This window comes from Prosopis cineraria, unplaced genomic scaffold, assembly GCF_029017545.1.
Source record: "Prosopis cineraria cultivar Desert tree isolate PC_DT_omini unplaced genomic scaffold, ASM2901754v1 PC3, whole genome shotgun sequence".
Lineage (NCBI taxonomy): Eukaryota > Viridiplantae > Streptophyta > Magnoliopsida > Fabales > Fabaceae > Prosopis > Prosopis cineraria.
In genome coordinates, this window is record NW_026555334.1 from 44,471,380 (window position 1) to 44,540,576 (window position 69,197).

General features: G+C 35.6%; 7 protein-coding genes across 20 annotated transcripts in view; 6 read left to right on the forward strand and 1 right to left on the reverse strand.

The window, feature by feature from the left end:
- Positions 1-3,353: 3,353 nt before the first annotated feature.
- Positions 3,354-9,500, forward strand: LOC129306289 (peptide chain release factor APG3, chloroplastic). Its single transcript, XM_054946791.1, has 15 exons — positions 3,354-3,680; positions 3,849-3,905; positions 4,233-4,313; positions 4,402-4,459; positions 4,555-4,658; positions 5,086-5,137; positions 5,701-5,750; positions 6,034-6,099; positions 6,176-6,340; positions 7,317-7,389; positions 7,498-7,630; positions 7,943-8,000; positions 8,414-8,461; positions 8,893-8,976; positions 9,099-9,500. The coding sequence occupies exons 1-15, from the start codon at positions 3,525-3,527 to the stop codon at positions 9,168-9,170; spliced, it is 1,257 nt and encodes a 418-aa protein (XP_054802766.1). The 5' UTR covers positions 3,354-3,524; the 3' UTR covers positions 9,171-9,500.
- A 3,920-nt stretch (positions 9,501-13,420) lies between these two features.
- On the forward strand, positions 13,421-19,762 carry LOC129306438 (uncharacterized). 2 transcript variants are annotated; one of them, XM_054947051.1, is made up of 15 exons: positions 13,421-13,882; positions 14,133-14,205; positions 14,343-14,364; positions 14,474-14,552; positions 14,724-14,756; positions 15,012-15,160; positions 15,323-15,479; positions 15,827-16,067; positions 16,278-16,519; positions 17,284-17,547; positions 17,633-17,743; positions 18,129-18,353; positions 18,446-18,649; positions 18,785-18,961; positions 19,053-19,762. In XM_054947051.1, the coding sequence occupies exons 1-15, from the start codon at positions 13,487-13,489 to the stop codon at positions 19,257-19,259; spliced, it is 2,580 nt and encodes an 859-aa protein (XP_054803026.1). In that variant the 5' UTR covers positions 13,421-13,486; the 3' UTR covers positions 19,260-19,762. The 2 variants fall into 2 exon arrangements, with proteins under 2 accessions (XP_054803026.1, XP_054803027.1); XM_054947052.1 differs by lacking the exon at positions 13,421-13,882 and having other exon boundaries at positions 14,182-14,205; positions 14,295-14,364.
- Positions 19,763-21,575: 1,813 nt separating this feature from the next.
- On the forward strand, positions 21,576-23,036 carry LOC129307015 (uncharacterized). The gene is made up of 2 exons (XM_054947863.1): positions 21,576-22,096; positions 22,178-23,036. Exons 1-2 carry the CDS (start codon positions 21,733-21,735, stop codon positions 22,918-22,920), a joined length of 1,107 nt encoding a protein of 368 aa, XP_054803838.1. The 5' UTR covers positions 21,576-21,732; the 3' UTR covers positions 22,921-23,036.
- Positions 23,037-24,270: 1,234 nt separating this feature from the next.
- LOC129307121 (cysteine-tryptophan domain-containing zinc finger protein 3-like) lies at positions 24,271-34,696 on the forward strand. 6 transcript variants are annotated; one of them, XM_054947998.1, is made up of 15 exons: positions 24,271-24,813; positions 25,640-25,712; positions 25,817-25,947; positions 26,091-26,492; positions 26,584-27,845; positions 28,032-28,435; positions 28,548-29,444; positions 29,523-30,361; positions 30,448-30,608; positions 31,429-31,580; positions 31,826-31,986; positions 32,287-33,074; positions 33,199-33,362; positions 33,474-33,555; positions 34,265-34,696. In XM_054947998.1, the coding sequence occupies exons 1-12, from the start codon at positions 24,637-24,639 to the stop codon at positions 32,479-32,481; spliced, it is 4,854 nt and encodes a 1,617-aa protein (XP_054803973.1). In that variant the 5' UTR covers positions 24,271-24,636; the 3' UTR covers positions 32,482-33,074; positions 33,199-33,362; positions 33,474-33,555; positions 34,265-34,696. The 6 variants fall into 6 exon arrangements, with proteins under 6 accessions (XP_054803973.1, XP_054803974.1, XP_054803969.1 ...); XM_054947999.1 differs by having other exon boundaries at positions 25,587-25,712; positions 28,548-30,361; XM_054947994.1 differs by having other exon boundaries at positions 28,548-30,361.
- Positions 34,697-37,766: 3,070 nt separating this feature from the next.
- On the reverse strand, positions 37,767-43,922 carry LOC129306272 (cullin-1-like). Of its 5 annotated transcripts, none has more exons than XM_054946762.1 (20): positions 43,732-43,922; positions 42,878-43,009; positions 42,669-42,768; positions 42,338-42,523; positions 42,182-42,229; positions 41,899-42,102; positions 41,749-41,826; positions 41,002-41,091; positions 40,811-40,891; positions 40,659-40,718; positions 40,098-40,127; positions 39,925-40,011; positions 39,665-39,814; positions 39,531-39,586; positions 39,310-39,430; positions 39,074-39,235; positions 38,800-38,943; positions 38,477-38,695; positions 38,195-38,362; positions 37,767-38,083 (listed from the first exon to the last, which is right to left on the reverse strand). In XM_054946762.1, the coding sequence occupies exons 2-20, from the start codon at positions 43,006-43,008 to the stop codon at positions 37,982-37,984; spliced, it is 2,217 nt and encodes a 738-aa protein (XP_054802737.1). In that variant the 5' UTR covers position 43,009; positions 43,732-43,922; the 3' UTR covers positions 37,767-37,981. The 5 variants fall into 5 exon arrangements, with proteins under 5 accessions (XP_054802737.1, XP_054802736.1, XP_054802739.1 ...); XM_054946761.1 differs by having other exon boundaries at positions 43,516-43,922; XM_054946764.1 differs by lacking the exon at positions 41,002-41,091 and having other exon boundaries at positions 43,516-43,922.
- Positions 43,923-54,668: 10,746 nt separating this feature from the next.
- LOC129305678 (homeobox protein LUMINIDEPENDENS) lies at positions 54,669-64,799 on the forward strand. The gene is made up of 13 exons (XM_054945642.1): positions 54,669-55,033; positions 55,454-55,481; positions 56,389-56,519; positions 57,034-57,380; positions 57,467-57,560; positions 57,654-57,747; positions 58,689-58,815; positions 58,916-58,967; positions 59,052-59,095; positions 59,180-59,268; positions 60,134-60,565; positions 62,590-63,116; positions 63,727-64,799. Exons 1-13 carry the CDS (start codon positions 54,857-54,859, stop codon positions 64,639-64,641), a joined length of 3,057 nt encoding a protein of 1,018 aa, XP_054801617.1. The 5' UTR covers positions 54,669-54,856; the 3' UTR covers positions 64,642-64,799.
- Positions 64,800-65,765: 966 nt separating this feature from the next.
- Positions 65,766-69,197, forward strand: part of LOC129306890 (metal tolerance protein 2) — a 4,278-nt gene continuing 846 nt past the window's right edge. For 2 of the 4 annotated variants that reach the window (XM_054947675.1, XM_054947676.1), the window contains exons 1-9: positions 65,766-66,244; positions 66,364-66,433; positions 66,749-66,846; positions 67,038-67,192; positions 67,741-67,856; positions 68,172-68,268; positions 68,653-68,737; positions 68,876-68,938; positions 69,041-69,146. In XM_054947675.1, coding sequence (XP_054803650.1) covers positions 65,888-66,244; positions 66,364-66,433; positions 66,749-66,846; positions 67,038-67,192; positions 67,741-67,856; positions 68,172-68,268; positions 68,653-68,737; positions 68,876-68,938; positions 69,041-69,146 — 1,147 coding nt within the window. In that variant the 5' untranslated portion in view covers positions 65,766-65,887. The remainder of the gene's footprint in view (positions 66,245-66,363; positions 66,434-66,748; positions 66,847-67,037; positions 67,193-67,740; positions 67,857-68,171; positions 68,269-68,652; positions 68,738-68,875; positions 68,939-69,040; positions 69,147-69,197) is intronic. The other 2 variants (XM_054947677.1, XM_054947678.1) reach the window with 2 other exon arrangements.

The window sequence follows — 69,197 nt, forward strand, 5'->3', positions numbered from 1 at the left end:
ATTAATTGATTCCTTGAACCTCCATGTCATTATCCCCAAATCTAATTAATTGCTTGTCCTTATCAAGTACTATTTCCAAATAAAATTATGCCTGGGTAGAATGACATGGAGGTTCAAGGAATCAATTAGTTCCACTAAAATATAAGTGTCAAATATTAGGAATTTATAAAAAAAATTTCTATGCCTCAAGCGCCTTCTCTTTAGTCTTCCCAAAGCTAGTGCCTGGAATATAAAAAATAAGGATAAGTATAAATACTCAATAACCAAATTAAACCCTAAATCACTCATACGCAAGTCAAATCAATTAAAGCATGCAAAGTGGCATATAAAACTACTCAAGCATAAAATCCAATATCATATCACATGTTATCATAAATGAGTGATCAACGACTATTTATCTCCTTTATATACTACTAGCCCAACCTATGGGCTGACAAATCAATATTTAATAAGGTCAGGGTCATGTGAATAAACTTCGAACTCATCAATTGTAAGAAGCTACATAACTAAAGGTGCTATACTAACTCTTGAACCATGGATTTCTCCAATTCTTGAATTCATTAGAGTGTTGCAAGTCCCACCATTCACCTAGTCTAAGGCAAGGTTAAGGACAGGATCTAAGCAACCTATGTTTGCACCTATTTCTAAGTGAGATTCAAGAAGACCATACTCAAGAATCAATTACCAAGGCCACCCATAGTGTTGGCTATATTCTATATAAAAAATAAAGTACCACTCTCCTATAGCAACCTCCCGCTCAATATATGATCATGTAGCCATGCATAGGCATCACTGTGCATACTCATATGCCATAGCATAATTAAACTATCACAAGGATGCGTACATTATCTCAAAAATCTCATAATTCCTAAAAAAATGAATTCTCAATTTCAATAATATAAGAACTTTTATAAAAAAATAAACTCGTGTCATGCAATATAAAAAGGCCACGCATGCACATCATTTTCTAAAATCGTACAAATATAAAATTAAGCTTGAAAAGCATAATTATCGAGTTTAAAATCAACCATAACTAGTCTAACAAGCATTAGCACAAAATAAAATTCTCCTGCTTACTTCAAACCTTGAGAAATCAAAGGCTACCCTTGTCAACTCTCTTTCGAAGCTTGCAATGAGCTCAACTGATATGCCACAAAGTTTATCCACAATTAAAAAATTATCATAATCATTAATGATTAACTTAAACACCAATTTTAACTCTTAAATTAACACTTTAATAGCCTAACTTCCTAACTTCAAGCTTAGCTTCACAACTAAAGAGTTAATTAACTCCCACTAACTCCATTTAGTTGATACCAGTTTAAATAACAACTAGCACATCATCCATCAAGCTGAAATCTTACTTAAAGTGGTTAGGGTTTGTCCAAAACTCTAAACCCAAATTCATAACATTGTAAAATTTTTAAAACTAGATTTACATATATCAAATAACTCTTATTAATCCCAACAAAACCAATGGATTCGAACCTATTGCCATGAGGTTTGAAATCATCACCCCTAAAGAGAAAACAAGGTTGAAAACACGTGAATAAAGAGAGAGATGAGAGGGAAAATGAATATATTGGAGTCTTGAAGCTTAAACATTCTTAAAAATGATCTTGGAAGCTTGCCTTAACAAACCCACAAGTTCTCATGTCACCCTCCCTTTGATATATAGATATAGATATATATAGATATATATATATATATATATATATCATATATATTTCTCCCTGTTCTACAACTCAAATGCGAGCGGCAGGTTTTAAAGACCATCCACCATAGCATAAGCTCCATTCATCGCGATTGATGGCACATATGGCCCAACCCAAAAATTTATTCTTCCTCTCAAGCCTAGTTGACCAAATATGCCTCCAAATTGGATTTAAAGGCTGAAACCAACTCAAAAGGCTCACTAACCGTCACTAACCATCTTTAAATTAATAAACGCCTAAATTTACTTAATCAACCTTGATTAATTCACTTAATTTAAGGATTAAAAATTTAAGATGTTACATATAGCATGTTCATGTTTTTTAAAGTATAGCCGCTTTTGGACAACTTATTTTAAATTTTAAAATAACTTCTTATGCATGTAATTTGCATTTTGGTATGATATCAAAACTATGTAGACATTGTCCTATAATTACGTGTGCAGGACTACTCGCATAATATATTTTGTAATTATTTTGAATGTTTGGTTTTTTATTACTTATATTCTAATTAGAATGTAATTTAGTAAAAGTTTTTATATTTTCGCGCATTGCACAGGACTTTGAATCTAATTGAGTACAAATTATTAACTAAAGTACAATTCATTTTTTACGTGAATTGGCCGTGCTTTCTAACTTTGCAAGGATTGTTTGTGACATCTTTAATCGAGGAAGCTGATTATTTAGACATCAAGTATAAATAGGACTTATTTGATATTAAAAGTCTCACATCAAATATAATAAATTTTTAATAAAATAGATGTGTAAGTGATAGAATTCATCAATTTAAATTTTAAAATAACTTCCTTGATTTTTGATATAAGAGGAATTTACAATAATTAATATTTTTAATATTACTTCTTATTTATTTATTTATTTACTAGTACTTGAATTTATAGACAATAATTTATTATGATTATTAATTATAAAGAAGATCAAAATTTGAAAGTTAAATATTTTTAATAATTTTAAAGACACAACTATCATTTTTTAATAAGTGTTTGATTAAATTTATTTTAGGAGTGTCATACAATTTACAGCTAGTTATCCAATTTAGGCTAGCCATTACTATTTTATTTTGCTTTTAAACACTATCACTAGAGGAGGTTGATGCCATAGTTCCAATAAATACGAGGGTTTGAGTATTTTTTTTTTAAATTTAGGTTCAATAGTATTATTATCATTATGTAAATTATTTTTTAAATTTTTAAAAATAATATAATTTAATATTTATTGTTAATAAAAATTAACTCAAATAGTTGATAAAAAATGATAGAAAATAATCTTAAAAATTATAAAAAATAATAATAAATAACCAAAAAATTACAATGATTCAAAAAATAATAAAAAATGACTAAGCAATTTGGTATGTTTTGTTATTTTCTAGTCGATTATGATAAAAATTAATTTTTAATAATAATATATGTCAAATTATATTATTTTTAAAAATTTAAATAATAATTTGTATCGTAAATAGATTTGAGTTTTTAGTGTTACTTAAGCTAGAATTTAAGGTACTTTTCTCAACTATAAATACAGATACAGACCCAAAGATTATCGAATTAGTGCTTAACGCGTGTCCAATTACTCGTGCTAAAAACTAATAACCTCCCTCGCCGAGGGAGACATGCTCAGTGAAGACATCATCAAACCTGAGCGGGATCCAAACTCTGGATAAAGGTACCACGAGTTAACTAGATTGACGCACCCTAATCGTCAGACGCAACATTTATCGCGTCCAAATACCTTCCGCTCCCACTTTATCTCATCGCATTGCTTTCTTGGCGCGCTACGTCTGCCCGAGTTCCGAGCATGAGTAGCTTAATGGCGAGCTTTCCTGCTCGAATATTTTCCAGTCGTCGCCACTTAGGCTTCGGAAGACATTGTCCCCTTCAAAGATGCATTAAAAGATGCGTCACCGTTCTACCCAGTACTAGGCACAGAGCTCCAAGAATCGTGTGCATGGCGGTACTCATCTAATGCCCAAGGAAAGAGAGAGAGAGAGAGAGCGAGAGAGAGGAAAAAAAAAAAAAACGCGTGGGGGACAAAAGTTGCCGTCTCTCTAATTTTGCGGTTCTTTTCCTCAAAGGATCAAGAGAATCAGCGTTTTATTTGCTTATTCGTTGTTAATTGTAGGAACCTTATTTGATAACAAAGCTGGAATCCGCTGAGAAGACGTGGAAAGAATTATCGGTATGCGCCTTTTTTTTCCCCGTGTGGTCCTATTAATTGTTAACTATTATCTATTAAAAGTTCTAGTTGTAACTATTTTCGGCCTTAGGCCATCAACCCATCCATATATTCGTTATTTGCGCGCATCAAAATTTATGTCTACTTAGTACCTTGTCAAGAGTAACTACGTTATTCCGCCATGTCCTCTATTCCACTCCTGCATTACATTGTCCGAGGGAGTTTATGGATTCATCATTACAATTCCTTCCGTATCTTGTGTGTATTCCTCTATCGGGCATTTGAAACCCATGATTACATGAACAATCAGTAAGCTAACAATACTCGTAGGTCAAGCTTGCCGATCCGGACATTGTATCCAATCCAAGTGAATACCAAAAATTAGCACAATCGATATCTGAACTTGATGAGGTACTGTAACTTATTTACTCCTTTTTATTCCTATGTCTAAATAAGCCTTTCTGGTGATATCATACTGGTATCATTTTAAATGTACTAGGTCGTTGCAACTTACAAGAGATTTAAGGAATGTGAGAAGCTGCTAGAAGAGACCAAAGGTTCGCTCTCAGTTTTTAATCTTTCACTGATTCCTCAGATAATGAATTTTTGTTTGAAAATCATTCAGTCTGACTCTTCTTAATCACCATGTCAGCTTTAGCTAAGGATGATGGCAATGATGAGGATATGGCAGAAATGATAGGTTATGAAATTGAGAGTCTGTCCAGGCAATTAGCAGAGCTTGAGGAGAAGCTTAAGGTTTGTACTTTGCATCAAAAATTTCAGTTGTATGTCATATTCCGTCATCGCCCGTGTTTTTAATTTGTGTCTCCCTACCAAATAAACGGCAATTTTAGCTCATTCATGGTCTTCTCTATTTTTCTTGCTTTAGTATTTATTGTATCGATCAAATATATTGTTTTCACTTGAAATATTGTCTACTATCGCTTCTTATCCTTGTTTGATACCAATGATTGAATCATCTAGGTAGTTATTATCAATTAAACATTCCTCAGATAATAAGTGCTAATTCCAAAACCAAGCAGTGTAGCCAAAATATTAGTGCCCTCTTGTCATTTTCATCTTATTTATTCTCTTATTGTTATCTATCTGAGGAGTCTTTCTTCTTTCATGTTCACATTTCTCTCTAATATGATCTGATGAATACAGTATTACACTATTGTAGATGCTACTGCTTCCCAGTGATCCTTTGGATGCAAGAAACATAATGCTTGAAGGTGAACTATCTCTTTATTTAAATTGCTTTGTTGGAACTAGTGTTTCGCTTGCAGGCCTGATGGAATGTATCATGATGGGAACTTTTGTTCAAACAACGGAATATATAGTTGACAAAAGAGAGGAATTAATAGAGCTTATGTAGAGCTGGCCCATGTGGAGAACTGAACTGAATGGTTTGAAATTGATTGTTGTTGCTGCGTTTAGATTTTCTAATCTGACCAGCCTGAACTGGTTTATCTTTTATCTGTGGATGATATGAATTGTGGTCTTTATGACATTTTTATATTTTACATCTCCCTGAAGCAGAATTCCAAACTCTCTGGTTAACTCTGCTTTACTTAACATTCTTCTATTATCTCTATATGGGGTCATTTAACATTCTGCTAATATTTTTTCACTCCTTTAATATATCAGTAATGTTATGTTGCCTGTCTTCTAATAGTTTATAGATGTTACTTAGTATTCTTGTGACTCAGATTTTGCTCCATGTCATTTTGTTGTTTGTGCTCATATTTCATTCAAGTTTTCCAACGCTAAGGATAAGTACCATTCACTTTTCCAGTACGAGCAGGAACTGGTGGTGATGAGGCTGGAATATGGGCTGGTGATCTTGTAGGTACACATTGTAATTGTCCTTTCTAATCCCTGGGTACTAAAAGGGACCTACTATTTCACTGTTGAGTACGTTGTGGAAAATGAACAAAGGTGGATAGTTAAGACACACATATTTTCCTAGTCGACTGGATGAATTCTGAATTGCTTAGTTGGCTTCAAACTTTTTCCTACCTTTTCATCCAGGCTTCTTTTGGATGCCTAAAGATTACACTTTTTAGTGAATGGGCAATTATTGTGAAGTTCATATCTAAGAACGCTATGGTTGTTGGTGTCTGATTAGGTCCGAATGTATCAAAAATATTGTGAGCAGAACTCATGGAAGTATTCTCTTGTCTCAACCTCTGAGGTATTCCTCCCTCAGACTCCATAAAAATTGACATCAAATAGCTTTTGTAATTTGCGTAATTTCCTTCATCATTCAGGCTGAAAAGGGAGGATTCAAAACATATGTAATGGAAGTCAAAGGTAAACGTGTCTACAGTAAATTAAAATACGAGTCAGGTGTCCACCGAGTTCAACGTGTTCCTCAAACAGAAGCACAGGGCCGTGTACATACATCTACTGCAACAGTAGCTATCATGCCAGAGGTAGAGCTTACACTTTGCACGGCTCTTTAGCATCTAACTCCGTGATGTATAATTTGTAATTAATAAAGAAGTTAGTGGTCATTGGCTGTTATGGACAAAGGGAGTTACACATCACTCTGGAAGAATTATTTTAAGTCTCTGCAGTCTGGTAATACTTAATATTTGATTCCAAGATTCATCAGCTTTTGTATAGGGACCTATCATAATCATCTGTGACAGAGGTGGGATTTATAACTGATAGTTTTATTAAAAGGAAATCTATTAGAAGAATTTGAGCAAGAATCTCGCTCTCGAAGCTCTAATATTCAGGAGAATCTCCCTTAGTACAGGAAATAGAAAATACCTTCTTGCTACTGAAAACATCCTTACAGTAGCTATTTATTGAGCTAGTAAATAACAACAATTAAATAATAAACATGCGAAACATCCTTAAAACATCCACAGCAGAGTTAGTGGCTTATGTAACCATGGCTTCCTCCTCCTCTACATGATCTCTACCTCCCTTATCCACTTCTGCTGTGACAGCTCCAGAGCACCAAATTGATCATGATCCATTTCTTTCACTCTTCCATGGGTGTTACTCCTTGTATATTTGATTAGAGGCCTCCTATCAATCAGTGAGTACCATAAATCTAGTTCTTTAGCAAAGTAGATATGAAGTTGGTTTCTCAATTAAGTAGTCTAGTCTTCTAGAAGGATTTCATTTTATGACCTGGAGATTTATGTTATATATCAACTTATTTTCACTTTCCTTTGCTTTTTCTTTTTTAAAGCGAACTACCTCCATCCTTTATTTGAGGGCTTATACAGTTAAATGTTCTGTGAGGAGTTTTATTTATTAGTTATAACAATCAGCTGGTACGCTAGGTATGTGTTTTCCTTCAAGATACAATGATGATATTGCTTTGCTCTGTTTATTCTTTTATGAACATCGATATCTTTACATCCATTATGCTGATGTTAAATTTTTATCTAGGCTGATGAAGTAGAAGTGGTAATTGACCCAAAAGATGTTGAACTTACAACTGCACGTTCCGGGGGTGCTGGGGGTACAGATTTATGAATACGGCACTATTTCTATCATGAAATTGAATTTTCCATTTTTAATAAATTAGAGTCAACTCCACTATCATTTACTAATCAAAGATACCTTGCAGGACAAAATGTTAATAAGGTAGAGACAGCTGTAGATCTTTTCCATAAACCAACAGGAATCCGAATCTTTTGTACTGAAGAAAGAACTCAACTTCAGAACAAGAATCGAGCTTTTCAGTTGCTCCGAGCGAAACTGTAAGCACAAAATTTGCCAATTACTCCTTTCAACTTCACAGGCTTTGGCTTTATTAAGTGATTCTACTTGTTCCTACTATTCTGTCGACTTTTCATCCTCTAACACATATAAATGTTCACTAGACAAATATTCTTAAACTTACTGGAGATCGTGTTGTTATTATTATACATAGGAACTAAACGATACTTAGATCATGATGACAAAAATCAATCGAATGATCTAAGAACGCTCACATAATTTCTTGAGTAATCTCTTTAACCCTTTGGTTTAAGTTGTTGCATTGAAAATTTTCATAATGGTCTTGGTTGCAGATACGAGATGAAGGTTAGGGAGCAGCAAGTGTCGATAAGAAATGAAAGGAAATCCCAGGTGTGTTTTTAGTTGCTATGGGTGTTTAGTTTACTATTTTGATCAATATAAAACATAAGTATGATTTTGATAAAAGTTTGTTAAAGACTTCAAAATACTAGCAGCAACTAATAAAAATTTTCAGGAAGAAGGGAGCAAACACTTTTATATTATATTTTATGGTGTATTTTTTGTTTTTTGGGGGGGTTTGGTACATATTCTTTAGCAAAAATATTGAATTTTTATGAATGAATTATGCGTTAACTGACGTCATTACAGGGGCAGCTGCCCCTGAAATCCAACCCTTAGAGAGTTCCATCCCTGATCTTAACCCCCCCCCCAAAAAAAAAGGGAAAAACATAGCTTTCATTTTTTAAAGCATTGCAATTTACATTATTGTAATATATTGTTCTTTTCTATATTTCAATTTACAGGTTGGTACGGGTGCCCGTGCTGAAAAAATTCGGACTTATAATTATAAGGTGCTCTTTGTTGCTGTCTCCATTCTCTATTCATACATTTTACTGCATCATCCAGAAGTGGAAGATCGTATCATGATTATGTTCAGTTTTCTATTTTTTTTTTTTTAATAATTTGTAAGGTGAAATATGATAGAGCATAATGGCATAATATAATTCATGTAGCAAACCTTATCTAGTGAGATAAAGCTTGTTATTATTATTGTTGTAAGGGAAAATATGCAACTTTTGTGGAAAATTGCACCTTACTCTTTTACGTAAACACATTTATCCAATCAAGTTATTGAGATTCAGTGATCTAGAGTAAAGTGGTCTGTCACAGAACAGCAGTTTGACGAAAAGCAGCCAATGGTTATACGAAGTTTCGTTTCTTGAAAAGTTTATGATTGTCCACTGACAAATTATAAGGCTTTTTTTTTTTTTTGGTAATCTAGGACAATAGGGTAACTGACCACAGATTGAAGGTCAACTTTGAGCTCACCTCTTTTCTTGGTGGTGATATAGAAAGTGCTGTTCAGGTATATTATCTTGCATGTATATTATGGATTTTTTTTAAAAAAAAAAAGTAGTTTTGTTGTTCCCCCGTGTGTGTCTAATGAGAATGCTTTGCGATTACACAAATGAACCTTTCTTCCTGCAGTCTTGCTCTGCAATGGAGCAAAAGGAACTCCTGGAAGAACTTGCTGAATCAGTAGGTGCTACAGCTGGCTGATCTGATATGTCCATTTGGAAGGGAAACCTTCTTAAACCAGGTAGGCAGGAAAGTTCTGACAAAAGACTTGTCATAGGTGGTAGATTTGCTCTATAGTTGTCCTCTTGAATGACTCTCACCATCTTAAGTTTGTAACATCTTCAGTTGATCGTTCATGTGTAAATAAGATGCGCATTTTACTTGTAACAATATAGAATACAAGACCCCTCATTCATGTTGATAAATTGGTATCTGTATCGTTATGTAAAGTGACGCTATTAACTGGTGAACTTTGGGCGCTCTGCTTCGTGCGTTCCACTTGCAATCTTGAAAGAGCTTGTTCCTCACAAACTTCTCGGCTGCCGGTATTGTGATATTTTCCTCTGACATAAGCGCATTATTGAAATTGCTCAAAGTAGCATGTCAACTTAATTGGCGGTAGCTGTTACTGCAATGCGTCAGCCAAACTAATGGAAGTCATGGAAAATAACCTCCAAGTTTAAAGCTATGACCACTGAGATTTGTTCTGGGTGGAAGGAACGTGCAACAACCTTCGATGATGGCTGCTAAATTATTTATCCTTGAGCTTCAACAATGGATATGCAGTAGAGATTGTTTTGTTTTGTTTTGTTTTTTATATGACTATATGATTGGACTAAATTTGAGCATTGTCAGGCTTAAATGAAAGTAACTTTTTGAAAAATATTTTTTGCATTTATATGAATTTGAACTTGAAATTGCATGCTTAGGTGATCATGTTTCTTTTCACCATGATCAAAGGTATCTCACCTGAGAATTAGAGTCTGGGTAAATCAAGAGTCAAAGACATGTTGGGCTTAGTCCCCAATTCTGAGTTTGACACATCTTTGTTTCACCGAAGGAAAAAAAAAAAAATTGAAAGTCTAGTGGGATTTTTGAGGTTAAGTCGGTAATTTCAGAAAAAATTTAAGACTGGATTTAACAAAATAATATTTTTTTAATGTGTTTGGACTTGAATATCTGAATTAAAAAATTGCATTTTTAAAAATATATGAAATGCATTAAATATTGATTAATTTTTAAAGTTTTAGGTTATTTTATATTAGGATATGATAAATTTAAGTACATTGTTATAGATATTTTTTAAAAAAAATTAAAAATATTCACATCGTTATATTTTTATTATTTTAATCTATACAATATTGTAAAATGATAATTAAAATATATTTTAATATTAATTTTTAAATTCAAGACCTGCATTTTTTTTTGAGTTTACTTTTACATTTTCTAAATATCTCAAAAATATATTTATATTTTTTATAAAATTAAAATTAAATCATAATTTACTTAAAAAATGAAAATTTTAAAAAGATTGACAAATTGAGAATTCAAACAGTCTCAAATAAGCTTGAAGAGGTTAGTGTTGAGCTTATTTATTTGAATTGTTTTATAAATTTAGACTTATTTAAGTTGATCAAAATAAGTCTGTTCTACTTGAATTACTAACTTTATTTTGAGATTTACTTGAAAATTTGATAGAATAGAATGAGCACAAGTGCTTTGCATTGTTATTCTCACAAAAAAAAAAAAACTTTTCACTAATTTGTAATTGTAACATCCTCTTTCTTTGAAAAGTTTTTTAGAATTATTTTTAAATTCAGAGATAGAATAAGATTGCGTTTAAAATAATTTTAGATAGTTTGAACTTAAAAAAAATCATAATATCTTAAATTTTAAGACTTAATTAATATTAAGAAGAAATTATCCCATGATAATTTGATGTTATCATTTAATTATTTGAATAAGAAGAATTTACTCAAAATGAGAAAAATATTAAGGATTTAATTTTAAAAAATATTTTTAAGGCAGGGGAAATTTATAGAGTTTAAGTGAGATTAAATAAATAAGATCTTAACTATTTTATTTAAGATATTATACTTATTTGAATATTATCTAAATTATAATAAAATGAAATATATTTAAGATTTAACTTTTGATTGTAAAAGAACTTTGATAAATTATAATATGGAATTTAAAGTATCTACAATATATATATATATATATATATATTATATTATATTATATATACATATTTATATAAGAGAAGGATAAGATAAAAATATAACAAGTGATAAAAGAATTTTTGAGATATTATTTGGTTTGATATGTAAATCAATATAATTATGATTTGTTATCTAAATGCTGAGTATGTTATGATATTTTTTGAGTTGTGTGGTTTAAATTTTCTAGCACACTTTCAAATTTTTATTCAATTATAAAGATGTGTATATTTCATTTCAAGCATGCCAAATTCCTAAATTCATACTTGCTTGAAAGTTGATTGTGAAATCTCACTAGATTGATTTATTTACCAACCTAGAATACATTGTAACATTTAAAGAGGTTATTGAAACATTATCTCACTCTTATTTTAAACATTGCAACAATAGTTAGCAAAGCTCTGATAAGAAAATAGGTAAGGACTGTCAATTCTTTAAAAGTGTGACTCAAAAACTAATCCTGTTGTCACATTATGAAAATAGTTACATTTGCATAGTCGTTTGTTTAATACTTTTGCTTTCATTTTACTTTAAAATGTATATTCTCTTAGTCTTTAGACCTTGAGTTGAAGAGATTTAATCAGAGGCTATAAATTACATTATTTTATTTTTATTTACTTACTCATTATTGTTATTTTGTGAGATAAAGGTGTGCTAGATCGTGTGTTGAGAAATTTGCATGGGTCCATATGTTTGATAAATGTATATGCTTGGGAAAAGAGAACTTTTAGCTTTTCCTACTATGACATTCTTGAGTGCTTGCTCTAAATATCATGATAAAACTAAGGATAGTTCTTTTTCTATCGTGATAGTTAGGTTGTTCTTTTTCTATCATAGTAGATAAATCTTTTACTACTCTGGTGAGACATGATTAAGTGTAATTTTTGTGTTCGAGTTGTTTTAGTAAGAGCTACTTTTTTTTATATATATATTCTTTTAGAAGGTAGGCCAATCTAGTGTCAAAGGTAAGAGTGTTTAAATTGCACCCGTTCCAACTGGCCCGATTTCATCTAGACCTAAAAATAATTAGAATGGGACTTTACAGGATAGAATACAGGATTGCTCTTGAGACATCCAGTCCCATTTCGAATATTATATATATATATATTATTTTTTATTTTAAAAATATAAATTAAATAAATTAATATAATTTACACTTGTGTTAATTATAATTTCAATACTTGCCATCTTATTTAAAATTAGAAGTTTTTTATAATAATAATTTTAATAACACAGGGTAAACAATTCATGTTAATATATTTCTTTACGATATATTAATTATATTAGTATAATTTATTCTTTTTATTTGCCTATTTAATAATTTTTATTTATATCATATTTCTTGCTTTATTTTAAGAAGAGTCATTGGCTTAATATATTTCAATTAAAGAAAAAGAATAATAATTTGATGTTGTGCTGGGCTTGTCCGTTGTTGCTCTTATAGCCTAAAGATCACTTGTAATCACTATCACAATGTATTATGTCTTATGTATACTTGACATATTATATATTTGTAGTTGTAATTAATGTAATTTAATAATTGTACACCTGTTGTTTTAATTTTAAAATTTTAATTAATGAATATTATTATTTAAGCTATTCTCTTATATTGTTTGTTTTATTGAAACGACGGAATGTCTTAATCTCGTCCTAATGCTATCCTGATTCCTAACATGGACAAACAGAATGGGACGAGATATGAGATAAAAATTCATTCTCGATAGGATAGGTATCTTGGCCCTGCTTAGTGAATGCCCCTAGTCAAAGATGATTAATTCCTCATGCAGGTTTGTAAGATGACACATTTAAAATTCTTTATTTAGATAGTTTAAAAAATTTTAAATAAAAAAACTTTAGATTCAAAATGAAAAAAATTAAAAATAATAAGTTTATTTTTATTTTTTAATTAATAAGATATAAAAATATATAAATTATAGAAATATCATTAGTAAAAACACAAAAGAAATCAAAATGTTTGAAGTTATTAAAATTTTAAATGACTGTAAAAAAATTAAAACTATAAAAAATTATAACTTGAAATGATTAATTTTTATGTATTTAAATAAAAAATTAAATTTAAATTGAAGTCTAGATTCACATTTTCATTAATCAAATCACACCATTAACCCAAATGTTGATCGAGCCAACTAACTCCGAAGTTGCAATCTTACGAAAAAAACCTCGAGATCTATAAAAGAAAACTCCGTTCTAATTACTGAACGCCCCAGCGTGATCTGTTGATAACCAGGGCGGGGAAGATGGTCCAGCTGTCCACCATGGAGCGATTCCAACCGGACAATGGTCAAGAGCTACACCTGGCATCTCCTCCCGATCTCCACTATCCAGCATATGGCAATTCCCACATCTTCATCACTCCTACTAATTAAACCTTCTCTTTCACATTCCTTGTTGCTCGACATTTCTATGCTCCGCAAACTCTTCCTCTCTTCCTCTTCCCATCGCCTTCTGCCTCCCCAACCAAAACTATCGTCGCCTAGAAAGTACGCTTATCCTGCTGCTTACTTCCCTTCACTTCTCTGCCCTTCCTCCTCTGTTATATCGCGACGCATTCACGCACACGAGGTTTTGGCAATGGCTGAAAGACCCACCTATTCAACGTCTTGTTCCTATAAGCACACCAATCGACTTTCTTCCGAGCACAGCCCCTATCTGCTGCAGCACGCCCATAACCCGGTGAGCAAATGCTTTTCTGGAATCTAGTTGTTCGATCGTTGCTCTGAAAGGCTGCGAGGGAAGATGAAGCATGCAACAATTTTTTATGTAAAGTGCCGAGACAGCAAGAAAGGGAAAAAAAGTAGTGCTTGTTTTGTTGTCCTTGCATGATACTGCTATTTTTGTTGGGTCTTCGGAAACTTTGCCGGGTTGACTTAATTAATTGCTTTTTTGCTTTTATTACTTATTAATCACTGACTTCTTATTGAAGGTTGATTGGTATCCATGGGGAGAAGAAGCTTTCACTGAAGCGCGAAAGAGAGATGTACCTATTTTCTTATCAAGTAATTATCTTCCTCTTCTCCCCCCCGCCCTTTTATTTTATCAAATGCTTTGTGTCCTCTTGTTTATTTTTGAAAATTTCGCTGATAAGATTGACTGCTGGTTGGCATTATGGTATTAATGGCGATTCTTTTCGAAGTTGGGTACAGCACTTGCCACTGGTATGATTACTTCAACTGGCGTGTAACTTTTGATCTCTGGAGCACGGTGGAATGGTAAAATATAGTGGACTGATTGATTATTTTGGGACTCTGAATTATTGTTGTTAAGGTGTCATGTTATGGAGGTCGAGTCATTTGAAGACGAGGGGGTTGCCAAGTTGTTGAACGATTGGTTTGTTAGCATTAAGGTAAGTTCAAATTTTGCCTGCCTTTTTTTTTTTTGGGGGGGGGGGGGGGCCTGTACTGCTTCGAATTGTAGCAGTCTTCTAACTGATCTGGTCGCTTCGACCATTTTGTGAAGATCACTAATCAACGCATTCTTCTTTGTTCCATACAATTTTATCCTGTCAATGCCACAGGTGGACCGAGAGGAGCGACCGGATGTCGATAAGGTATGTAAAAACTGACTTTTCTATTAAATCCCGCTAGAGAATTAGCTTCAAATTTGTTCCATGTTAAGGAGCCCAATAAAAATATTTCTTTGATTCATGCGGAATTCCCTGTTCATTCTTAAACTTTTTTTTTTTTGTTTAAGTTTGATTGATGGGGTTTGCTTCCCTGCCTTCCGAATGGGGTGTGTAGAGAATGTTCAACATGTTTCATACATAATGGGATGGGCTTAAAAGATTTTCTTGTTGTCTTTTAAGGTGTACATGACCTATGTGCAAGCTTTGTATGGGGGAGGAGGTTGGCCACTGAGCGTGTTCCTTTCACCTGACTTGAAACCTTTAATGGGTGGAACTTACTTTCCACCTGATGATAAGTATGGACGACCCGGATTCAAGACTCTACTTAGGTAAGAATCAATGCACGTAGCAAGTTAAATCATGGACCTCAGCCCCTCCGCCCGTTTCTCATAATGTCTGTAGAATGAGAAACTCCTGGTTCAATGCTTTAAAAATTATTGCTGTGTCGTTGATCTTACTTATAGAGTATAATAATTTCTTACATTCTCCAGAAAGGTGAAAGAAGCTTGGGACAATCAGAGGGATACACTAGTTAAGAGTGGAGCCTTTGCAATTGAACAGCTTTCTGAGGCTCTGTCTGCTGGTGCAGATTCTAATAAATTGGCCGATGGAGTTTCGGAAAATGCTCTACGTTTATGCTCAGATCAAGTAAGGATTTGTTCATCCATTTATTTTTTGAATATACTCTGCCAAGTCAAGTCTTTCCCTCATAACAAGATCTTGCTGTTAATCTTGTTTGCTTTCCTATTCATGAGAATTGTGAGGCGGTGGAGAAATTATTGTAACAAAGAAATCTTGCCTTCTCCTTCATAATGATATAAGCGGCAGACAGTAATAATTGTTGTGAGATCTTCTCATTGAAAGAACATATCGCATCTCTGTTTACGGTTATATCTATCTTGTTCCTATATATTCGGAGCTTCTTTTCATTGAATTCTTTCTATTAAGGGTTGCAAGGCCCTGATAATTATTTAATCGATCATTTCCTTTGTTAGCTCTCTGGAAGCTATGACTCTAAGTTTGGTGGGTTTGGATCTGCACCAAAGTTTCCCAGACCAGTTGAGATAAATCTGATGCTTTACTATTCCAAAAAATTGGAGGATACTGGGAAGTTGGGTGGAGCTAATGAACATCGGAATATGGTTTTCTTTACCTTGCAATGCATGGCAAGAGGGGGTGTTCATGATCATATTGGAGGGGGTTTTCACAGATATAGTGTGGATGAGTGTTGGCATGGTAAGTTATCTTGGCTACAATCATTCCAGTGATTAAATATTTTTGATGGTGTGTCTGATTTTTTTTTTAACTGTAGTTCGCAGTTACTCTGAAGAGGCGTATATAAATGTTATTTTTTTAGTTTTTCTTTATTTATTGCAATTTGCGATTGTGTTCTCTGTTATGAAATGTTAAGGTGATTAAATCATTGAGCTGTAACATTGATTGCAGTTCCACATTTTGAGAAGATGCTATATGATCAAGGGCAGCTTGCTAATGCTTATTTAGATGCGTTTTCTATTACAAAAGATACCTTCTATTCATTTATATCACGGGATATCCTTGATTATTTGAGGAGAGACATGATTGGTCCAGAAGGTGAAATCTTTTCAGCAGAAGATGCTGACAGTGCAGAAACCGAAGGAGCTACAAGGAAAAAGGAAGGAACCTTTTATATATGGACCAGCAAAGAGGTCTTTTACCAAACATTTTGTGCCTAGAATTGGTTTTTTCTCATTTATTTCTCAACCATTTTGTCATTTTCTGTTATACATCAAGTGATGCATCTTTAATGTTATTTCAATGCCATGCAATCTCTATCTCCAACTGTTTAGATGTTGACATTCAGTTTGCTCAGGATAACCTAACTGCGCATTTTTATTTTGATCAAGAAATCTTACCGAAACTTGTAAGTTTGAATCACTCTTCAGTAGTTGATGGATGCTTCAGATGTATGCCTCCTTTGTCCTATTGTTCTGTTCGGAATATGAAAAGATAATATAACTTCTTAGACGTGGGCATATATCGGTTTTTCCATTCATGCTGGATGTTTTATTATGCATTTTGTGTGTTAAATTACACTTTGGTTCGTCTATTGTGCATGACTTGAAACATCCTAATTTAACGCTGTGTTGAAATTTCTTCTCGTTCATTTTCAAATATGTCATTGACTGTATTTTCCCTACATAATAAATCTGATTAAACATAATGTTGGTTTATGATTTTTTAGCATCAGTTCGCTTCTAAATATGGTCAGCTTTTTGAGTGGCTTGTTTTGATTTGTTTTTGCAGATTTACAATTATTTCTGCAACATCATGAATTTTTTTGGTAGATGATTATTTTTAAAAAATTATAGTGTGTGTATATATATATTTTTTGTGGTGGTTGACCCTTGATAGTTGGTTTGTCATCTCTCTCTCTCTCTCTCTCTCTCTCTCTCTATCTGTTTCTCTTTAGGTTGAAGACATACTTGGACAGCATGCAGATCTCTTCAAAGAGCATTATTACATAAAGCCCTCTGGCAATTGTGACCTTTCTAGACTGAGTGATCCTCATAATGAATTCATGGGGAAGAATGTCCTGATAGAGAGAAAGGATCTATCTGAATTGGCATCAAAATATGGTATGTCAATTGAGAAATATTCTGAGATTCTTGGAGAATGCAGGCAACAGCTATTTGAAGTGAGGTCAAAACGACCAAGGCCACATTTAGATGATAAGGTATTTTGCCTCACTCATATAGGATCTAGTTATACCAGGCTAGGTTTCAAGTCTTATGCATTCTCAAAAGACCGTATGCTTCTAGGTTATTGTATCCTGGAATGGGCTTGTAATCTCATCTTTTGCTAGAGCCTCTAAGATTCTCAACGTTGAAGCTGAAGGGACCACATTCAACTTTCCTGTTGTTGGCACTGAAGTAAGTTTTTACTCGTTCTTATGTAGTTCTGTAATTTGATTGAGGTTTTGGTATGTGATTTCAACAAGATGACTAATGATCCTTAAATGTTGCTGCCTTTAGGGGTTAAAATAGGACCCTCCTTTTTCCTTTCCTTTTTTTTTGGGCCTTTCATGGATGTTACCTGTGGAGGGGAAATTGTTGTCATAGACGTACAACCTTATACTATCGATCACAATTCTTGTTGCATGATTAATGGTCTATAATACAATTGCCTTTCACTGAAAGGTGCATGGGACTAACGGGTGAGGATGTTGGAGCTAGAGCTGCTGCCAGCTTGACATTTGCCTTTACAGTCATTGATAAATAGTATTTGATTTCCTCTTTTTTGTTGCACAACTTCTAGCCAAAGGAGTACTTGGGAATTGCAGAAAAAGCAGCCTTCTTTATTAGGAAGCAACTCTACAATGAGGAGACAAGCAGGCTGCAGCATAGTTTCAGAAACGGTCCATCTAAAGCTCCTGGTTTTTTGGATGATTACGCTTTTCTGATTTCTGGATTGCTGGATCTCTACGAATGTGGTGGTGTAATCGACTGGCTTGTGTGGGCAATTAAACTGCAGGAGACCCAGGTGAAAATTAACGTCTGGACTTGAAAAAAGTTGTATGCTTTGCCAGAACACACTACACAGATTAAGTTACTCATGAGATGAATTGCTTGCAGGATGCTTTGTTTCTTGATAGGGAGGGAGGAGCTTATTTTAACACGCCAGGAGAAGATCCTTCAGTTCTTCTCCGTGTTAAAGAAGATCATGATGGGGCTGAACCCTCTGGAAACTCGGTTTCTGCAGTCAATCTTATTAGATTGGCTTCCATGGTTGCTGGAAATAAGGCTGAGTATTACAGCCAAAACGCAGAACATCTTCTGGTGTGCCCCTACCCTTCTGCTTTTTATGTTTATTATAGGTGGAGTGGGATAAGTCACGATAGTGTCTATAAGTCTATTACTAGACCATAGGATAAATTTGGAATTGACTAATATTTCCTTGCATGACCCATGCAGGCAGTATTCGAAAATAGATTGAACGATATGGCTATGGCAGTGCCTTTAATGTGTTATGCAGCGGACCTGTTGCGTGTACCTTCCCGCAAGCAAGTAGTTCTGGTTGGTGAAAGGACTTTAAAGGAATTTGAAAGCATGCTTGCCACAGCTCACGCATTATATGACCCTAACAGAACCGTAAGTGTTATAGCTGCTTGTGACGTTGGTATTCTCATTTTTCTTCTTTTCTGTGTCTATCATAAATAGCTTGTGTTTACATCGATGGCAGGTTATTCATATAGATCCCAACAACAAGAAAGAGATGGAATTTTGGGAAGCACATAACAACAACATTGCTCTCATGGCGAAGAATAACTATGCAGCAGACAAGGTTTCAGCTCTTGTTTGCCAAAACTTCACTTGTAGCCCGCTTGTAACTGATCACGCCTCACTTGGAGCTCTGCTCTCTAAGAGACCCTCCTCTTCAACTGCATAGGCGTCGTTCTGAGTTCTCGAAGTAGGCAATAGAAGTGGCATCCCCTAATAATCTAGCGGCTTATCTACTGATGCTATTGATTCCGAGTCGCTGACTCGCTAGTATCAACTAGACGTGGTGCATATTCTTCACTGATATGTACAGGGTGACCGGTTCAAAAGTATTTTGCGGCTTCTCCCGTCTCTGCTTTTGAAGCCGGAATTGCCAGTGGTTGGGTGCGTTTGTCCAGCCGCAGATTTTCCCCACTTTTTTTTTTTTTTTTTTTCCCGTGGAAGCATATCAAACCAGCAAAGTTCGGTCAAGGTCACCAAAATTTTTACCTGTAGCATAAAATTATAGGGTCGACATGGGAAGAGTCATCTTCAATTTAAATGGAGAAACCCGCTTCCAGTAAAGTGTCTTCGACTGGAAAACATTTAAAGCATATTCTCAAGTCTTGAACCGACTGGATCCTGCAAAGACCCATTCATTGCTTGAAAAGGGGGTAACTCTACCCATATTCACATCCATGTGTCGTTATATCAAATGTCCGTAACATCATTAATCCACACAAGTTATGTTTTTAGCGGTATCATCATCATTATTATTTTAGATTTTACAATGTAATGTAAGAAAAAATCATAGAATTTTTCTTTTACATTTATTATTATAACTATGGAACCAAAGGTTGGGGGGGTTATATTATACGACAAGTATAAATTTTTTATTTGTCAAAACATAATTTAACTTAGTGTCAAGAACATATCATGATGCCAGCATAATATGCTTGCTAATAATAAATGATGTAAACTACCGGAATGTATTCTAAGAATGGGATTTAAATTTTAGTGAATTTTGGTGAAGTATTTTTTTAATATATTTTTAAAGAAAAGGGTTAGAAGATTTTATATTTTATAAAAAAACAATAAAATAATTGAAAATTTTATCTAATATTATCAATTTTAATTTCAGAGGATTTAAATATCTAAAAATAATATGAAATATGCGTGTTTATGCATTCGTTTTTTTTTTAAGGGGTTAAGGTATAATTTTGTCCTTAAATTATTTTCGAAAGAACAATGTTGTTCTTATCGCTAAAACGTCTGTTACTGTAATTAGTGAGATTCACTTTTTATAAGTTAAGGTGCAATTTTGTCCTAAATTATTTTCAAAGGAGCAATGTTGCCCTCACCTTTTAAAAATTATAAAATTAAATAAAAAATTATAATAATATTAAATCTATATATAAAATAAATATAAGAAAAAATTTATAGTATATTAATAAAATATTATAAATTAATAATATTATAAATTACACTTTTATAACGTGTTAAATATAAGTAAATTTTAGTTAAATTAAATATAAACAGACTTAAAAGTATTTTCATTTATATCTATAATTATTGACTAGAGCCGTCATTACCTACTCGATTTGGACTAAAAAAGTATTTTCATGATTGAGCTAGATTTGAGAAGAGTTAAGCGACTATTAAGTCAAAAATTGAAGTTGAATTGAAAATCGGGGCAATTTTCAAAAAACTTGACGATTTTAAATATAATATTTTAAAAAGCTTAAAAAAATTTTAAAATAAAAAAATTTAAAAATTAGATCCTACTAAAAGTCAACTTTATTTTTAAACAATTAACATGTATAAAATATGATTTGAGATCATTTTTTTATAAAGATATTGATAATTATAAGTGTAAATGCAGATACTTTTGAGTCTACTCATGTTTAATTTAATTAAGATCCCCTTATATTTGATAAGTTATAAAATTATAATTTATATTTTTTTCTTATATTTATTTTATACATACATTTAATATTATTTTTATTTAATATTATTATAATTTTATTTTTATATACACATTTAATATTATTTTATTTAATATTGTTGTAATTTTATTTAAATTTAATTTTAATATTTTTAAACAGTGAGGGCAACATTACTTCTTTGAGAATATTTTAAAAATAAAATTACACTTTAACGTATAAAAAGTGAGTCCCAAAAATTACAGTAACAGACATTTTAACGGTAGGGACAACATTGCTTCAATTTGATTAGTTTAAAGATAATATTGCTACAACTAATAATTTAAAAATAATATTATTTTTTTAAAAATAATTTAAGGATAAAATAACAACTTAATTTTTTTAATAATCTTCCGTATTAAGAGTTGATAGTCTTGATTATTTTAAATAAATTTAAATATTATGGAGTTTAAAAGGGTGACTCTCTTAAATAAAATTTTCTCATTCCCATCATCTTCGGAATCAAATTCAAGAGCTAATAGTAACTCATCCTTTTTAAACCAACATGCCCTTGGATGACTTCATGCGTTGCTTAACTTCATCACTGTCAGCTTCAACCTATTTTATCCGGGGATGAAACTTCAGCTGGGTAGGCCCATCAAAGAAAGAAGGAACGGGGTGGCTAATCGACCTTCTGCCCAATAGCTTTGCTATCACGCTTATCCAGCAACATATAGTAGGATGGAAACGTTCCAGAGTCCCATGATGGTTAATCGAACTATTTCTTGCGCCTTTCCTTCCAGACAATCCAAGCAGATTTTTGGGGTTTCAAATTCACGTCTCTTGTTCATTTTTCTGAACCGATCACCTCCCAGACCAGTCTCCTTCAAAATCGAAGCAAATAATTCGAATTTCACCTTCTCTTACCTCGTAGGTTCTTGTGGGTTGGCTCCAGAAGCTGCTACTTCGGTGTCGCAGAAGGTACAACTGCATTCAAGTGAGAGACCAGACTCCGTCCTAACCCTGCTCAGAGAACACGGCCTCTCAAAATCCCAGATTTCAAATGTCGTCAGGAAGCGTCCATCGCTCCTTTTAGCTAATCCCAGTGATATCCTTTTGCCAAAGCTTGAATTTTTTTACTCCATAGGGATTTCCAGATCTGACCTTGCAAGAATCCTCTCTGCAGACCCAACCATTTTGACAAGAAGCCTGGAGAAACAGATAATTCCTTCTTATAATTTCCTCAAAAGTGTGTTGCTGTCTGACGAGAAGGTTGCTTCTGCCTTGAAGCGCACGTCATGGATTTTTCTGGAAGACCATTCGAAGAAGCTCTTACCGAATATCTCTGTTCTGAGAGCAACAGGCGTGCCAGAATCATGCATTGCATTGTTGCTCGCTCATTTTCCTGAGACATTAATCCAAAAGAATGGCCAATTTGTAAATGCTGTCGAAGAGATTAAGGAAATGGGATTCGATCCAACCAAGTCGACATTCGTGTTAGCGATTCACGTAATGGCAGGTAATAAATCGATATACAATCGCTGTGTCGAGGTATACCAGAGGTGGGGTTGGTCAGAGGAGGAGATTCTAATGTCATTCAGAAAGCACCCGAATTGTATGCTTCTGTCGGAGGATAAAATAACGAAAGCAATGGACTTCCTCGTGAACAAGATGGGTTGGCCTTCGAGGATGATAGCGAGTTGCCCAGTGGTGTTGTTTTTCAGCTTGGAGAAGAGAATCAAACCGAGGTGTTCAGTTGTTCAGGCTCTGCGATTGAAGGGGTTGATCAAAAAGACTCTGAGCTTGTCTACTGTGTTGTTGCCGGACAAGAAACGTTTTGTGGAGAAGTTCGTGACCAAGTATGAGCATCAGGTGTCCGACTTGTGGAGTATCTATGAGATGAAAGTGGATTTTAAGAGCGTCATTTGAATGTCATTGCAACTTCCCATTGAATGCATTAAACAGCATTTTTTTTTTTGGGAGAATCCTAGTTCTGTAATGAACCATGTTACTGCTCTACAGAAGAGTAATCTGGTTTGAGTGCTTCCGTCATTTAATCCCCACGGCAATATTAGATTTACTTGGTTAATGTTTATTAGTTTGGTAATACCTACCCGTATAATTCAGGCGTTTGGAAATACCAAAATTGAGACTTGATATTTCTCAATTCAAGAATTCCAAAATAAACTCTAAAGCTTGATGATATTACTCTGCTGTTTCGTGTGACATGTCTGACATCTCTTTCCTCTATCAAGTCATAACCTTCGTCATCTTCTGGCGAGGATTGGAGGGCCTTTGTCGGGTGCGAAAGTATTGACTTGAAGCTTTTCCTCCCACCTTAAAGATAAATGCAAGAAAGAAGACAACGGGTCATTCTTGCGTCACAGACAGAGGAATTCAGGCGATTTTTTTTTTTTTTTTTTTAAAAAAACGGTTCCTCGTTTGACTTCAAACGGTGCTTTGTTACGTGACTTGATTTGAAGGATAGTCAACAACCATCCGGTTGGTTACTTAATCTCATTTTCTTTATAATAAATAATTCAGATATAGACATGTTTTGGTTTGTGAAATGCCTTCTTTGTAACAAGGGGAGGTAACTTAGGGTCAGAAAAGCAAAAATATTTTTGTTTGATCTACTGTTTAGTAGAATTTAAAGTGCAAATTATCAGTTATAAATAATACAATTTATCATATATCTTATATATTATAATTGACAATTTATTCAATATGCCAACAAGATCAATCAAATACAACATCAAAAAATAGATTATGGGATAAAATCTTATCATTATTAAATCAAATGACCGATGCTTCTTAATACAAGGTATTTGGTGGAGTATTCATTATATTTTTACTAATATTATTTTTACCTAAATTTATTGAGAGACTATAATGCAGATTTAAAAATTTTTATTTAAATGTAAATAAAATTTATTATTTATTATTCATTATATTAAATTAATAACGTAATTATCTTCTTCTTAATCTGGGTGCTGCGGTCAGCTTTGCAACGGGGACTAGACCAAGTATAATTGATCATTAGTCCGTGCACTGCGAGGCCATCCCCTGGTCTCTTCTTGTCTGTTGTCTGTCTCTATCTCGGTGTCTGCCTTTCTTGTCCCACCGTGCGACTTAATATAATATATATATATATATTTATATATATGTATGTATGTATGTATGTATATTGACGAAAAAACGAAAATTAAGAAGGAAATAAAAATAACAATAAAAAGGTTCTTAAAAAATAATAATAATAATAACAGTAGAAAAACGCGGCTGCTGGATTCACCGAAAACCGGAAACAGAGCGAGACACCGAAGCTGGTTCACCAAAAACACTCTGTTGATCCATCCGACCTATGGAACTGACGCCAAATAAGATTCAAAGCCTCAAAGGTTTTCTTGTAACTTTAGAGAAGCCTGTCGGAAGATTGTGCATTTTGTTGATTTGAAAATATAATTCGAGTTCGTGATTTCTACTCGAGTCCACGATCGTGTAGATTTTCAATATTGTTTGGCGAATTCTTCGGGTTTGATTCTGGGAATTGGATTGAAAAAGTAACTTGGATTTGGATGTTGGGTTGTGAATGTGGAGGTTTAAGTTGGAGGGCGTGATTTTTGTTTCTTTAGCATATTTTTGTGGATGATTTCGGTGGGAAGTAGGGATGGGAGAAAGGGGCTAGGGTTAGTCTTTGGTAGTGCTGGTGGTGGGAGGACTGAGATGGACGAGTCCGACCTTGAAGAAGGGGAAGCATGCTCATACCCGAATCATGAATTTGATAAAGGAAGCATCGATCCCGATGTTGCCCTCTCTTATATTGTAAGGATTTTTGCGTTTCTTCTCTTTGATTTTTTTTTTGGTTAATTATGGTTTCGACGCGCCAAATTGTTGGTGTTCACTTGTTACACTATCTTAGATCCAAGATTTTTGCTGTTTCCGTGGCTGGTAAAAATTAATTAATTTAGAGATGTGCAGTGCTGAATTATATGTTTTATTAAACATGTTATGTCTTCTATAAATATGTACACGTACGTATGTACGTGTATGTAAACAGAGAATGTCAAAGAAGATTACTAATTTTGTGATATCGACTTGAAGCACTAACCAAATGAAGAATTTTTTTAATTTTTTGCTTGGCCTGCCCGATTAAGTACTTATTGAAACGCTATCTGAATGGGCCTGATTGTGTGTAAACAGCTTTCCTTTTCTCTTTATCTATGCACGTAGAATCAATTTGTTCGTTTTTGGCTGTTTTTGTATGTGAACTCCTGTCTACAGTTGTAGAATTTAGTTTCTCCTTAGGCAGGTATAAATAACATCCAGTGAACACTGCAAGATTTTGGAATTGTTCTGCCAGTGTTATCCAGATTATTTATGAGAGCATGAAATGCATGTCTTACCATTTAGGGTTTGAAAGTCTTGTGAATTGAGGAAACTTCTCAATTGGAAAATTTTGCCACCAGTGAGATAATTAGTCGACCATCTCATGGTCGTTTGGTCATTGCATCATGGAATTCTACTTATTTTTGCATTATAAATGTGTTCACCTGTCTTCAACGTTGTTGATTTCTTTTTTTTTCTTTTTTTGGTAGTTGGCCCTTCTACTTCTTCTAACATTGAACTACTGGACTTTTGTTTTACCAAGGATGAAAAGATTCAAGATGTTCTGGGACACTTTCAGAAAGATTTTGAAGGTGGGGTTTCTGCAGAGAATCTGGGTAAGTTGTTGTTTGTAACCTGCTAGAATTATTTCTTCTAGGTGAAGGCTTGCCAATAAGAGTTCTTGTTTTAATGATATTCGGTAAATAACCCATTCTAATAGGGTCAAAATTTGGTGGATATGGATCGTTCTTACCTATGCATCAGCGCTCTCCTGTTTGGTCTCATCCAAGGATTACATCAAAAGTTCATGGTCAAAATACGCCCAACTGTTCAAGCAATTCACAACTGGAGGTACATTCACTCTGCCAATAAGGGGCTGACAAAAATTAATTAAATTGATTGTATATGAGGTTTTATGACCTGCCCTTGTATGATTTTTAATTTATGAGTTTTATTTTTGGATTTTGTTAAAACATATAATGTATTACAAACAGGCTGGGCAAGGGGATGCTGTACATTCTTCAACTTCAACTCATTTGTCAGGACTTGGACCAAATTCTGCTAGTTCCTTGGAGGTTCCTGCAATCAAGGCAACCTCATTAAATCATGGATTCGGCCAAGAAAATTGTCCGACAACTGCTTGTGTTGAGGCAATCACTTCTAAATATGAATCTACAAGCATGAAATCTACCAGCATGTCAGATCAGAAGACACTGAAGGTTCGAATCAAAGTGGGTACTGATAATTTGCCAGCACAGAAAAATGCTGCAATCTACAGTGGACTTGGCCTTGACGTGTCACCATCATCGTCATTGGATGACAGCCCCTCAGAAGGTGAAGGAATTTCTCATGGGCGCAAAGATGCGCCTTTTGAATCTCCATCTAGTATCCTTCAGGTGAATTATCTGCTCACAATTTGATTGTCTGTTTTCTTTGTCATATATTGCTTGAAGAGATTAGAGGTTTTATGATGGTCACTTGAAACAGATCATGACATCCCTTCCTATGCTGTTGTCTCCTCTTTCTGATGATCTTATTCATTCAATTGGAGAAGAAACAGATTCCAAAGAAGGTATACCTGATGATGCTCATATGGAGGAGTCAGAAAGTTCTGGCATGTTACTAAATGAATCTATTACTGTACGGGGTAACAGAAAATTGTTAGGAGGGAAGAAAATAAAGTCCGTGGAGGGATGTGGATCTTTGTTGGAATTTAAGGGTGGTATTAATAAAAATGGAGTTTTATCCAGGAAGGAGCAGAGAAATGATGCCTTGACTACTGACGAGCTTGTTTCAAAAGCCTTGAAGCTACCCCTTTTATCCAGTTCATTCTGTGATGACTCAGTAAAGGGAGTAGATGAACTATGTGATAAATTGAAGGAAGCTGGTGAGAGTGTGCTGAGGGAGAAAATCTTCTCTGATCATGCACAAATGGAGCAAGCAAAGCCAAAATCTACTGAAGTGAATGGTTTTATTGAAAAGGCTAAGGCTGGTTCAGGGAGAAAAGCTGTTGCAGATAAGGTTGACAGAGGTAAAACTTGTGACTCAGTGACAGTTGAATCTAGAGCGAGGACAGCTTTAAACTATGAACATACAGAGCCTCCTGAGAATGCTTTCCAGATAAGTGAACGGGATGGTATGACATTACCTGTTGTTAGAGAACCTCCGATTCCCACGGGCAAGAAGTCAAAGGTAGGTCATGGGACCATGGCTTCAGAAGGGGAAAAACAGAACTTGAGGGTCAGCAACCTATTGCCACCTAAAACAAAGAAGAGCTCTGATGATGGTGCTACATCTAAAAATGAAAACAAAGGTGTTAGGGTGCAAAAGGATCATGGAAAAGCTAGGGATGCTTACAGAGATTTTTTTGGCGAATTTGAGGAAGAGGAGGATAGATTAGATGCCTTGGAAACTCCTTGTGTTGATAAATTAAAGGACTCAGAGGTGTTTAAAAGGAAAACATCTGCAAGTATTTCTGGAGCAACAGAGAGATCAGGTGCTAATAAAGTTGTTAAGCCATTATCATCTGATGTATATCCTAGAACAGCTGCAAATCTAGTCAGGTGTAGTGCAAACAGGCATGGATCTGATGTGGATAAACGAAAAGAGGCTCCTGTGACTGCAACCCCTGTTGTCTTTGAAGATAATTGGGTACAATGTGATCGATGCCAGAAATGGCGCCTCCTTCCTGCAGGCACAAATCCTGACCACCTACCTGAAAAGTGGCTTTGTAGTATGCTTGACTGGCTGTAAGTTTCAATTGAGTTAGTACTCACATTTAAAAGATTTTTTCCTCATAGCAAAATTTCTGATGAAATTTGAGTACTGTAGTTAATATATTATCAGAGCTGCTTATGTTAATTATACTGGATAATATAACAAAATACCTAAATGCTTCCAGTCAAATCTCTAACAGTGTGCATGTAAACTTATAGGCCTGACAAGAATCGATGTAGTGTTAGTGAGGATGAAACCACTAAAGCACTCATTGCACTATACCACGGCCCAACTCCTGAAGGACAAAGCAATCCACAAAATGCATTTGGAAGTGTTGTTGGTGGAACATTATCAAATTCTCAGCACTTTGACCAACACTGGCTGGACCATAGTCTGCATGCACTGCCTGATGGGAAGGAAAAAATTGCAAAAGAGATGTCAAATGCAGCAGCTAAAGATGGATCCTTTCCGTTGTTATCTTCTGTAAAGAAAGGCTTGCATTCGTCAGTGAAAAGTAAGAATTTAAATGATGTGAACAAATCTCCTGCAGTGAATGCTCTCAATGTTCCTGTGGAGAAACACAGAACAAAACAGAAAATACTGGAGGACAATTCTGATATAGGTAGTTTGAACCAGATATTCATCATGCTTGTCATCCCAGTATTTGATATATTGACTTGCAAGATGTTGAATTTTGCTGCATAATATCTTAATTATTTGAGATGTCTTGACAGGTGAGACAAAGAATTTGAAGGTGAAAAGCAAAAGGGACCCTAATCAAAATTGTCCTCGATCATTCAAGAAAAGTAAGACTGATGGAGTGTTTTCTACAGATGAAGATTGGATTCCAGACCACGGTAGGACTGCTAGGAAGGTGGGTCATGGCGTGAATAGGATCAACACAACTTCATCATGTGAAAGGGATCAATCTAAACATAAAGATAGCTCTTCTTCAAGGGACTCAAAATACAATGGAAAAGACAGGCTACAAGTTTCTATTGAAAAAAAGAGAAAGATTAGGGAGTATCAGGATACTCAAACTTGTAGCACGGGCAATCATGTACAGGAGGGCAGGGTTTCTGTGCAAGATGGACTTGTTGCCTCTAGAAAGGAAAAGAAGGCTAGAGTATCAAAGTCTGAGGGTAGAGAGTCAAGTACTAGTAAAGGTAGTGGTAGGGCAGACAAAAAAATGAGTCAGGCAAAAAGCCAGAAGTTCAGGCAAGATCCAGGGAGCACTCTGTCTCAGCGAAGTTTGGATGGTATGGATTGTTTGAAAGGGGATTTAGATTCAGTTCAGGCCACTGCTGCTGCCATTTCTAGCTCTTCTAAGGTTTCTGGTTCACATAAAAGCAAAGCTGGCTTCCAGGAGGTGAAAGGTTCACCGGTGGAATCAGTTTCTTCATCACCTATGAGACTTTTAAATTCAGATAAGTTTATAAATAAGGGGGAAGATGACTCTCTGGATGCTGGTGCCACAGGTAGTCCAAGAAGATGTTCAGATGGTGAAGATGATGGAGGAAGTGATCGAACTGGGACAGCTAGGAAGAATAAATCTTTGACTGTGATCCATAGTAGGTCTCTTGGATCTTCCAAGCTTGATCTCCAAGATAAGGATGTTAATCATACATCAGGTACTAAATTTAACGCTCAAACTTTGTCTCCAGACATAGTAACAAGCCATTTTACAAACTGTGATGTGGACACTGTAGGTCTAAGTGGGAGCTACACTGAAAGGGAGCAAATTAAGGATCAGTGCCAAAGTGAAGATAGAACTGGCGTTTATGGTGCTAGCATGTCTCTTCCAAGGAAGACTGGCAGAGGATCATGTTTGAAAGACAACAATGAAAGCTGTAAATCAGAGCCCAAGGGAGAAAATGTCAAGAATACTAGTTCACTTGGTCAATCACAAGAGCTATCTCCTTTATCTGAGGCAAACCATGGGGATAATAAAACTAAGTTTCAGGCAAAGTTGGGGTTGAAATCTGACGAAGGTGAGGATATGCATACTGGTAAGAAAGATTGTACTGGGGATTATAGTAGGAGAAAAGAGAATCAATTAAATAGGGGGAAAGAATTTCAAGAGGTTAGTGTGGATACCATTAAACAGGAAGCATTGCTGTCCCATAGTCAGAATCAAAGTCTGGCCTTTGATGCTGAGAGATCTTCAAAGAGGTCTATGTCAGAAAGAACTGATCAAGAAATACTTGAAAAAGAGAAGTCTCTGTCAATGCCACCTTTGGGAGGACCTCAAATTGAAACAGTAGCTTATTGCCCACAGCCTTCTGCTGGTTTCCATAAAGGAAGTGGAGATTTGGTTGTTGACCCCTCCAAGGTTGATGATGCAGCAAAGCTACAAAATAAGCAAATCAGAAAGGCTGACAACCAAAATGGAACTCAGCACTTTGGCTCAAAACATCCCACACTTAATGGACACAGATCTAAGGAGCTAGGTGCACCCAGTCCAACTAGAAGGGATTCTTCCAGTCATGCGGCCAACAATGCTTTGAAAGAGGCTAAAGATCTGAAGCATTGGGCTGATCGTGTTAAGGTTCTTATACATATAGTGTCTTCTCCAGTTTGTTGTCTTTTGCTCTTCGTGGCCCTTAATTTAAAAATTTTGGTTTTATTATGCAGAATTCAGGATCCACTGAAAGCACTGGGCTTTACTTCGAGGCAGCCCTGAAGTTTCTTCATGGAGCTTCTCTATTAGAATCTGGCAATAATGATAACAATGCTAAACATAATGAGATGATTCAATCAAAGCAAGTGTACAGTAGCACAGCAAAATTGTGCGAGTAAGCATTATTTATTCTTAATCATGCTTTTAGTTTTGGCATACAATTGTTGCCTCATCTTAGCACTTTCAGCATGTAATTAGTGAGATATTTATATTGATATATAGGCCTTAGGTAGAGATTTATTGTCACAATCTCTGTAACATAGAAATATTGACATAAAAAGGGGGAGTTATTGTTACCGATGCTTGTTTTAAGTTTCTAAATTTTTTCTGTTAATGAAATTTGAACAAAAAAAATAATTGAACAGCACCAATCCATGTGAATGAAGTGCTATATTTAAGATTGAAGACGTGGGAGGAAATTAAATTATGATTTTGTAATTCAATTTTTTTTCCTTCCATATATTTTCTTTCCTCAACATAGTGAGGCATGTGAATCCAACATTTTAGTGTCCTGGAGACCTATCCACCTAGGATGCATTCTCTCATTTCCAACTGTATGTAAACTTTTTTTATTGGCCTGACAACTGTAATTAGCGCAGCTGTGATAATCGAGACATTTGGCTCTTCTTTTGCCTCATTATCCATAGTATTTATATCTTTGTTTCCTCAACGCATGCAAGCAGGTCTCAAACCAAATCCTGTTGCTTTCTCTGTAACTTTGTTAATCAATCTTTTATTGCTTTCTCTTTGTAATAGGAGTAGTAAGTTGTAATTTTTGCCATGTGAGCTTATTTTGGAACAATGCAGCTTCATAAAACATGATGTATTATGCATGACCTATCTATAGTTGATTTGCATGTAGCAAATCATAGCCTTTATTGTTGGATATTGGATCTTTTAGTGGCTTTGCATTCCTGATATTTTCCGTTCAATAGGTTTTGTGCCCATGAATATGAGAAATTAAAGGACATGGCTGCTGCTGCTCTGGCCTACAAATGCATGGAGGTAGCATATATGAGGGTGGTATATTCCTCACACTATAGTGCAAGCAGGGATCGGCAGACAGCTTCACAAATTGTTCCTATTGGTAATGACATATATGTTCTAGAAATAATTCATTTGAGCTTAAAGACTTTTTGCTATTTGTTTTTGTCGAGAGCTTGTTTTCATGCTGGTGTCCCCAGCCTTAAGCTTGTCAAGATCTTGTGGACCATGGTTTCTCCTTCTTGCTTTTGCCAATTGTTTAAGATTGCAACGAATGATGTATTTGAGTACATTCATTGCAATATGATCTCTATATTTTAACCTTGTAAGTTGTTTCATTTTTGGCAGGTGAGTCTCCTTCCTCGTCTGCCTCTGATATTGACAATGTTAACAACTCTGCTACAGCAGAAAAGTTTGCCTTACCCAAGGGTGTCAGTTCTCCCCAAGTTTCTGGTACCCTTGTCATTCCAGCCCAAAAGCATTCAAGCATTATGCGATTGCTAGATTTTGTAAGTATATATTCTTTTTTAATAGAGTTTTCCTATCATGGGATCGGAATCTTAATATGGGAGCTCCAATGATGGAGAATGCATATATATATATATATATATATAAGTTTCACTTTTGAACAACTGAAAATTTAGTCAAATAAAACGCTATCTCTTTGATAGTGCCGATGTGGAAGAGCACCATCTTGTCAATTAATTAGTTTTCATTGGCAAAAACTGCAATTCTATCTTAGCTTTTTGCTTGACTCTTTGTAGTTGTGTTTCATCAGTATGGACATAAGATCACATTAACCATTGCAGGTTCAGGATGTGAATCTTGCCATGGAAGCCTCAAGGAAATCACAAATCGCTTTTGCAGCTGCTGATTCGAGCTTAAGTGGGGAGAAGCATGCAGATGGCATCTCCTCTGTTAAGAAAGCTCTTGATTTTAACTTTCACGATGTTGAGGGGTTGCTGCGATTAGTCCGGCTTGCCACTGAGACCATTAGTCGCTGAAGATTCTAATTTGTTTTAAAGAATATTCTGGCCTAGGAAGAACATATGATTCTTGGTCATGTATGAAGCCTTTGCTTAGAAAAAGAAAGTGGCTGGATTGTATTATGAATGGTAAACTTCATTATCTTGCAAGCAGAACTTCTCTTACCATCTTGGGAGGCCAATCTATACATGCTTGCTTCGGATGACGAAATGGCAATTTCAGTGTACATTCAGGCAGATGCAGTTGCTTTTGATGTGTTCAAGGATGAATGCCATGGCAACTCTCAAGATAGTGTTGACTCTGGAGGCACAACCGCACAAGGATTCTGGAGTCAACTTCTCTAAAAGCAATTCTAAGCTGCTTTTGGCATGTGGATTGACGCGACATCAAGATTATGTTGAAGGTGGATACGGATGGACATCAGACTTTGATATTACTTGCCATTCTTTGTTCTTTTATTTGAGGAATTATCTTGTCAATCTGTAAATTTCTATCTGCTGGAGATTGGGAGTTTCTGAATTAGCATGAAACGTGTTTATCCTTCAACCTAAGGAAATTTCACTCCCACTCTTGATCCAAGCTGTCTAGAGAAACCAGAATCAGAGTGTATGTAAGCTATCCACCCAACCCCCCAAATAAAAATAATTTCATGAAGTTGTATTTGTATTTTCCTTGCTAACTTCTATTTCTCACTGGCAATTTTTTCTGATTTGAGTTTTAAATTTTATATGCAGGTTTTCTTACACATTTTTCAGGATTTAAGGGGCTATATTTCCTGTCTGCATTATTGATGGAGAAGTAACAAGTGGAAAGGAAAGAATAAATTATGAAGAATATGTGGCAGGAAATTGATTTATACGGCAAGTTGTTTTGCTGCTAATATGTCTTTAGCTTAGAGGTATTCAAGTACCCCCTAGATTTAAAAGTGCTGTTCAACCGTTGATGAATTAATTTACAAAGCATCTCTAACTCCTATGTTGCATTTCTCCTCGGTTTTCTTTTCCTGAAGGAAGCGGACTATGCATTAATATTACAAAATCAATTTTATGTGAGACAAGCAAGCTGGTGCCTCCTTTTCTGGTGTCTGACAGGTAATCATATTACCGTGTTACTGCATTATTCCCTGTCCATAGCATCCTGACTCAAGAATATTTATATCCTTGCCGCTGTTAAGTACACAAATGTTATTAAGAAAAAAGAAAGTGATTTTGTGGATAAAAATAACACTATACCCTTAAAAGAAAGTAGTTATAAGATATCAATAAGGATAGCAAGAGTATAGTAGGTAATGTATATTATGCGAATGGAATTCTTTCCCAACCTGAGTGCCAAAACAGGCCGTTATAGTTTCTTGTTCTTTGGCGGCATCTTAAAACTGCAGTGAATGGCAGTCCTTTAGAATTCTACAAGTTTTGCTGCATTTGATGCAGATATTTTTATCAAGTTGGGTAGGTATATGTTGCACGTGGCAAGAGCCTATGACCTGCGACCTAAATTAGGGTTCTTCAAATAATTTGAACGGTTGACTTTATTAGCCTTGGTAATGGGATAAAATTAATTGAAAAAAGATGTCAGCTCAATGTGGAGGATGTATTGTTTTGATTTGGCTTGCTTGTTTTTCGGTTTGAACAAACTATTTATTTGGGTGTTAGGTCATGTGAGAGAGACCTTTTTTCCTGTGAAAGTTGTTCAATGGTTTTCTCTTCAACTACATCTCCATACACTGCTACTACAATTTTTTTGTTATCAATTGCTTCTTATTTGAATAGTAGACCCCTACGTAGCATGACATGGTTGCAGTTGCAGGTTGAGCACCCGAGGCAAAAGAAAATATTCTTAGCTGGCCTCCCGCTCCGTTACTGACCCTAATGGAGATTCCTCTTTAGTCAATAACAGTACGTGGGTCTCTATACCAGTTGCAAGTATTGGGCAATGGATGTTTAGAATTCCCTACGATGATTAAATTTTGACCATCACATTGACGTTTTATTCTCTCTAATCTGGTGCAGAGCTAGGCAGCTAGCTTTGTTGATTGGCCTTGTATATTTAGATCATAAATATTGATGAAAAGAAATTGTATATATAGTCTCATAAAGTGGTGTGGAAAAACTGTTCCAAAACTAAAGCTGGTGTAGAGTTATGTGGAAAATAGAAATGATAAAAGTTCATGTAGCTCCAGCGCTAATACTTTGTAATCTCTAATTCTGGGAATGAAATAGCTGTATTCTATTACGTTGCCCCTGAATTCCATGTTATTTTGACTGGTGGCCACATTCGAGCCTGTGCTTGCGGCCCAACTTTAAACTTAATGCCTCGACGACTCACCAGTGACCCAACTTATCACCTGTGCATGGAGGAGATTGGTTGCCAATTTTCATAACCAGTTCGGGACCTTCCATATCTCACCTTATGTTCGCAGATGACCTGCTGCTGTTTGGTGACGCTTCGGAAGCTCAAGCTAGGACTATCAATTAGTGTGTGGAAGAATTCTGTTCAGCATTGGGAGAGCGTGTTAGCTTCAACAAATCCTCTATCTTTTTCTCCCCAAATGTAGATGCTGAGTTGAAGGCAAAAATTAAAGGCATTGCAGGAATGAAGATCAGCAATGAAATAGGAATATATCTGGGTTTTCCTCTGGCTACAAACAAGAGGGAAGATTCCGATACATATTTGACAGGGTTAAATCTAAACTTTCCACTGGGAAAGCAAGCTCCCTTTCTATAGCTGGAAGGATTACATTAGCAAATTCAGTGCTTAGTACCATACCCACATACCCTATGCAAGTGGCAAAAATTCCCATACACATTTGTAGCAAAGTGGAGAGATTATAGAAGAATTTCATTTGGGGTGGCAATCCTAATGGCAGACCATATCATCTAGTAAGTTGGGAGAAAATTAGTCTTCCAAAGGTTATAGTGGGTTGAGATTTAGAAGACTTTCTTCCTTCAACCGATATTGTGGAGCGAAACTTGCTTGGAGTTTAGTTAGTGGCACAAATGGCCTTTGGGCTGAAGTTTTGAACAAGAAACACATGCCACAGAATGAAGTTAATCTCCTTGATGTTAAGAAATGAGATTCAGAGCTGTGGAGGTTCATATGCTAGCAGCAAGATGTTATAGAGCAGGGTACTAAATGGCAAATCAGAAATGGACTGCAAGTTAGTTTCTTCAATGATAAATGGTTAATCGAGGAGGGAACATTAAAGGATGTTTGCCTCAGAACCTTATCTCTTGAAGAAGAGAGCATTAGTGGAGTTGATTGGACAGATTTTGGCATGTGGGATTTCATTCATCTATCCTCAATATTACCTACTGATATTATTCAGAAACTGATGTCTGTGATGCCTCCATGTGAGAATGTGGGACGCGATGTCATGACTTGGAAAGCTAATTGGAATGGGTGGTTCTCTATCAAAAGAGTTTATTTCCTTATTGAAAAATGTCCTGAAAATCTATATAACTCACTTTTCAAAGTCATCTGGAAATGGAGAGGTGCAGAGAGAATCAAAGTCTTCGTGTGGCTTGTGCATCAAAATAAGCTTCCTACAAACCAATGGAGAAGTCGTTGGAGTTCCCAATCATTTTCTGCAATTGGTGTAACAATAGTGCTAAAGATGTTCTCCACATCTTGAGAGATTGTAACTATGCAAGGAAATTATGGGATAAATTCTTGAATCCCAGGTACAATGCTCAGTTCTATTCCACTTCTTTAACTGATTAGTTTGAATTAAATTTGAAAAAGAATTTAAGTACTATTGATGATCACTGGAGCTTGATATGGGGTGCTTCAATCTAGAAACTCTGGAAATGGAGGAATTGCCATATCTTCTAACCAGATTTTGTAAAGCCCCACAACCCATGTGTTATTATAGCTTATAAATGGACATCCTTCACGTCTCATAGAGATATAGATGATGACAGGCTGCATCGGAGGTATTGGATGAAGCCACCTCATGGTTGGGTGAAGGTTAATGTAGATGGAGCAATGTCTAATATTGATAGCCGAGCAGGGTGTGGTGATGTAATCTGAGACCACAACGGCAAGTGGATAACTAGCTTCACTCATTACATTGGGGATTGTGATCTTATACAATAGAAATATGGGCTATATTCAAAGGGCTGCGATTATCTTGGGACATGGGATACACCCGTATTATTGAGTCTGATGCAAAAGAGGCGGTGGACAATCTTAACTCTGCTTCTTCATATAACACTGCAAGTTTGCTTCACCTGCAACTTCTGCCATTGCTCAACTTTGATTGGGAGGTGCAGATTATTCATGTTCCTAGGGAGGAAAATGTTATGGCTGATACGTTGGCAAAGAAGGGCCTTCAAGATTCTTCATTGTTAAATGTGGTTCCTCCTTACTTAAGAGACCAGACCTTGTTGACAAAGAGTGTTCGGAACTTCAAAAGTCCCCTTTCTTTTAATTTAATTACTGTCGGAGCCCTCTCTTGTAGCCAAAAAAAAAAACTTATCACCTGTCTTATGAGGAGGAACCGAAAAAGCGGGGGAAACATGGAGTTCAAATTTCCCCTTATAAGTTAGTTGATTATGATCTGGTGAATGCCACCTTTCGCTACTTGATTTGGGGAATCACAATAAAATTCCAATGAGATCATTTTATTTAGGTTTCAATAAATTTTCAACAAATTTTAAAATGTAAAATAATTCTCTTAAATTCTTAATAGTATTTTCATATGATGCAATCTATTCTTAATTTTAAAATTAGAGAAATGAATTGCAAATTCAACAATATAAAATTGCTCATATGGGAGACAGCTGCAAATTCAAGAAAGTGTTCAATAACATCATTCTATTTTTCAAATGTAATCATTAAGACTTGTATTTCCTATTAAAATTAAAAAAACCAATTACAAATCCAAAATAATGAAATTGCAAATTTATCTCTCAAATTTGATATTTTGCAACTCCATCCCTATATTTGCAATTTTAAATTGTTAAATCTAAGTAACTTGTTTTTTCAATTTTAATAAGGGACACAAATCACAATTAAATTTTAAAAATGTCATTAAATCATTTGACTCACTTCTAAAAATTTGTGACTTTATCTCTCAGATTTACAATTTTACCTTGTTGAATTTTGCAACATAATCCTTTTGAAACTTAAGTGTCATTCCCGCTAATTGATTTTTAACCTTCCTCAGGTTGAACTGAAATCGGTGGTCTATAGAGACTTGAGAACCACGAGATTGGAACTTCCAAGTTAACTTAGCAACCACTTGACTCCTCCTTTTGTCTTTGACCAAAAAGGAAAAAAAAAAATCGATAAGATGTCCAAATTAGTTCATGGAATGGTTTATTTATTTTTCAAAAATTATCTTTCCTTCCGTCAAATTTCTCCAATTACTGAATAAGCGCCCCCAATACACAGCCTTTGCACCGTTCCGCAACCATTAAGATTTTGCTATACTTTCTAATCCATTTCCGCCCATCCCACTTCACTTGCGGGCCTCAACACGGTAATATAAAACATTTGATACGTCAATGGCATTTATCAAGCCAGATACCTATAAGTGTTTGAATTATCTTTATCTCTTTCCAGATAGTCTCGGGTGATGAGATCTTCAATCCGCCTCTTGATTGCTTTGATATCAGGCTACAAATCCAATTTCAACGATTGCAAATAGAATTAGTATAGAAATTCATTTAGACAAATTCTAGAGAAAAATATTACTAGATATCTAATCTATGAGCAGTCATGTTATACCTTGAACATGCGGCCCAACAGCTCAACACACTCCAAAACTAATTGTTGATGCCCCAAAATTTTCCTGCTCTTCATAATGCGCACGATTGCAGCATCAATAGCATATCGCCTATCTTTGTCAACATCTTCTACTACTTTTTTTCTTTCATCAACAGGCGGGAGAGGGATCTACATCAAGCAAACGACAACCGAACTAATGAACTCCCAAATTAAGTAAAAAATTTATAATGTCTAAAAAAGAAAATAGCCAATATCCTAGACTAAAAATAATTGGATTTGAACCTTGATCCTCCTCATTCGGTCAGTAAATTTGGAGTTGAACTCAAAGTTATCATTTGGAGAGAGAGTTTTCGTGTTTGGCTCCTTAGCAAGTATCTTATATTTTGCACAAGACAAGGAATGGAGTAACCGAACCAGGTCTTCATGGGTTAAATTCAGCTGAGTCATAATATCTGAATAACTCAATCTATCTGCACTATTAAATAACAGAAGGGCAGCAGCCTGTGGAATACAGACGGCAAATAATTTCAGACAGGAAGCCATAAATCTTGTGAGCCAATGAGCCCTAGATTTCAAAATAATGGAACCAGAGGAAAGAGAATTACCTGATAAGTGGACAAGATCAACTCAATGGTTTTATGTTCGAATTTACCATTAATGTTGCAAGTTCCCAAAGAGTAAATCCATGCAAGTTTCCTTTGCTTTGTTTTTGTCTCATAAAACCCCTTGAAAACTTCCACGCACCTGACCTGAAACCAAAAATAAATCCAGTGTGTGTGCAGCACGAGTTGAAAAAAGAAATTTTCACTGGCCAGATAAAAATAACACTATAAAAATGGAAAGTTGAGATAACTACCACATCATGGAGTATCTTCTTACCATCTCTAAAGGGAGATTGAGGTCAAAAGACTTGTAACTAGGCCAAAATCCAGTGGTAAGAACAGTGACTGTTATGTCAATCCCAGGATTAACATCTGGGTCATTACGCAGATATTCTTCAAAGTTGGTTTGATTATCCCTAGCTAACGTCAAGTCTGTAACCTGAGACAGTGACAAGTAAACTCTACATCTATATACAGCTCATATTTATAACAAGACAAACAAGGCCTACTGACCATCCCCTCCATCTTTGAAGTGAACTGTCCACCACACTGCTGCTTCAGTTTGGTCAAAATACTCTTTTCATGGTCCTCATTAGAACTCCGATCAAAAAGTAGCCTTCGAGCGAGCTTTTTCCTACCAATGTGAAAGTGAAGAGAATGTTATCAAACTCTGATATAGAACCATAAAACAAGTAGAGGAACAACTAAAAAGCAAGGGAAGAAAAACGACAAACCTGTAAAACTCAGCAAACAGATCCTTATCACTGATATATGCAAGAAGCTTGACTACCTGTATTACTTGCACAAGTTCAACAAACTGAAGCACTACAGTGAAAAATATGATAATTACAACCATTCAACATCATACCTTCTCTAGAGTTTCTTCTATTGCCTCATCACTCAGCTTCTCACTTCCACCCTTCTTAAGAATATTGTCACAGAATGTAGCCAGAAGCTCCGCGCCAGAACTGCCAGCAACATTTTTATTACAGAATATTTCAAAAGCTTCTTTCAACGCCTGTTGGACATCCAATTGAAACATATTAAATAACTGTTTCGTCCCCCAAAAGAAATATTTATAAGTTGTTCGAACAATACATCAACATAAATCCAATTGCATCAACAAACCTTGTGAAACAGTGTGTGATTCATAAAGCAATCATTAACATATGCCATATACTTGTCATGGAGCTCAATGAATTTTCTGATAAGGACCTGCGGTATCAGGTGAATAACCATCAGACCTTAATCTACTATTGCAATTACAAATTATAAAGAAAATTAAAAGGGTTGGGATTAACTTGTTCTTGAATGCATGAGCCATTTGCAGTCTGGTAAAAAGTAAAATGACTATCAGCAATTAGCACCAAATCAACTTCTCATGGCAGAATAAAAAAGTCTAATCCCTACAAATCATAGGATCATCAAATTTTTGAAATTTGAAATAAAGCCATATGCATTAATAGTTTTTATGGTAGGTAATAGGGCCATAAGCCCATCAAGCATATAACTTTAACCAAAATAATCAAACTAAAACGCAAACGAGAATATACACAAGTGAGTGCACAGGCACATGTCTTGTTATAATAGACAACATCACACATCATCCAACTGTCATCAAAACCAACCAGAGCAACCTTAGCATATTTCAATGAAGCCCAAATATCAATATTGTCCATTTTACTATATTAACAGACTTCAAGTTAGTAATCGTAGTCTTTTCTATCATAAAGCTACCCATGGCTTAAGTAACCATAAAATGATTCTATCAGATAACATAAATTGCAATCAGTTTACCATGGTCACATTTTGAAGTGGCAGGAAACAAAAAGAATAATGTCAATGCAAGCAGAAAATTAAACCTGACTGTTAGAAGCTTCTTCAGCCTGTTGGACCAACATTGTTCCCTCAGCTGTAACATGCTGCAACAAAACAACCATCAACATTTCCAGCATTTTAAAATACATTAGGTCAAAAGATGTTTCTTTTAATCAGAAAGCACAACACAACCAACCTGCTTGAACATATTAGCAACAGGATCCAAACCTTTAGGTATTTTATGATAAAGTCTATACATTCTAGACAGATCTTCCACCTAAATATCACAAGAATCAAAAAAATTAGAAAACCAAAAAACTTTTAGGCAAAAATGACCAAGTAAAGATCAGCAAATAGAGCAGTAGTGACAGTCAAAAGATTCAGGACCTTATCATCTCTAAGCAATGCACGACAGCCAGAGTGCTCCTTCTCAAGCAATTGATTTGCATGGGTCACAAGCAACTCATGTTGCACTTTCTATTAAATAAAAATTAAAGGAAGGATTTTTTTTTTTTTTTTACAAAAGAATATCAGAACTAGAAAAAAATTATTAAAATAACAATAAGAAAATTAAAATTAACGGGAAATGTAAGGAAAAAATAAACAAGACACAAGAATATTATTAGTTTTTTTTTTTTTTTACCCACAAGCATCCTCTCACCAAAAGCAATCACGTTCAAGGTATCGTCAGACACTAAATGTGAATACCTCTCCTAGCGAGGATTCACACCTCAGCTTCCACTAGACCCAGCCCCCCTTGATAGAATATTATTAGTTATTAGTTATTAGTTATAGAATGATGCAATCATTGATTTCAATTAAAAATGCTCCCAAATGTCTCCCTCCAAACTTAGATGAGAATAAGGAATGAGAGACTCCAAAAAAAAAAAAACATATATGATAACCCCTTCACTTGTTTCGCAATCTTATCTCAATAACAAATAAAGTAGATTGATTCATATAACAATATATAGATACAGGCGTAAGTATACCAAACACAACTCTAGTTATATCATGATTAAGCACCTCATGACAGCTGATATAATTGTTCAGCCTAAGGATAGACAGCAAGAAACAGAAAGTTCGAAGCACTTCCAAGACTCAAAGAAAAGGAAGCCACTTATTTACACTGACCTCCACTAATTTCTGCTCTGTGCTAGAGTGTAAGTAATGAGCTACTCTATCCCTTTCCCTTTTCAAGCATTCCTCAGCCTACATAATTAAGAGAAGAAGCATTAGCACCAGGTTAACAGACAAGATACACCAATTAAAAGATGGACTTGCCTTCAGCATATAATCCGGACAGGAGTCACCCTCAATCCAGTTTGTTGCCTTACTTTTGTAGTAAGTAGCAGTATCATCAAGCATCTGAATTTCAAAATCCTGCTCATATTGGTCCATTTGACCCATGCCAATCGCAACAAATATATCCAGAACATTTTTCAATAACAACCGCTCAATCTGCTCTCCCTCACGTTCTTTGTCAATCTGTTTCACAAGCATCGTTATTCCAACGGTCATTATTTACAACAAAGTATCCAACTCCCATGTGAAGCAATAAACTTACAAGAGAAATTACAGCATCTCTAGCATTAGCTCGGACTTCCATGTGGACCTGTAATTTACGGAGATGATTGTGGTCAGGCTAGAATGAAAGGAGGATTGCCCAGACAGAAGTTCTGCCGCTGGCTATGGACAAGTGAGGAACAAGATATTGACTGACCAAATCACGAAAACAAGTAAGTCCAACTGCACTGAGTACAGGCAATGAGCGACGAGCAATGAAATACCGGTCAAGATACTGGAAGAAGCGTGAAAGCCACCTAACCATAACTTTGTGGTTAGCCCATCTCTTGACTAGCTCCCTCAGCATAAATTCATCATGCTTCTCTCTTAAAGCAGGCAACACCTATGAAAGCAAGAATTATATAAGAACTAAGAACTCAGTGACATATTAAATAAGAAATTCAGAACTCAAAAGACAACTTGAAACAAGGGGGTCTGCAAGTCGGTTCAAAAAAAAAAAAAAACACAAACGGTGAAGGTTTCCCTACAGTAGATTTGATGTATTCATCAAAAGCCTCCTTGTATTTATCATACAGCTGTTGAGAGTAGTCATATGGTGGCTTTTGAGTACACATGTTATAGATTGTACTGTGACTACGTTAAGGAAATGATAAAGTTGATATCCAAAACTATGCAACAAGTTAGAGAAGACTTCAAATACATAGTCATCAGTTACTCAATCCCACAGAAAGGATACGTGTATAACAAGATATACTCCTCCGAACAGAAAGGCTTCTCTGGTAACCCTTCCAGTACGTTTTTCAGCTTCGTGATCCCCTTCCGCATATAGTCCCATCCTTGGTCTAGCTCAATGATCTCCCGATCCATTCTGAGTGTAGAAATATCAAGAAGATTCGGATTATGAGGAAGAATGGAGACCATTAAAAAAAAATCCCGTCCATTTTGCAGTAAAATACGATGACTTGCAGGCAAGAATTTTGAAGGATGCATTTTTCAATGATAATCATGTGTCCACTTTACAAAGCATTATATCCTAAAACAGGATTTATGGAGAAAGTAAAACAAAAGCAACAATTATATAATTTCATGCCAATTAAACTAGAAAGCAGATTCAATAACTTCTAGTGCACTAAAAGGGGGTTGGTTCCCAACAACAGAAAGCTACAAGAGAAAATCAACTGTGAACTCAAAACGATTGCATGGAATGGCTATTCGGACAATCCGCCATGGATGTCGAGTAAATACGAGATAATGATGTACCCGTTAGCGCGGTAGACTACGCATTAACCCTACAGTTCTAAATACTATAAATCCTTCCCCATCGATAATAATATGATGACGATGAAGAATTGTAGAAAAACTGCTCGTACTAACCCTAACTGGTGCAACGATACGAATCTGTTCGGGGCGTTTTCCAGTTCAAGTACGGATACAACAAGACTTGGACAAAAGTAGGATACAAGACGAAGCAAGAGAGGAAGGGGTTTTTTTTTTTTTTTATGGTGAATGGACGAGGCTGCGTTTTATCAACCAAATTAGTTAATAGATGGTAATAAGCGGTCGAAATGAACGGGAAACATGGATTCTCGCCTGTAAGGCGCAATCTAAACTACGGAGTGTTCCGCGGGAGTGGTGGTGTCCGAATGTCATCCTGCACAGCAGATGATAAAACGGACGCACTTGTCCTCGTCACATTTTTTAAGTCTCTTCCCTTCTCTGCACAACGCCGCCAACGGACAAGAACATTGCAGATTGACCTGCCCACACCGTAGCCTCTTCCCTTCCCCTTCCCATCATTTTTTCCCCTTCTCTCCTTTTTCTATCCATTATATCAACATTTGATTGATTGATTGAATGAATGGCTTGGATTTAATTACAATACAATATTAAAATAATAAATTTAAAGATAAATAATTAAATTCACACAGTTTTGATTCAAACAATTTAAAATTATAAAATATATTTGGATTAAAGGATAAAATATTTTCAAAATTCTTTACAAGAAGCTCCTGATATCATAAATTTTTGTTTGAAATAATATCGTTTCAAAACTTAAAAAAAAGTACAATTTCACCTTACCATTTACATTAACTAACATCTGACCATCAAATGCTATGCATTTTACATGTGTTCTCTTCTTTCTCACTTTGCATTGTTATTCTTCCTCCTTTTTATTTGCACTTTAAATTTTCGAACACTCTTGTCTCTCTCTCCCTCCTCTTTGCCACTCATTGTCTCTCTCTCCCTTCTTTCTTCTCCTCCACCCTCCATCACCTCTACTCATGTGCCCAAAAGCAAAAATAAAGACGACTTAGAAAAGATGTAGAGTAGGAAACCAATAAAATTCCTATAATTTTATGCTTCAAATAGTCAAGGCAAAAATTAAGTCATTTATATTGGTCATCAACTCTTCCCATATCACACATCTATATTGTATAGGATTTATTGAATGAGAAGATCATCACAAAATATTCTTAAAAAAAACTTGAACAACTCGAAAGATTAATAAGGGTTCATTAAGAGCAAGGGAGTTGGAAGCTATGTTTACACAAGAAAAAAATAAATCCTAAAACAATGAAACAGACACAGCTAACCAAGCACTGTTTCAATAATTAGTTTAAATATATACATGGAAAATTTACAACATAAATCCCTTAATGTTGTAAGACTATTATTTCAGTAGTATTTTAGCAATTTGACCAGGTGTTCTAACATGTTAGTCACAACCCGTCAGCCCCTTGAATTAGTTTTTCTATTTATAAGAGAACATATGTTTAGAAGCAGGAGTTTCAAATCATGATCTCAGTTCTCAAGGGCCAAACACAAAATAGAGATCAAATGCAATGAGGGTGTGCTTAAAGTGAAAGTGGATGGACAAACTAGGTTGATTGTTAAAAGGTTGTACTGGAAATATAAAGGGAATGAGATAATTATGATCGATGGAATTGAAGTTGAGTTCCCTTAGGATGTGCTATCGAAAATGGTGGGTCCATAAAAGAAATTAATGAGGAAGAGATTGTTGTCAAGATCGGCATCAACAAAATCGAGACGTCACTTGAGTCTCAGCCTGCCATCATTGACTACATGCAAGCCATGTCCATCAAAGCATACACTACTGTCAATTCGTATTTACTAAGAACAGAGGGTGGAGGAAAAGAGAAGGGGAGGAGAGGGTTGTAAAATCCACTTACATAAACACAATTTGTAAGTGGTTAGGTTATGAATCCTGCCTATATGTCCTATTTAAAACCTTGTAAATATTTTTTCTTTATTAGGTAGGCTAGTGATCAACTGGGAAGGAAAGGTGTAGTGCAAGTGGGACAAGCCCTTACTTTGGTCAAGCAAAATACAAGAATCACACCCACTAGCAGGTCAAACAGTAACATGAAATCATTTAACCAATCATAAGCTCGTTTGGCTAAGAAATTAGCACAAGTGTTGGTCTTTCTAGGGGCATAATGTATACTATAGTCATAATAAGCAAAAATGAGCTCGTGCACATCAACTTTGTCTATAGGAAAGGGGTGATCACCATTCACACCTCTATAGATAAGTTAATCACATCTAGAAAGCTCGTGTAAATCCTAGCCTTTTCTATGTTCAAACAGTGACATGACTTCAACACACCTTGTAACAGCCCTCCGCTCACCCTGCCTACCCGAGGTCTTTTGCGGCGCTGGAGAGGTTGGAGAATGGTACCAGGTTGGAGGATGAAACCTGGGGAGGCTCTCCGCAAGGGGAATAATCCGCACACTACTACGGGGAAGCCTTTGTCTCCTGATACTCACCGAAAGGGGTGGGGTCGCCCTATTGTGGGGCCTGGGTGGAGAGTGTCCAGCGCCGCAAAAGACCTTGGGTAGGTAGGGTGAGCGGAGGGCTGTTACATTAAAAGGCGCCTTTTAATGTAACAGCCCTCCTTTTCTGCTCTCAGTGCAGTAGGAAAATAATTCTCAAACAATATGGCTTTAAAATCTTCCCAAGTAAGAGAGGAATCATCCTTCGGTCCTGATGTTTCCCACCATTTCTTAGCACTCTTCTGTAGTAGGAATATTGCCAGCTGCACCTTTTGATTAGAAGTGCATACAACCATACGAAAAATACTCTCCAATTGATCTATCCATTCTTCAACCACCGCTGGCTTAAGATTTCCATCGAAAGTAGGAGGATTAAACTTACGAAAAATACTCCAGATCTTTGTGATTGTGGATGTCTATTGCTCAAAGTGGAGACTCATATTCTTTGAACTAGTCTCATGGTGAGAATAGGAAGGTGAGCCTTCATCAGCAGATTGGCTCGCATTGAATACCTTGGTATGGCTTCCTTCTTGTTGGCCATTTCCCTCTCGGTTGGCATTCTCCTTATATTGTCTTAAAGCGGCCAACTCTTCTTCTTGTCTCTTCATGCGGTCACTAAGATTATATAGTAAATCCATCATTTGCCTCATGGTTGGCTCATCCTGCCTTAGTTGTGACTGTATGGGCTCGCCCTGCCCGATTTGTTGCTGTGTGGGCTCCGGTTGTGGCAGTGAAGGTATGTCATTTCCTATTGGCTCTATAAAATCACCAGCAATTTCACCACCTCTCCTAGTTTTGGATACCATCTTAATTGTTACATCGCAATTTAAATTTTAATAGTTAATTTGGGTTAATAAAAATTTTGAAAAATATTTAGAGGTAAGCAAATTAGTAGAAAATGATTATTAAATCTAATTTAGGATATAATTCTAAATTAAAAAAATTAAAAAAATTAATTAATAAAATAAATAAATAAATAAAATATTATTAAATTATTATTATTATTATAAAAAGAAAGAAAGAGAAAAGGTATGAGAAAGAGGAAGGAAAGAAGGAAAAAGATGCGATCAGCTTTCGGTGCAATGCAATGATTATGTATATAATAATAATAAAAAAAGGAGAGAGAGAAATTTTAAGGAATAATTTATTGAAAAAGCCACAAGGTAACCATGCTTTTAATTTGTGATTAGTGTTACTTCATGTTAATTGGGTGATTATTGAGAAAATTATGAATTTTGTAGTATTGTATAATTGTGCAATATTATTATGAATTTGTTTGATTATTATGGGAGGTGTTGGGAGACTTGCTATTATTGTTGTATTTACATGCCACGTGGTGCGCCCCTATTGGAGCTCAATAGGTGGTTTGCAAGGGTTCGGGCTAATCTACCTTTGGCCGGGTAATTTAGCACCGAGTGAGGGCTATAGCTTGAGGTTAATGGAGGGATATAAGGATGGTTGTTTGTGTGTATTGTAATATTTCTTATATTTTGTTGGAATTATATTATTTTTGGTTCCCACTTAGTAAGCACACACTTAACTGTTTGTACACACTATCATAAATTGGCTTTGATTACTGGGACTTTTGAGTCTCATTATGTGGTCAACAATTTTTAGGAGAAGAGCCACGAGTGACACGTGGAGAAGTCCCAGAGGCTTAGTGGTATAGATCCACTATCTCTTTTGGGTATTTAATTTATGATTTATAATGTGTTATATTGCCAATATTAGGGCTTTTTGTTTATTGACAATTATATGAATATATAAATGTAATCATGCCTTTCAAACTATTTCTATTTTTGATATATTTTGGTTGACTGTAATTTTAATATTTGATTTACTTTGGATTGGTTAAAATGGCATGATTATAAGGTCAAATAACTGGCTTTTGTTGAAAATTTACTAAATTACTTATTTTACTTGTTGGGAGTATAAGGATGGACAAATGTGATTTAGTTTACTTGTTGGGAGTATAAGAATGGACAAATGTGATTTAGCCTAATGGCATGTGGGAGGTAAAAATTTGTCTGAAATGTTATAGTGTGTGAGTTGAAGCCAATTATAAAATATTTTATATTAAAATTATTGATATAAAAATGTGTTGGGTGGCTGTAACCTAATTATGGTTGAGTTAAATTATTTAAAAAAAATTTGGTGTGTTACAAATTTTAGTATCAGAGCTATATGTTTCAAATTCTTATAAATTATGAAATTGTTATACATTAACCTAGTTTATTGGCAATATATATTATTAAATCATAATACTTCTCCATTATTTTTCTTGTCTTGAGATTAGTGTTAACTTAATTATGTGACTTCCATCTTTTAGGAGGGGAGAGATGGTGTCCAAAACTAGGAGAGGTGGTGAAATTGCCGGTGATTCTATAGAGCCAATAGGAAATGACATACCTTCACTGCCACAACCGAAGCCCACACAGCAACAAATCGGGCAGGGCGAGCCCATACAGTCACAACTAAGGCAGGATGAGCCAACCATGAGGCAAATGATGGATCTACTATATAATCTTAGTGACCGCATGAAGAGACAAGAAGAAGAGTTGGCCGCTTTAAGACAATATAAGGAGAATGCCAACCGAGAGGGAAATGGCCAACAAGAAGGAAGCCATACCAAGGTATTCAATGCGAGCCAATCTGCTGATGAAGGCTCACCTTCTTATTCTCACCATGAGACTAGTTCAAAGAATATGAGTCTCCACTCTAAGTAACAGACATCCACGATCACAAAGATCTGGAGTACTTTTCGTAAGTTTAATCCTCCTACTTTCGATGGAAATCTTAAGCCAGCGGTGCTTGAAGAATGGATAGATCAATTGGAAAGTATTTTTCGTATGGTTGTATGCACTTCTAATCAAAAGGTGCAGCTGGCAATATTCCTACTACAGAAGAGTGCTAAGAAATGGTGGGAAACATCAAGATCGAAGGATGATTCCTCTCTTACTTGGGAAGATTTTAAAGTCATATTGTTTGAGAATTATTTTCCTACTACATTGAGAGCAGAAAAGGAGGGCTGTTACATTAAAAGGCGCATTTTAATGTAACAGCCCTCCGCTCACCCCGCCTACCAGAGGTCTTTTGCGGCGCTGGACACTCTCCCTCCAGGCCCCACAACAGGACGACCCCACCCCTTTCGGTGAGCATCAGGAGACAAAGGCTTCGCCGCAGTAGTGTGCGGATTATTCCCCTTGCAGAGAGCCTCCCCAGGTTCGATCCTCCAACCTCTCCTACATAACAAAGTTGAGGCTGAACCTTTGTCTCCTGATGCTCACCGAAAGGGATGGGGTCGCCCTGTTGTGGGGCTTGGGGGGAGAGTGTCCAGCGCCGCAAAAGACCTCGGGTAGGTGGGGTGAGCGGAGGGCTGTTACACACCTTGAATGGCTTTAATCTTAGTTATGGGCTTATGGCTATTGGCATATATCCTAAATTTTCCATGAATCCTCATATTCATTCATTAAAAGCATCTCAAGCCAAACCACCGTGTAAAGCACCATTTTGTGAGTCAGGGATGTAAGGTCTCCCTTATTAATCCACAATTAACCTCAAAACCAAGGTAATCATAGCAATAACCCAAATGAATTATCAAGTTTATAAAATTTACATAAATAGGATCCCAAGTTTTCAAAACTTATAATGTTGTAAAATCATTTCATAAACTAAAATCATAGCAAAACCTATATACCGAAGCATGTATATCAGATAAAGTAAGACAAGATCAAACTAGGGTCAAAATAGCAAAACAACTAATTCTACCACAATTATGTTGCAGCATAAAATTTTATGCTGCGACATAAATAGCAGAATCCATGACAGCAACAATACTATCATGGCAGATTTTCTAGCCGAACTTTCAATACACACTAAATCTTCATTTAACGTCCGATTGAGGTGATTTAGGTATCTACAAAAAGCTTTATCCGAGCTCTAGCTAATGATACTGGTTTCACAATCAAATCATTTCTCAATCAAAAGTTGAACACCAAAATGTAAACTTACTCATTTATGTTTTTAAAACATAACTAGAGTATTCAAAACTCAATTCAAGCTCCAAAAACCCACACTAACCCTTAGAACACACTCAATAGACTTAGGACAATCTATGTAACATACCACAATAACCAGATATCACATATTTTAAAATTTTAACCCTCAACTAATTAATTTAAGAAATAACAAGGGGAGGTATTTTGACTTCAAACTCAATATAATCCAATACAACTATACATACAGTCAAATTTATACTTGTACTAGTATTTTGACCTTGCTCATATATCTCAACTATAAAGATACAACACGCACTAAGCTTAAAATACATCTTTCAACACTTAACATCTAAAAGTATAAGTAATAACATATATGGTCATCCTAGTTAGCAATATCAATTAATTACACATATGCAACTAAAATTACGAGAAGCCTATAGTAAGCAATCGAGTTTCTAAGACTCTGGTACTTTCCCTTTGTCCTGCTCGAAACTGTAAAATGTAAAATAGAGGAATGAATACAACCATTCAGTAACCAAGTTTCACATAATCTATACAATTGTATATCAATTAAAAACGGATGCAATTGTCAATAAACATATATATAAAGCATGTATGACAACATAAAACCTTTACCACAATAATAATAATCATGTGACCGGGCTTCAAACATATAATCATATATATATACAAATAATGTACAACCTGGAGTCACAATAATACCAACCATGCACCCCTAACTGCACTGGACCACAATACTAATAACCATGTGATCAGGACTAAATGCGTGATCATATGCCAATCTTATACCTTCCTGATTACTTCCAACATGAAACCGGTAGCTATTCGATGGCTACACCCTTCACGGACTAACCCAACCTTACTCTTGTAAGGACCTACCGAGCTAAGGTCAGCTTACTCACTTGTGTAATTCAGTTTTCCCTAATACTAATAACCATAAGGTGTCGTATCCCTAATCTAGCCTCCTCGTGAATTAGTGGAGATTAATTAAGTTCGAGTCCCTTATAGAACAAGTGGGATAATTCCTAATCAACCATGGGACAAGGGCTATTTCCCGATCAATAATTGATGACAAGGCAAGTTCTCGATTTTAATAGTCATTGCCAATCACGTGAATTTACTAATATACTCCTCTCCTTAGGCGAACTCCTACCACTAATCATGTTATGCACATATACCACATACATCTCAATTGTCAATCACATAACATGGATTTACATACTCACATAATCTACTCCACATATCAAATACCACATAACAAATAGTACATACTCATATAATTACAATCATCATTATTTTTCTAATGTAAGTGAACATAACACTTCAACAATATCACATTTTCAAATATGCCAATTTTGCATCAAGAGTTTAAAATAGCAAGCATGTTTCAAATCATCCATCTCAATAAGAATCCATTAATATTTAACTGTATAAATTAGATTTTTTTTGTTATCTTAAACCTTAAGAAGTTAAAGGTTATCCTTCAATCACAACTTGCTTTCTGAGCTAAATTCAAGCTCATCAGTGCTTCATGAGGTTAATTTACAATTACATAAACACCCATTACTATTAATCATTAAAATCACTACTTTCAATATCTAATTTCATATTTTAATAACCAAATTTCTCAACTATAAAATCAACCTCACATGAGTTCCTTAACTCCCATTAATTTTATTTAACTCTTAACAACTTAAATAATCACCAATATATAATCCAATAACCCAAAATCATCATCAATGTCACAAATTGCTAACTTTCATCTCTCAAATTTTAACAATTTAATAACCTAAAACTCTCAACTATTGAATTTTATCACCACATTAAGTTTATTGGCTCTCATTAGCTCCAACTAACACTAACACAATCCTTAATCAACATTAATGGCAGCGATCTACCTCAAGCACCACCGTTTATGGCACTTTAAGGCATAATTTTGTCCATAATTAAGAGCTAACTCTCATTGATACATAAAACCATTATATATAGGCTTCGATAACTCGAACAGCTCTTATTAGTCTTATTTAGACAAATGAATTCAGATCCATAGTCTTAGGTCTAAAAATTATCATCTTTCAACTTCAAATCTCACTTTCAAAACATGTAGAGAGAAGAAGAAGAGAAAAGAAAGAAATATATAGGTGAAATCAAGCTCTAATATCCTCCAAAATGCCTAAGAGTTGATGCCTTAGTAGAGGATCAACTCTCTTTGTCGTCCTCCCTCTGTTTCAAACCCATTTCACCTTGTTTCAAATGTTTTTGCATTTTTTAAAAAGTTGAGTGTGAAAATTATGCTGCAACATAAATTTTTATGCTGTAACATAACACACAGTAGGTTAAAAATTTAATTTTTCTCTACAATTTGAGTTCAAGAGACCTAGTCCACCTCTGAATCTAATTCAAAAGCTAAAACCAATCCCAATAACCATTTCTAACTATTCTCAAATCCATTTATATTTAAATTTATAAATTTACCCTTCATTAGCTTAATTAACTAAGAGAATAATTTTCTGGATATTACAACTTGACTTAATGGTACTAGACTTAGCCTCAACTTTTTTAAGGTGGTAGAGGTTGGAGGTTCGAGTTTGAAAAAGTTTCAAAAGGCCTCTTTAGTAGGGTGAGGAATAACCCAAGTACCACCTTAGGGAAAACTGACTTCCACTACAGTGATATAAGTTGGCCTGATCCAAAAAACCCCCGGCGGGGGTGAGGTGAGGACTGTTATAAAGGATGCATCAACGTTAACTCATAGTATGGGGAAGGGGTGCCCATTGTGACAAGGAGAGTCCTTCATATTAGATCCCTGCATTATGAGATGCTTGAAGTCACACTCTTGCACTGATCTCCTTTGACAAGCATAAATAATGTCACCTTCCTTATACTTTATCCTCTCAAAGACATCGTCGCATTTGTTGGTCTAAATAAGCCAGAATATATTTCCAAGAACTTTTATTAAGGCTAGTGTTGGAAATTTACACCATTGTTTTGATACATAGCATTTCGTCATATCCATTCCTCTAAGCTACATGAGAAAAAATGGCCAGCATGAACAAGATTTATGATATCCTTTCATATTATTTTTGCTCTCCCATAATCTCTTAATATGAGAAAAAAATGGATGTATTATGCTCTAATCACATTCACATTCAAAGGGGTATTAGGCGTCTAAGGTGATTCCTCTTTTCACTCTTAAGAGATTGCTAGGAAGTCTCTCAAGTAAGGCCTGCCAATAGAAAATTTTTAATTTTTTTAGGATCAACCACTTCCACAAGCTTCTCTAAATCCTATTGTCCATACCAATTGCATTCCATAAATTTATAGGCCGTTCTAACTGATAACCTACCATTGCTAGTAGACTACCACCATAACACATCATTATGCTGATTGAGTTGAGGTTTGACAAAGATAGTTTTGTTAATTATATTCAGAGGGAGATATCTCTCCAATTTTTGTTTGTTCCAGCTGCCAAAAGGGTGAAGGAAGTCACAAACTTTAGCTTCAAGGTTAAAGAATTGATCATTGGTAGTCATACAATCAATAAGGAGTTGAGGAGGAGGAACCCAATAGTCCCACCAAAATTTTATAGTTGTGCTATTGTTGATTTTCTGGCACAAAACTTTGCTAAAAGTATCCTGTAATTTAGAAATACTATGCCAAATATGAGAAGCCAAGTTCTTCTTTTTCGCCACAAGTATTTCACCAACAAAGTTTAAGGATGAAGGCTTGATTTTGCAACGCAAGGTCTTTAATTCCAAGACCCCCTCAATTTTGTTCCCTTTGATGGTATTTCAAGAAATTAGATGCATCTTCCTCTTCTTGTCATGATTAGTCCAAAAGAAATTCCTGCTATGTTTCTCAATCTCATTGCGGACATGCTTAGGGGTAAGCATGGTTTGCATGAAGTAAGAGGGGAGGGATGAGAGAATGAATTTAATTAAGACCATTTGACCAACCATACTTAAAAAAGAGCTTTTTCAAAACGAAAGTCTATGCTAAAACTTCTAAAGAATGGGTAGGAACATATCTTTATGTAATAAAGGGTGACCCGTACGCTTACCAAGATCCGAAGTAAGGCCTAGTCCAAATGTTTGGACCCTATAAATTTTTTTTCTGGTAGAAAGAACCTTGTAAATTAACAACATAACTGGAATAAGTAAAAGGGGCCTCTCGTCACCTGCCAGTGATAAATTTTTAGACCTATTTTTTACATAGGCTGGTGATATTGTTTTGAAGACAAATTTCTTACGTTTTTCTCATCACGTGATTGATTATATTGTTAAAAAGGAATTTTTTTCATGCAAGTCACGGGGCACTCATTCATATATCCACGCCTATTTACTATTCAAAATTTGCAAGACTTACGACAATTACCAGATTAAAAATATCCAAAAAGATTTTCTGAGTATAAACACACACGCACACAAACAAATTCAATAATTTAATATGATTTGTTAAACCTTATATTTTATAATATATAATTATAATTATTGTTCATTCTTAATATAAGATACTTATGAAGTATTAATTATATATTTTTAATATTATTTTTATTTAAATTTATTAAATTATGAGAGAAAATATAGTGTAAATTTAAATAAACATAAAATATAAAAATAAAAAATTTATTATATTTTTATATAAAGTTAATAACTGATAATTAATAATTAACAATTTAACCAATTCTATACGGACCGAGGGAGTATTAGGTACTACGTAACGTTGGTATGCGTCCCGCTTGCCCAGCTCGCGTTGTTGAGTTTAATCGATGGAGGCCCGTGGCATCAAACCCTAACTAGTCCTAATCGGAGTGAATTAAGGGGGATTCCAGTCCCTTAACATGCGATCCCCTGCATCACTCTGCTACACATTGCGGCGAAGAACCTTCAACCATTGTGTTCAATGATGGAGGGTTTCAAAGACGAATTCTCAGAGCTAGAGATTGGGAATTCAGTGGAGTCGTTCCAGAAATTTCTGGTTTCGCAAAGGGAGCTCTTCCACAGCCAGATCGATCAGCTTCAGAAAATAGTTGTCACGCAATGCAAACTAACTGGTGTTAATCCTCTCTCTCAAGAAATGGTGTGTTTTCTGTGCGCTATTTTTATGTTGCGTCCCACGTCTCTTTAAACATCCCCTCCTTCTTTCCCTCTCTATGTATTGTTTTTTTTTTTTTCAATTTCTTTCAAAAAATCCATCAAATCTCTTTATTTTAGATTAAGCAGGGATTTGTAGCCCTTTTATTAGGACTATTGTCTCAATGAGATAATATTCATGCTTCAATGTTTATAATTTGTTCGCAACTTCAATTGTCGCAATTTTGCTGAAGGCAAAAGCTCAATAACATTTCAGACTACTGCGTTTTCTCTCGGTTGTTTTTCCTGTGGCACTTGAAGCTTTACATTATTTCGTCTTTTCCCTTTCTTTTCCTCTTTTTTTTTTTTTCATTGGAGTCAACTTTGATTTGATTTTTTGGGCTACTTTGGACCTTGTTTTTTGCAGGCAGCTGGCGCTCTGTCAATAAAAATTGGTGAGTTTTGGTTGGTTTGATTCCTACATAATAGCAATAAGTGACAATCTGTATGGGCGCTTAAGTGTGCCTCTCTCCTGGCTTGTTTGAAGATGCTTTGTTCATTTTCCAGGCCCCTTGATAGTGTTAATTTCCCTGAATTATTCCGCTCGTTCCCAAAGTTTCACTTAGTTTAAAAGTTTTGCATTGGCTTTTTATATTTTAAAATGTTTTACAACTGCTTATGGCCATTAACTATGTGCTTCCTCAACCATGTCTATTTCTGACCTTATTGTGCATGATTCACATTATCTCATCAAATCATTAACCGAAAGGGCGTCACACACCATGCATGTGAGTGGATTTCACCCTATTCATTTTGTTGTCATGAATAATGCGTTTTCAAAATGTGAAAATGGCATATAATTTGGCCCATTGAGTGCAATGTAGCTGTATGTGGAGGGGAGTTTAATTATGGAGACCTAATTAAACTTTTTAAGACTATGGGTGACCTAATTATAAGCTTATAAACTATAGAGATCAATTTGAAAATTGAGTGAAACTCATAACTAATATAGGTATTCAACCTCATTATCTTCTTTCATATCAAAGTCAATCGGTGTTTTCAATACTTTCAATGGAACTTCTAAACTGCTAAATTTTACATGCTATCTATTTGAAATGCCCGTGTCATCATCATTGCTTAATAACTATCTAATATAGGTTTAATTTTTACTTTCTGTCCAAAATAACAATTTTATTGAAACAGGACGTTTGTGCTTATGCTGTATCTTAATATGCCTGCCTTTATTTAACGCTCTGGGTACACCTTGGGTGAAGCTGCAACTTTGTGGTTGCTAAAAAACTTTATGTTGTTTGTTTCTGTTTATTTCATGTCTGATGCATCTAGCTGAATCCATTTTTGCAGGAAAAAGACCTAGGGATTTGTTAAATCCAAAAGCTATAAACTACATGCAATTAGTTTTCTCCATTAAAGATGCAATCAGTAAGAAAGAATCTCGTGAGATCAGTGCTTTATTTGGTGTCACAGTGACACAGGTTAAGCTTGCTTCGCTTCCTGATTGAATATTTCCCTTTCCCTCCCTCCCCTGCCATCTCCTTCTTCCCTGTTTTATTCCTTATAAAATTATCTGTATAATCTAGATGTTGTATGCACATATCATTACTACTCTTTTTTAGTTTGTCATATGCTTTAAATTTCCTAACCTTTAATTTTGAAGGGAAAACATTTAATGGAGAATATCAATGAAGAACCGCAGAAACTATTTAATATCAAAAAAGGATTTGGATAGATTAGCTTAATTTTGAAGGGGGAACATTTAATGGAGAATATCAATGAAGAACTGCAGAAACTATTTAATATCAAAAAATGATTTGGATAGATTAGCTACTTGTTAAAATTTGAACGTCACTTGTTAATGTTTACTTGTTAGAAATCCTTGTCTGATATTAAATTATTTCCTAGGTCCTTCATTGACATTCTCCCAACATTCAATTTGAACGCCTGTTTTGCTTTGATTTTTATAAGGCTCCGTTTGCACTTTGGTAATAGGTTCGTGAATTTTTCAATATTCAACGCTCAAGAGTGAGAAGACAAGTACGATTGTCAAGGGAAAGGGTGTTAAGATCTAACTACTCTGAAGAACCTTGTGATGGCTTCCCAGTAAACTCTGATTCCATGATACCAATTAATCCAGCTCCCTTAAACTCTGCTGGTCCCATCAGTGCAGATGAAGCATCTTGTTCAACACTGGAGGCTTCATTTTCTGGCCTAAACAGCTCAGAGAAACATTTTGTTGATAATATCTTTAGTCTAATGCGGAAAGAGGAGACATTTTCAGGGCAGGTGAAATTGTTGGAGTGGATATTGAAGATACAGGATGCTCTAGTACTAATTTGGTACTTTACTGCCCCCTCTTTAGCTTGTAATCTGTTGAATTGTCATCTTTCTGTTTTGGCTTAGTTTTCCTGGTGTATTCTTTTAGGTTTTTAGACTGTGGAGGAGTGATGATTTTAGCAGCATGGTTGAATGAAGCAGCTGTTGAAGAGCAAACAAGTGTCCTTCTTCTTATTTTAAAGGTAAATCTGGATGACTGAATAACCGTAGTTAATGTGCAGTGCATGCGTTCAGCTTTGTAACTATATCCAAGATGCTGGTTAACTGGTTTTCAGGTCCTTTGTCATTTGCCTCTACACAAAGCCCTTCCTACGCACATTTCAGCTATATTGCAGTGTGTTAATAGACTTCGGTTTCACAGAACACCAGGTGTGCTTTTCCTCCCTTAGTACAACAACAACAGCAAGCCTTATCACACTAAGTGGGGTCGGCTATGTAGATTTTATTATGCCATTGTGCTTTTCCTCCCTTAGTGCAATTGCGCTTTAACTCCCATCCCTCCTGTGTTTTAATTTTTAAGCTCTCCTCTGTTCCTGAATGGCTGGTTGTACCACAGTTTGGATTTATATTATTCTTAGACTTCTAGAAACTGGATGCTGGTGTTATGTAAGTCATAGGTAATGACTGTAGAGGAAAGCTATGTCATAGCAAATTGAATATGTTGTTATCCCTATTTTGAGTTTGATTATGTTTAAACCCAGTATGAGTATTTTTGGTTTGCTCCCTTTCTGTGGTCAAATGAGAATGGATAAGAGGCTTGTGGGATTAACCGAGGGTGTAGAGAGTAAAGAATGGGAGGATTGGGTGGGGATAGTGTCTGGCATAACCTGAAATTTCAGAATTCCATTCATGATAAATTATAACCTGGAATTGAGTCCATTTTTTATGTTTTATTGGTATTCTGTTTTCCCATGTGAGCCTCCTGCATTGTTTGATTAGCTACCATAACTATCTGTTTTTTAAAATAGTTTATTAACTACATATTCATGCTGCACATCCTAATTTGTTTTTTCCTCTTTTTATAGATAACTTCATTATACTCCAAAAATTATAGAAGGTTAGAGGTGTCAAACTCTGTATTTGAGCTTTAGAAGTTATATTAAGGTTTACTGCTGTGATATTTAATTAATCACTATCTGTTTGGGTTGTCAAGCAGTTATAAAATCTTGAATTTGAAGGAATGATATTTCATGTCACTTAACCTAATGTTTTTTGAGATCGTGATTGCATCTTTCGCAAATGTGTTTTGGGGTAGTATTTGTTGACTCAATTGACCTTGTGATAATTAATCTCTTTGATTTGAAGATCAGACATATCAAACAGTGCCCGTGTTTTGCTATCAAAGTGGAGCAAATTATTAGCGAAGAACCAAGCAATAAAGAAAACCACAGGTGTTAAACCTGGTAGTGAGGCTCAAAGGGAGATGGTTGGTCAGAGGCAAGTGAATATCTTTTTCTCCTTTGTCATGCTTTTTGTATGACTTTCCCCACCCTCTTATAATATTATAATATTATAAATTATAATTTTATTGTCTCAGGGTTCATCAAATTATGGGCACTGGATCCTGGAATTCAAATGTCGGTATTCCTGTGAGTGTTTTCTAGGTTTTCTTAAACATGTTTCTGGCAGCTGGTGATCGTTTTTCAGTCTTAACATTCCTTTATTGCTCTTAGGAGGACGTTCTTGCCCTTTCAAATGAAGGTTCAGATGATTTCAGGTATGTAGATTACGTGTCTTTGGCTATATCTATGAATTGATTGACTAGTTCTGAAAAAGCTTGCCTCCTTTTTTTTCTACCCAGGAAATCTGAAGCTCCACAAACTGTGAAATTATTGACTGCATCTTTGGACGATTCTCCTAAGAAGTCTGTCCTAGGTGTATCACTGTCTCGTATCCTTGGAGGATTTTATTGAATTGATTCCATCTTGTTACCTGTTCCCTTTCTAAGTTTGAAAGAATGCTGATGGATTTGCAATCTACAAAGAATAGTGTTACTTGCTGCAAATAAAATGTTGTAGATAACAAAACTTTTTATATTAAAACAATGGAGAAATTATTGGCTGGCCCTTAAATGCAAGCATAGTAGTTGTTGTGATGATAATTGAAGTTTTGATATCTCAGTTTTTGCATTGGCTTGGAATTTCGATATCTAGTCTTTGATAAATCTTTGCTGCATTGTAAAAACTGTCCTTGTAGAAATGATTGGCTGTACTCTCATTTCTGTCCATTTCCATGTTATTTTGGTTAAGGTCTATCTTTTCAACTATTTATAAGCCTTGAAATCTTGGATTATGAGTCCGTTTTGTATCATATAACATGTCCAGAAATCAGTGGGCTTTTGGACGTTTGTTTCAAGCTTCTTGAAATTGTATGTGTGGGTTGAGATGGTATTATGTTGGAGACAAAAATGCTGCTCGTGAAGATATTATTCTGTACGTTATTAATTTTGAATATACTTGTGTACCCATGCAATGGGCTCCATAACATCCCTCTAGCCGAAAAAAAAAAAAAGATGCACGTAGTCACAAAGCACCCTGATAAGACTGGGCGAGAAGGAATGAAAATAAATATTTGTGGAAGGAGCCATTCTTTCTATTGCCATATCTCTTTGAAGAGCAAATCTCTGCTGCAACTTAGTTAAAACTAGCTGGCTCAAAAAAGTAAAAAAAAAAAAAAAAGGTTTCATGATAGCTACTGGTTCCCTCAACTTGTGAAGTTGCTATATTTTTCTTTATCTTCCTTGACAACTGATCAGAGACTAGGGAGCGCCGAAAAGTGCAGTTAGTGGAGCAGCCAGGCCAAAAGACAGTGAGCAGAAGTCCACAAGCTGTAAGAGTAGGGCCTGTAAGTCTAGGTCGCCCCATGTCTGCTGATGATATCCAGAAAGCAAAACTGCGCGCTTTATTTATGCAAAGCAAATATGGGAAACCTGGTTCATCTAAAGGAAGTAAAGAAGCAAAGACTGATGGCCTGAATAAACCTCAGACAAATCAGGGTGGTCTTGGGTCTTCCTCGTCTAAAGTTCCTGTATCAACCAAAACTGATGAAGACAGCAAACCTCTGTTGCTTCCTTCTAAAACTTCTAATATGAAGGATGCTTCTTTGGAATCATATTTGAGAATGGATTTGAAGGAATCTTTCTGGGAGAAGTGCAAGCAGGTGCAAATCCTGTGGAAGACACCAGCAGGTACATATGCAACTTTTGTTGGTTCCATCCATAATCTGACTATAATATTAGCATAGAAAAAATTTGGTGAATCTTTGACAGTCAAATATCTTACTAAGAAAAGGGGGGAAAAGAGAGCAGCCCGTACTAGGAGGTTTCCTGATGTTGGGTTGGGAGAGATATACCATAATTGAATCTGCGCAAATTTTCTTGGAGGATGCTTCAGATGCTTCTTTGCAGCTTTACCTTCTGTAAATAGTTTTTTTGGCTTTATATAAACAGAATTAAAGTGGTGGGTCTATACACTTGCTCTGTAAGTAACTTGGGGGTATTGGGCAATTGTATATACTATCATTTTTTATAATCTAAAAATCAATAAAAAGATTGTTATTCAAATCTGTTCTATGTCTTTGCTAATCTCAAATGCTAGGATTCTCGTTTGAGAATTTGAGGGTCATCTGTTTTCGGCAAACATCATCCAGTGGTTAAAATTTATTTTGTTACCGAACCTGTTTCTCATGCCATGTTTGCAAAATCTTGTCAAATGGTGTAACAGCTCTAATATGGGCTTCAAACCATCTCATTTGACGATTTGCTGGGTTGAATTTTCCAATCTACTGTAAGTGGATGGGATGAGGGCGAAGGCGAAGATCAGTTTATTACATTATGAAGTTCATTTTTATCCTGATTTTGAAGCAATAAATATTACCATTTTAATTGCTTGTGAATGATGGCATGTTCGTGGTAATCAGATGCCTTCTATCCCTGTAAACCTTTCCCAAGTACATATCCCCAAAAGGGACTTAAAGGGTGATGAGTTTGGCAAGTTTTATTCCATGTCACCACATTCCTTCTAAAATGAGCAAATCAACAGGGGAGTTCGTAGCTTCCCAGGGATCATTAATACATGAGTTATTGCTGCCTTAATTGTTGACAGAGTACTGAGGTGAGACTGCCCAAATGAAAGATGATGATAAATTTTGATTTTCTTTTTTTAAAATTGTTTCACCGGGTTTTATCGTTGCACCCTCTCTCATGGATCAGAGTGAGTAATCATAAGAATATTCTGAACTTCTAATAGTTGAATTTATCTTCTTCCATCTGGCCTCTTAAACTCCAATTATTGATTGATGGCAAAAAACTCTAGTTATTAATTCGGAGATTGAGGATGAGGAATTTATTGGCTCTAAAATTTTTGAATAATCAGCAATTGTACTTAATAATATCACCTCAGTTTGTTGGCATGAATGAGCTAAAACGAGCTGAAGCTCTGATTTTGGAATCAATATGGGTTGTCTTCTCCATGTAGAATTCCAGGTCCCAGCATGTACCATTGGAAGTGGCGGTTTTATGTTGTAATTTCCAAACATGGTCATGTATCTGGGTGCAGTATTCGTTTTCTTTTTTAATCCTTGGTTTCAGATTTTGGGAGTTTGTATGGCAGCTACAGAGCGTGATTTACCCTACAATGCGGCCTAAGTTGTGCACAGTAATCTGCACCAATGGACTTTATAAACTATAACACGTGATGAACTGGAGTTCCATAACCATAAGTTTCCGACCTTAGCATTCCTTAGCGCATATGACAATATTTTTTAAGGTTTAAGATTCAGAGATTACATAAAGCAAGTAACGTTGTCTTCCCTCGTTCTTTTCTCCACTTTTCTTAAATCAATGTCATTCTTTCTTCTACTCGGGTTTTGGCTCTAAATGATTATCTTTGTTATGGAATCGGTAAACCTTCCAATTTGAAAGGAATGAGCAATGATCTGGAGATACGTTATCTAACTTCGGGTGTTTACCAGGAAACTAGTTATCGAAAAGTTTCCATCCATTTCAGGAAAATCCCGCACAGTATGCTATTTTACTATTCCTGCCTATTGTCCCAACTCCCAAATATAGTTTCTGAAGGAATCCTGAAGTAATTGGATTGCTGTAATGAATCACATTTTTGCATTGGTTTCTGGTGGTTCTTGTAATTTGATTAAATGTTGAATCACAATTTTATGCGGTTTTCAGTCTTTTTTTCCTTTCCTTTTCTGCAGAAATGAAACTTAACGGTACATGGAGAGTTGGTGCTGGTGAAAACAGCAAAGAGGTTGATGTTCAGAAAAGTAGAAATCGGAGGGGGGTGGAGACAATTTATCAGACTATCCAGGAGATACCATCAAACCCCAACGAGCCATGGGACCTTGAAATGGACTACGATGACACGCTGACCCCAACAGTCCCTATTGAACAGCTTCCTGATGTTGATGGTGCAGAAACACCAGCTCCTGCCAATCAAGGTATTCAAGTGACGACCCCTTCATCTTCAAACACTAATTCCAACGTTGCAGAACCTGATCTGGAGCTGCTTGCTGTACTTCTTAAAAACCCCGAGTTGGTGTTTGCCTTGACTTCTGGACAAGCTGCTAGCATACCGAGTGAGGAAACCGTAAAGCTGCTTGACATGATAAAAAAAGGTAGTGTCCCTTTGGCTGACAATACAAATGGCAACATTGGTGGAAAGGCGCAGGAGAACGTGGAAGTTTCACTTCCTTCTCCAACTCCCTCTAACGATCCAAGAACGGTGCGTGATTTGAGATTTCTTTCTGCAACTATTTATCAACGGTCTTGTCGATGTCTCTTGGAATCAACTAACTTCAGCCATGTCGGCTTCTGTGTACCCTTAAGAGCGAGGAGCGGATGTAACGTAGGGCCCGCTCTATCTGACACTAACATCTTGTGTTACTGTTACTAATTTTTTCAAATGTGGTTGTCGGGAATGGGTTTCTGGTCCAGTGGTGGTATGAACTGAGAGCCCGAATGAGCGCCAACATTCCCCATCGGAGATTGGTGAACGGTCAAGTCCTTCCCCCCCCCCCCCAACAAAAAAAAAAAAAGTTGAAAAAAGTATATAGTCACGTGAAAGCCTTGTATTTCAAGAAGACTATTTGGTCATTACATTTAATCTCAATTTTTCTCAGTAATAATTACAATCGGGTTCCCTTGGAGAAATTTTGAGTTTTGGACTTCCCTGGCAAGGCAAGGAGGTAACCGGGTTACAAGGGCCCTTCGCTGTTTAATCTTTACTCTTTAGCAGTCACCCTGCTAAAATTTTTAAATCACTACCAAATGTCGAAAAAAAAAAAAATCGATTTGTTGCATGAACTGATGCTTTCCATTTATGGACTTTTCAGAGTGGATGGACGGCGGAAGTTGCAAAGAATCCTTTTTCACGCCACACCTCAGTGCCTGACCGAGGTATCAGCTTTCCAGCAGCTGTAAGCAACATGGTATTGCCTCAGGTTCCAGCAGCCGCTGCCGTCGCAGTACGACAGCATCAAACTGATTCGCTGTCTCAAGCACCTAATGTTGTTTCTGCTCTTTCCTCTGTGCATCCAAATCTGCTAACCAATTCTCCAACAGCACAAATGCTATCATCAAACATAGGTTTAAGTACCATGATGAGCGACAAAATCCCTGCGTGTGCATCGTCTGTTAACTTATCCACTGCACACTCATCTTTAGCAATGCGGGTAGATAGCACCAGTATCGGTAGTAATGTAAAACCAATAGCTAATTTGAGAATACAAGAGGGATTGTCTAATTCACATCTGCAATCGTATGAGCTGCCATCTCCAACGCTGACTCCAACGCTAACAAGTTCAGTCACACCCCTACAAAGGCATGCCCATTTATTGCAGCAGTCCCATTTTTATGAGCCTTCCTCTCATAACCCTCTACATTCCCACCCTCCTCCTTCAATGGAAAGACAAGGTCATGCATCAGAGTCTTGGAGACTTAGGCAGGATATATCTTCCAGTCATCATTCTCTACTAAATCAAAACACTTACAAGGCATCGGTTGAAAGATCCAAGCGATCCGGTTCTTCTTGGGAGCAAAATGATTATGGAGGAGGAGAATTTGAATCATGGAGTCCAGAGAATAGCCCAAGTAGAAATAACGGGCATATTCGGGGAAGAAGTTTCCCTGAATCGAGAATGAACCCTGGGAGGGATTATAGGCCTGAATGGTCAAGACATCGGGGTTCTTCTGGTTACTGGGATCCTGGTAGACAGGGAAGCAGGAAGTGGCATGAACAAAGGCGATGACCTTTGTATTCATCTTGATTTGGTGTGGTGGATTGATTACCTCACAGGGCAATTTTCACATGTACAGAGATGGATTCTGATTGAAATGATAATTGACATTAATCTGGATAATTGGGGCATAAGATGACCTTGACATTACAGCTATTGCAACAGCTTTATCTGCAGTGTCTTGACTTTGCATTGCAAAATATGAAAATGATCTGAAGTCTCGCAAAGCAAATCTTTTTCCTCCAAAGAATTATTTCTTCCTTTTCTTCAGCTCTATAGGCTGAGTGTTTTACTGGTAAAATACCACAGTTAAACAGCTAACGGTGAATTAGAAGTTCTGTTAAGGTGCAGAGTATTGAGAGTACACAAGGTTTCTCCAATAGATCAAACCAAATAGTATTAGCAATGGAAGTGAACAAAGCTGCTTATAAAAAATTGAATTTAGCACATCATAGGTTTTGAATATGGAAAATTTATTAGATGAATGAGTTTGTCAAATTATTCAAAAAGCTATTATAGTAATCTGTAGACAGCTTGAACATTAATAAAATATTATTTTGAAGGGCAGTATCTTGTATAATTTTTTTGAGGAAAAAATGGTATAATATCATTTGAAATGGTTTAAACATGTATAAAAAAAATTGTGGAAAACACTAGCAAGAAGAGTAAGATAGGTAATTTTAAATTCTGTTAAGAAGGGTGGAAAAAAATTAAAAAAAATACTTATGAGAGTTGTTGATTAAAATTTTTTAATTAACATTTTTAGAAGTTTGAAAATAATAGAGTACAATTGCAATGTATAATTCACATAGCCAATTTTACATAATAAGATAAGATTCGTTATTGTTGTTCAAATGAATGTTATATGCTATAATGTTAATATACGTTCAAAACCTTCCTGTTCCACCCGCACAAATAACAAAGGATTTAAATTGTTTATTTTTTTTAAAGGTTTATATTTATTTTTTTACATCTTGTCATTTTTTAATTGGAATGTGACGAATATATGATTTTTAAATTAATGAGAATATAGCAAATTTATACAGATATGTTGTTATTATTATTATTATTATTATTATTATTAATTTAATAAATAGAGAACATATTCATTAAGAAAAGTAATTGAAAATATTCTCAGAGCACGTGGCATGCCATCTGCATCGGCGGATGCTAGATCGTCCTCTTCACTGCAACTGCAAGAAGCGTGAGCTAAAATAAGAGCAAACCCTTCCAGACCAGTGCCCAGTGTAAATCATCCATGGGATTTAGATTCAGCAATCTCAATCCCTTATGTAGAAGCTGCATCACAAAGTTCTCATCACGCTCTTCCGAGAAAGTTCTGCCTCCCTTGTTTGTTTCGTCGAATTTTCATCAATTAGAGTCGTCCTTGTTATCCTCTGACCATCCTGTATTCAAAATTTCAAAGAGATGGCATATGGGACATTCTTATGATGATCATGAACATCAGCACCTCCTCCTTCAAAAGGAAGGAGAGAACATTTTCAGGTTGGGTCTAGCCGCTGACATTGGTTTAGCCACCGGAAAGGCCTTGGTCGGTTATCTTTCTGGAAGTACTGCCATAATCGCTGATGCTGCTCATTCCATATCTGATGTGGTATCTTCATTGCTAGCGCGCGCGCGCGCGAGATTTTATTCAATTATGTAACTAGCATTTGTTCAATATGATGTATCTTATCCAATTCCCTGCTTTAACGTCTTTCTTGTATGCCACAGGTTCTAAGTGGCGTATCTTTGTGGTCTTTCAAAGTTGCCAAGGCGCCTAAAGACAACGAACACCCATATGGTCACTTCTGGTTTTGTATCTCCACGCTACTCGATTTATCTCTCTTTTTATGAACATAATGTCTCTAATATGTTGTTGTGGAACTTAACATTTCATTGGTGGAATAATTTGAACATGATAATGAATATTTTCTTCAAATGAATACAATGACTATCATGAGAACGAAGGCTGATAACATATTGTCTCTCGTCTTATTAATGAGATTAGAGGCATGATTGTCATTCGTGTACATGTTACTAGGTTTAATTAGAACCTATTCTGTTTACAAGCCTTCTATGTATTTTATACTCATTTTTTCCCCTCATCATATCTCAGGACATGGTAAGTTTGAGACTCTTGGAGCTCTTGGAATCTCTTGTATGCTTTTGGCGACTGGTGGTGGCATTGCATGGCATGCTGTAGATATCCTGCTGGTACAGCCTGGAATTTCATCTTCAATCTAATTATTGTTTCACTTATTCCCATGAACAAAATAATTTGTATAAAATTTATCAAAAGAAAGAATGAAGTTTGAATGTTTATTTTTTCAGACTACAGGTTAGTCAAGATCTTTCTGTCATGTCTTTTGGGTCTTAAAAGACATTTATGTTTTATTCATGTGCAGGGATTGTACTCCTCTGATCCTGAAATGGTTAACCAGTTATTGGCACATGAGCATTTGCATAGCCACCAGTATGATGGATATCATCATGGAATGGACATGGATCACCCTGTTCTAGCTCTGAATATGACTATTGTGTCTATATGTATTAAAGAAGGGTACTGCAATTGCTCATTTTTTTGTGGGGCAAGAGGGGAGCAGAAGGTGTTGGGAGAGAGAGTTAGACAAAGGACAAGATGGAAGATTAAGTCAAAACTGTTAGAAAATAAGAACTTTTACGAGACCGTATATCAAGACTGAGTCTGAAGAATGATAATATGGCATATGAGCTGACAAAGCAAAAATAGTCTTGAATCTTGAAAAGCTTCAACCTTGAAGTAATCAATCAAAGAGGGAAGATAAGAGGACAATCTGTAAATAAGAAACCTTTCATGTTAGCACAAGTTTTCTGCTTTCTGTGGGACTTCATTATTTGGCAGATGCTTGATTTGAACCTCTTTGCCTTGTATTTTTGCTTTTCATTCAGTTTCTATCAACATAGGATACACTTTAAACTCCTCTCTGAACTAGTAGTGGCACGTGCACTTCAAGTTCCTCATTCTATCTTCTCTTTTCTTTTTTGTGCACACGCACACACACGGAGATAATTAGAATATAGTTCAATCTTGAAGGCTTCTGTTTTTTTACATGTGTTTCTAATCTCCAGGCTTTACTGGGCAACAAAGCGAGTTGGTGAAAGGCAAGGTAGTGGACTGATGAAAGCAAATGCATGGCATCATCGTGTGGATGCAATTTCATCTGTAGTTGCTCTCATTGGAGTTGGTAAGGGACATATCTTTTGAAATATGGCTTAGTTTGGTTATTTAGTATGATTTGATATGATACAAATTTCTAATACATGTTGAACCATGACTTGACTTTTATCTGAAAACTCTGTCCTTATATTCCATGTAAGAGAAGTGTGGGTGTTGTTAAATTTTCTGTATCTTTATGCTGTCATTGTAATATGGCTGCTGGCTATAGGATATGCCTTTATGCAATGTGACTCTATATATTGCTCAATATTTTTCCCAGATTACCTGATTCTTTTGTGTCTCATTTACATTCTTTGATCATAATTGTTCATCTCCTTGTCAGGAGGCTCCATCCTTGGTGTGAAGTTTCTAGATCCGCTTGCAGGACTTCTTGTCTCTGGCATGATTCTAAAAGCTGGAGCTGAAACTGGTTACCAAAGGTAACATTATAGACTGATCCATCTTGTTATTTGAAAAATAAAAAGGGGTACCTTTCTGTTTTTCTATTTCACCTGAACTCATTATTATTGCTTGTAATGCGCTTGATTTGTAAGAGTTTAACCAATTATTGTTTTGGTTATACCACCTTTTATGTTCACCCTGATGTATCCATGTCAGATGCATGTTGGAATCTTAAGTAGCCATAATATATTGTCACTTGCCACTGACCCTCCAAGGCGACCTGATTCTGTGACCGCTGGAGCTAATTTTATGCTGGCTAAAGCATTGTGGTTGAAAGAAAATTTTCCTCATCTTGAAATATTTATAACCGTGACTAAGCACAATCATTGGCTCTTTTTAACACATTTTTTATTAATTTTTAGCCTCATGGAACTGGTGGATGCTGCAATTCCATCACAACAATTGGATCCTATTAAACAAACAATACTGCAAGTTGAAGGTGTCAAGGTTTTTCTTTCGTCCCTTTTATGACACGCTGCTATTGGTTCAATTTCTGATTTAGTCTTTACTTTGGTTTTGGCATCTTGGACTCTGCATGTGTTTTGTTTTCCGTTGTCAATTTTTTTTAGTTGAGTTTCTGCACAGGGGTGCTATCGCTTGAGAGGAAGGAGAGCTGGTTCATCTTTATACCTTGATGTGAATATTGAGGTTATTTCATCTTTCTATGTTCTGTGTGACATGGATTATTTTTCACCGAGTGACTAAATTATTATTGTTTCTCAGAGTTAATTTCTCAGTCTTTCCCTGCAGGTTGATCCTTTCTCTAGTGTGAGTGCTGCACATGACATTGGGGAAAATGTCCGTCGTCATATACACAAGTCCCATCTGACAGTGGCTGAAATTTTCATACACATAGGTATTCTTGCCAGTCATACATATATCTTTTTTTTAAACAAGAATCATTAAT

What these genes read in the sequence shown, in the direction of transcription:
- LOC129306289 (XM_054946791.1), top strand. Translation starts at nt 3,525, where the DNA reads ATGAGTAGCTTAATGGCGAGCTTTCCTGCTCGAATATTTTCCAGTCGT. An exon ending in CAGTAGCTATCATGCCAGAG is followed by an intron (nt 6,341 to 7,316) that starts GTAGAGCTTACA and finishes ATTTTTATCTAG; the next exon opens with GCTGATGAAGTAGAAGTGGT. An exon ending in GAAATGAAAGGAAATCCCAG is followed by an intron (nt 8,001 to 8,413) that starts GTGTGTTTTTAG and finishes TTCAATTTACAG; the next exon opens with GTTGGTACGGGTGCCCGTGC.
- LOC129306438 (XM_054947051.1), top strand. Translation starts at nt 13,487, where the DNA reads ATGGTCAAGAGCTACACCTGGCATCTCCTCCCGATCTCCACTATCCAG. An exon ending in AGCGACCGGATGTCGATAAG is followed by an intron (nt 14,757 to 15,011) that starts GTATGTAAAAAC and finishes TTGTCTTTTAAG; the next exon opens with GTGTACATGACCTATGTGCA. An exon ending in TTCCTGTTGTTGGCACTGAA is followed by an intron (nt 17,744 to 18,128) that starts GTAAGTTTTTAC and finishes CACAACTTCTAG; the next exon opens with CCAAAGGAGTACTTGGGAAT.
- LOC129307015 (XM_054947863.1), top strand. Translation starts at nt 21,733, where the DNA reads ATGGAAACGTTCCAGAGTCCCATGATGGTTAATCGAACTATTTCTTGC. An exon ending in GCTCCTTTTAGCTAATCCCA is followed by an intron (nt 22,097 to 22,177) that starts GTGATATCCTTT and finishes TCCTCTCTGCAG; the next exon opens with ACCCAACCATTTTGACAAGA.
- LOC129307121 (XM_054947994.1), top strand. Translation starts at nt 24,637, where the DNA reads ATGATTTCGGTGGGAAGTAGGGATGGGAGAAAGGGGCTAGGGTTAGTC. An exon ending in GGTTTCTGCAGAGAATCTGG is followed by an intron (nt 25,713 to 25,816) that starts GTAAGTTGTTGT and finishes CCATTCTAATAG; the next exon opens with GGTCAAAATTTGGTGGATAT. An exon ending in CAAGCAATTCACAACTGGAG is followed by an intron (nt 25,948 to 26,090) that starts GTACATTCACTC and finishes TATTACAAACAG; the next exon opens with GCTGGGCAAGGGGATGCTGT.
- LOC129306272 (XM_054946762.1), bottom strand. Translation starts at nt 43,008, where the DNA reads ATGGATCGGGAGATCATTGAGCTAGACCAAGGATGGGACTATATGCGG. An exon ending in GAGATGCTGTAATTTCTCTT is followed by an intron (nt 42,103 to 42,181) that starts GTAAGTTTATTG and finishes CTTGTGAAACAG; the next exon opens with ATTGACAAAGAACGTGAGGG. An exon ending in TTGCTAATATGTTCAAGCAG is followed by an intron (nt 40,719 to 40,810) that starts GTTGGTTGTGTT and finishes GTTTTGTTGCAG; the next exon opens with CATGTTACAGCTGAGGGAAC.
- LOC129305678 (XM_054945642.1), top strand. Translation starts at nt 54,857, where the DNA reads ATGATGGAGGGTTTCAAAGACGAATTCTCAGAGCTAGAGATTGGGAAT. An exon ending in CGCTCTGTCAATAAAAATTG is followed by an intron (nt 55,482 to 56,388) that starts GTGAGTTTTGGT and finishes CCATTTTTGCAG; the next exon opens with GAAAAAGACCTAGGGATTTG. An exon ending in TTGGTGTCACAGTGACACAG is followed by an intron (nt 56,520 to 57,033) that starts GTTAAGCTTGCT and finishes CTTTGGTAATAG; the next exon opens with GTTCGTGAATTTTTCAATAT.